Source organism: Phragmites australis, chromosome 11 (genome assembly GCF_958298935.1).
Source record: "Phragmites australis chromosome 11, lpPhrAust1.1, whole genome shotgun sequence".
In the NCBI taxonomy this organism is placed as follows: Eukaryota; Viridiplantae; Streptophyta; class Magnoliopsida; order Poales; family Poaceae; genus Phragmites; species Phragmites australis.
In genome coordinates, this window is record NC_084931.1 from 14,750,183 (window position 1) to 14,822,271 (window position 72,089).

A 72,089-nucleotide genomic window follows, 5' to 3' on the forward strand; every position below is an offset into this window, starting at 1 on the left:
GTATTTACCTTTCTTGTGTTTAATTATGTATGGAAAAGATTCTATGAACGCAACCCATTTAGCATGTCGTTTATTCAGTTTAGCTTGACTTCTAATGTGCTTCAAAGATTCATGATTAGAATGAATAAAAACTCCTTAGGCCAAATATAGTGCTACCATGTTTCTAAAACTCGAACTAAAGCATACAACTCCTTATCATAAGTCGAATAATTCAGAGATGGCCCATTTAATTTCTCACTAAAGTAAGCAACGGATTTACCTTCTTGAAGTAACACTCCTCCAATTCCAATTCCGCTAGCATCACATTCTAACTCAAAAGTCTTACCAAAGTCCGGATGTTGGAGTAGAGGTGCATGTGTAAGCTTCTCTTTCAGCGTGTTAAAAGCTTCTTCTTGTGCTAGACCCCAATGGAATGGAACACCCTTTTTTGTCAACTCATTAAGGGGCTCAGCAATGGTGCTAAAATCTCTCACAAAACACCAATAAAATCCTACAAGACCATGAAAACTTCTCAGCTGTGTAATAGTCTCCGGGGTCAACCAGCTCTTGATAGCTTCAATTTTTTATTCATCCACTTCAATTCCCTGTGGAGTAACAACATAGCCAAGAAAACCAACTCGATCGGTGCAAAAGGTGCACTTCTCAAGATTAGCAAACAAACGTGCCTCTCGCAAAGCATCAAAAACAGCACGTAGATGATCAATATGTTGTGTATGTGACTTGCTATAGATCAAGATGTCATCGAAATAAACCACCACAAATTTACCAATGAAAGCACGTAGAACCTCATTCATTAATCTCATAAACGTGCTAGGTGCATTAGTTAAACCAAAAGGCATCACTAACCACTCATATAAACCAAACTTTGTCTTAAAAGCAGTTTTCCATTCATCTCCCAATTTCATTCTTATTTGGTGGTAACCACTACATAAGTCAATCTTTGTGAACACAATAGAACCACTTAACTCATCAAGCATGTCATCTAGCCTAGGGATAGGATGACGATATCTTATGGTAATATTATTAATGGCTCTACAATCAACACATATGCGCCAACTACCGTCTTTTTTAGGTTTTTTAGGAACCAAAAGAACAGGAATAGCACAAGGACTAAGGCTTTCTCGTACATACCAACGGTCCAAAAGATCTTGGACTTGCCGCTGAATTTCCTTAGTCTCCTCCGGATTGGTCCTATATGCTGCACGGTTTGGCAAAGTCACTCCCAGGATCAAATCAATTTGGTGCTCGATTCCTCTCAAAGGTGGCAGCCCCGGGGGTATCTTGATTGGAAACACATCCTTATACTCCTGCAAAAGGTTAGTGATAGCAGAAGGCAAAGAGAAAGGTATATCATCAAGTGAAAATAAAGCATCTTTGCATACCAAAGCGTAGCAAGGAACATCATTGTTAACAATTTCAGCAAGATCTGATCTTGTAACAAGCATAACACCACCTTTTAATTTAATAGTTGTGGAACTAGAAGAAGGTGTTGGTTGCTCTTTCTTTGGTGGAAAAACATGTTTAGCTACTTGCTGATTTTCAGATTGTAAATCTTGCTCTCTGTTCGTATTTTCAGCTATCTCTTTATCACATTGCACAATCTCACTCGGTGTTAAAGGAAGCAAGGTTATTTTCTTTCCGTTGTGCATAAGTGTGTATTTATTACTTCTAATATGGTGTGTAGCATTAGTATCAAACTCCCAAGGATGGCCTAACAAAAGGGAACATACTTGCATAGGCACAACATCACAATCTGCATAATCATGGTAGGAACCAATGGAAAAATGAACACAAATAGTGTGTGTTACCTTCGCCTTACCACTGTTGTTGAGCCATTGAATGTGATATGGATGAGGGTGTGTGCGAGTGGCCAAGCCAAGCTTTTTGACAAAATCTGAACTCACCAAGTTATTGCAACTCCCACCATCAATTATAACTCGAACACGGCAGTCCTTGATAATGAGAAACATCTAAAACAAATTATGGCGTTGAAGCTGCTCCGATTGCTCCATTTGAGCACTCAAAACCCGTTGTACAACAAATGTTCTATTTTTGTAGTCCTCAGTGGCAGCGGCACCTAAAATCTCATCACCATCGCTATCGGTTTCATGATCACCTACAAGGTTAGCTTGAAGCACAAATTCATCCTCAACATCACTAGTACTGATGTACCCACCGTCATCGGTTGCAACGTAAGCGCGTTGACTGGGGCAATCCTTCATGGCATGGCCCATGCCCTTGCAACGGCGGCACACAATACTCGTTGAACTACTCGTTGAGCCAGTTGAAGGAGTGGTCTTCGTCGCTGGTTACTGCACAAAAATAGATTTGCTCATCTCGGTTGTATGTGGTGCTGGTGGTGATGGTGCTGCTGTATGCGCCCTATTATCGGAGGGGCAGAAGACCGTGCCGGAGCGAACGAGGCTGATTTGGCTTTGCCTGATTGCGATCTGGAGGAAAACGAACTCCCAATGTTTCACGACTTTGGCTCACGTCCCTGTAATTCTTTCTCTGCCAACATAGCAAGATGGAACAACCTATCCATGGTATTATAATCTCAATAATCAACCAAGTCCTGGATTTCACGTCTTAAGCCCGAATAAAAATGAATCATTGTCCTCATCATTTTCTTGTATACCACAGCGAAAGATAGCAATGTGTAGTTCATTATAGTATTCATTAACAGATCGACTACCTTGATTGAAGCGCTGCAATTTCTTTTTTAAATCTTGTTTGTACTCAGGGGGTATAAATCTACTACGCATGGCATGCTTTAATCTCTCCCAAGTAGTAGGTTATAATCCAGCATTTACCAACCCATTCCACCAAATAATTGCATAATTAGTGAACCCACTAGTGGCTTGTCTAACTCTATGTATGTTAGGAACCATGTGAGAATTAAACTTCTGCTCAACCGTCATTTCCCAATCTAAATAAGCATCAGCATCATATGAACCATCAAAAGAGAGTATCTTAAACTTGACCTTAGCGTAGTGATCATCATTACCTCGAACATTACCTCCCATGTGGTGGTTACGGTTGTTGTTATTGTTGTTCAGCCGGCGCTGATGTTGTGCCCTCCAGTCTTATCGCACAAAAACACTAGCATCATCATCTTCATGTCTAGCATTGGGATTATCATTGTCAGAAGCATCTTCTTCCTGTGGATCCCGCAGCTCAATGTCGTTCACCCGTGTGACTAGATTAGCAATGCTTGCTCTTATGTCATTCATCCTTGTGACAATGTCGTTCAATGTTTGATTCCGTCTTGCCATCATGTCGTTCAACGCTTGATTTTGTTGCTGAATGAGGGTGTTAAGTTCTCCCTTAGAGTCACAGTCCTTGAAATCCGTTGGATCATCTGCCATGGTTAGTAGAAAGCAAAGGACAAAACAAAATCATCCCTATCACTATTAGGCAGTGGAATCACACACACTCAAGTGTCTTACCACACTCTTACAAGTGTTCTTACCAATGTAGCAGGTGGAACAATCGGCGACTGCTTCTTGATAACTTGTCGAGCAAGGGTATGATTGCAAGAGAGGACCTGTTCTGATCAAGAGAAAGTGTAGCTTGGCATGGCACAATATGGTAGCACGGAGTAGCAAAATAGTAATCAGATTAGCAAAGCTGAATAAATGTCCAAAGTAGTTATCGTTGTTGGTCCCTAGCGTATCCCTAGACCTAGCACTACAAGTTGAAAGAAAGGACCAAGCACAAAGAACATAGTGTGCTACCACAATCTGATTGCCTTTAATATTTCTAATTTTTATCATAATATTTTTTCTCTAAACAGTCGAATTTGGAGGTCAAACAGGGCAACAAGTCAAGGACTAGTTGCTTTTTTCAAGTCGAGCTCGAAATTAGCTTTCGAACGGCGTATAGAACGTCCAAATCCGAGTTCGTATGCAAAAGTTACGCCCGATTTAGTGAACACTGCTCAAACTAGGATTTCTGCGCACTTATTTTCATCTGTCGGTTTAGGGCAAAGCTTCCCTATCAACTGAATACAGGACATGACTAAGTAACTCTGCTTAGCGATGTAAACACACCTAGGGCAAAGCTTCCCTGGGCTATGGATGATAACAGCAGCGGAAAATTAGGGCAAAGCTTCCCTACTCAATCGGTAAGCCCACGAAATTAGGGCAAGCAAGCAATCGAATCGCCAGATGAAAAGGGAGGGCTGCGGTGGCAGTGAGAGTGATACAAGATGGCTTGCGACCTATCTCGGGCTACGTGGCGAGAATTAACACAAGGCGGTTCGTGAGGGCAAATCGAGTGATGTAGTGGCTCGACTTGTTGGTGGGAGTGGGGGTGGTGGGAGAGCGACGCAACAAATAGGACGGGCGTTGAACTAAGATCAAGAACACTACTCTAGACCAGCAACAAGACTCAACCATGATGGACACAAACTCAACAACGCGACACCAAAAATGAAACTGCAAGGCCCAGAGAGTTGTAGGATAGCAGACAAGGGAAATATTTTTGGCTTTTTGTAGACTCTAGGTAATGAAAATAGAACTAATCTAAGGGAAAAATGAAATTACCTAGCAGGCAACCTAAAAATCTGATACCAGTTGATGAGAGGATTAGACCCGATCTTCCATTAGGTAATGGTAAGTCGAATGGTGGAGACTCGACGTGGACAATCCAAAGCTTCCGATCAGGACAGAACGTAACCCTTGCAATCACTACACCACTGCTCGAAGGATCCGTCTTTCATCGTCCAATCTTCTCGATCGAACCGTTGGTTATCAACCATGCGTGGCATGATTGACCTCGCCAAGAAGGCTAATTCTTGCAAGCGAATTGAGAACACAATCAAGAACACGGAAGAACACAATCTGAAATTGCAAATATGATTAAGCTCACAAGTTAGGGTTTCACAAACCGAACGACGGCGAAACTGTTCAATGACAGATTAATCTAAGAAAAAACCCAAAAAGTCTATGACGATAGCTGCTAGATATATGAAGAGGGGCGTGCTAGGGTTTTGGGTGACCAGGGGGCGTCCACAACTTGGGCTTAGACCCGCACACGTTTACAAGTCCCGATATGGCCCAAAATTGTGACACAGTATATTATTTTGACAACACAAAATAATCCATCGTGAATCTGGAGCTGTGACTAGTAACAAAACAAAGCTATCGTCCTTAGCTTTCCAACGCATCAAAGAACGCCTTATTTGGACTCCATATGAAGAAGTTATGGCCATTTTAGTGCGGCATTGTCTGCTGAATCCGAACTGAGTTCCGATTCCGACTTGAAATTAGCTCGAGCCCCGTCCGACTTGGCTGTTCCATAGGTGCTTCTCCTATATTCCTAAGCATAAAAAATTCACAAAAATTGAGTAGCATCCCATCCTTATAATTAGTAGTATGGACAGCGAGTAACGAATTCACTTCATGAGTTAAACGACGTGCACGAGCACGTGTAATCGGTCCTTGTAATGGATCAATCACCGAAGGATCACTTGTAGCGCTTGTATCTAAATGAGTGATGTCCTCATCATCATGGCATCAGGCGAAGCCATTCGGATGACCTCTGAAGGCCCAACGAAGGCTTTGCTCATCCTGGCTGTCGGAACTGTTCCTTCGGTGCAGAGGGTCCGAAAGGGTTCCTTTGACTAGTCTGAAGGGATCTTGCAACATGACAGATCGATGGTAATTGTATGTCATTAGTTTGCGCCATCCGTTGAGGTCTTTAACCCGAAGTTTGAAGGGGCATGTGAGACCATTCCCCAACAGCCAGTCTAACAAGTGGAATGTGTTATCCTCGTCCAGAAAGAGTGTCTCCTTCCAGAAATGGCCGTGCCAATGACCGACACCGCACCCTACCACAAATCTGAGAATAGATTAAACATCAGTAGAGAAATATGTAGAGTATTTATGAAACCTTTTGTTCAATCGTAACAGAAAGGATAAATTTATAGAGAAATTCTTCAGTGACTACAGTATATCAGAGCTTAGATGCGAGAGTTGATCTCCAATATCAAACTGTTAATTACGAATTTACAAACATCAGAGCAAAACATATTGACATTTTCCATCAGCAAACATATAGCCGCTGAAGTTGAGAGAATGACAGTTTGAATTTGGTTGAACTAGATCACGGGAAGAAAAAGCATTATCACACCAAACTAGAGTGTTAAATCTCAATCCACACTATTTTATTTCTAAGAAAAAAGATTTGCAATAAAATGAATAAATGTCCAATGATCAAATGGAGTAACATAAGGCAGCTCTCTAAGTTCCAGCATGTAAGCAAATATCTGAGTTCCATCAGGCGAACTGAGTTTTCTAAGTTCTCGTCATGTTGGCTTTACGTGCCAAATGGTAAAAAAATAAAAAAAAATCTAAACTGATACGTGGGCATACTGAATATAGAATATATATTTGGACCTGTTTATGTACTCAATATATACGCAACCATTAATCTTTTTTCATCCCTTTCGAATAAAATTGATTCGCTTTTGAAACATAGCCAAATAGGCCTCATATATACCCTAATATAGCAACCATCATCCATGGGACTTCCACCAGTTCAGAGCACTGACCACTTGGACTCTGGGTCACAAACAGATAAACCTCAAAAGAAACTTACCACGATCGATGTGATGGATCAACAAGTTACACTACTATGTATATGTTGAAAGTTAATGACAAAGGATGCAGCCATGTGAAATCTAAGAATATAGACCTCGGGTTAAATTCTAAGGGCAAACAAATAGAAACCAAACAACAAAAGGGATGGAAGAGTGAGTGCATCTTGGAGAGATTGCTGGGGGCGGCGCTGGTGACCTTGACAATACAAACAAGGTCAAGCTCCACCTTGCGATCCTCGAGCTATGTGTGCATCACAACCTTGTGCTTCCCCGCAACTCTACCATCTCGATTCTACAGGAGAAGGGGATTTGTGTTAAGGTGCCTCACCTCTATGGAGCCGCCACCACCGCCGGACTCGATGGCCGCGTGACGACGGCGGCACCTTCTGCAAGGAGCAACAGGAGAAATGTTCCCGCCCTACGGCTGAGTTGTTAATTTGTCCCTTAGATCAGTGGGGATTCGGTTGGGTCTTTTCGGTCCCTGTCGCAGCCAAATGCGATTTTGGCTTGACCTAGGTTCCATTCGCACATGTGGGTTTCGTTTCTTAGGTGGCCGGGATCAGCCCCTATACTGGCCAATACCTGTGTAGCCAAAGGAAGCCTAACGGGGGGGCAAGAATCAAGAGCTGTGAAGTACTCTACCCACCACTTCCATCTAGTTTCCTCTCCTCCGGATCAATTATTGTTCAGAAAGGTAGGCAGGGTTAACAAATTCGTCAGTTACTGCTCAAAATTTGTGGTAACCAATCTTACCGCTCCGTTCCAATAATATAAACCGATCAGTTACCGAATTTGAATTCAAAAAATTCAAAGAAAATTAAAAAAATCAGAAAAATCCTAAAAAAACCTAAAGACAATTCTCAGAACTTCTGTGAAAAAATTTCAAAAACAATGTCGTTTGCTCATATTCTATAGGGAGGTAGTTTGAAAAAAAAAACTTGAAGCGCGCAGCTCATTTATTAACTCATGTTAAGGAAAAGCTTAACATGTAAACACATACTTTTATTTTGTATGGTGTATCTTAATATGATATTTAAAATTAGTTTCACTTCAGTTAGAGTTTAATTAATTTCTCCATAATTTTTACAAAGTTCAGAAGAATAAAGTTAATATGTTAAGAGAGAGCACTGTAATTGACTTTTTAATGTCTACCATTATTTTTCCTACATAAAGCATAGTATAAGTAAACTAATAAAAGTGGTTTCACTAATTTTGGAGGTGTGATGGGTTAGTTATGAATTAATCTAGTTGCAACACATTTATACAATCCTACATGTTACAATAACTATTTCATGAGTTCATGTATTTTTAAAATACATAAAATCATGTAAGAAGACTAACAAAATTGGTTTCATGATTTTTGAATTAGCAAAGAGTAAAGTATGCATTTAACTTGGTTTAACAAATACATTTTCTCACAGAAAATATTCAACTTTTTTATGAATATAAATACTTTTATCATGTAGCTCATCTTACAAGAAAACCAACAAAATTTGTTTCACTTAATTTGAAAGTCAGATGAATTAGTTATTGATTTTACAAGGTTGAGCCATTTTTTGGTTTTTTGGTTGAACATCGTTGAAATTCGAGAAAACCGTTCGATAAATCGCTAAAACCTAACGGTTATCAATAAAACTGAGCGGTTACCGACAATACGAAAAATACGGAAAATGCGTTTGATAAATCGGCGAAACCACTCGGTAACCGATACAAACCAAGCGGTTATTGTTCGGTTGATTCGGTCTGAATTCTCGCCGAATTTTGAGCGGTTATCGTGATAACTGCAATTTTTTGGTTACTGCGGGGTCTCAGTTTCCGTGCTCTGCTTATCAAATAGCCAATTAATAACAACACATTTTTTAAAACAGAACTTAAATGTCTAAGGCATTCTGTTTTTAACTCATCAGTAATATAATTGGGTCTTTTTTGTTTTTAGGCGAAACAGAGCTCTATATTAAGTTATAGCAGGATTACAATAGTTTTCTAGGCATTCGTGTAAAAAAGGGGTGCCTGTCTGAGCCACAAGCACCTTTGCAGATTGCCGGAAACCAGTTTAGCTGGGTGTGAAACATGAACCAAACAAAATAAAGTTCCTGCTGAGCTCTTTAATATTGACAGAATAGGCATAATATCTCCCGCATTCATGTCCCTCCACATCTGCTGCAAAAGTTGGCTATCAGTTTCAATAAGAAGTTGCTGAATTCCAACAGTAGTTCCTAACCGAACTCCATCTCGAGAAACTAGTGGGCCCTGATAAAGGATTTAGAGCATGCAAACTTTTTATATATATAATAAAATACAACTTCTGCTCTCTGCACCAACAATAATACACACAAAACGTTACACTGACACCACCTACAACTGCCCAAATAAATTGAGATTAGAAGATAAACAAAAACAGATAAAAACTTTGTAGACACTTAGCAGTACGAAATCTCACATCTGGAACTGAAACGAAACGTCAACAAAAGCCTCTGTATACCACCATGCACTCCCTGGCACGATTTCATATTCGATCACTTCCCCAAGATCCCCCTCCCCCCAAAACCCAACACCCACACACAGATACAATTCTTTGTGGCATTCCTATGCGGCTTAACTAATCTTGTCGACTCCCTCAACTTTCAAAGCCCTCCAGCGTCTCCTAGATAGGCGAACGCGGAGAAACCGTGTCGACCAGTCGGGCGGGTGGCGGCGAATGGGTGCACCTGACTAACGGATACCAAGTTCAAGATCCAATATCCACCAATAAGCCACCATCATAGTAACCAACATGACAAGGGTCTATAACTTCGAAACAACACCTCCAAGAAGGAAAGCTATGCCAATTGTGATGATATCATCTGATCTAATATAGTACCATCCGGATTTAGGGTTTCCATCCTGAAAATGTCCCATGACCCGGAGGTGCGAGAAATGCTAGAGCTTCCCCAACATCGCTTCTAAGGAAGGTAATGGGTGTTGACATCATTGGATCTGGCTAAACAAGCTAGATCTAGGGATTTCACTCTGCTACCCGTGGCCAGGGATAGATCATGGGATACCACTTCGATTGTCTCTTATAACAGCACCAGTTGATCCCTACTTCAATTCATATACAAAACTTCTATCAGTATTGCACCTGAACCAGCCCATCCGAGGGCGACACCACGAAGGCTGTTGGCTTCTTAACTACGTCAAGTAGCTTTTTGTTCAGGAGTTCAAAATCAGTATCTCGTGCCCAAAATACCGCCTAACCAGGATCAATGGTTTGCTCACACATGGCGCCGCTTGTATCTTGCATCCACAATCACAACCACAACCACAACGACCACATGCAACACATAATGAACGTTGCATCTTCTAACTTGCAAACTCCTTCCTCCAAGATATCTTGTGCCCAAGTAAGAGGGTGTAAAATTGAGAGCTTCACAGCCGTCAGCTCCTTGAGTGTACACCATAACTGGTTGGAGAAAGTGCATTCCACTAAAGCATGCATGATAGTTTATTTCTCTGCTCCATATAGATCGCAGTTAGGTACCTGGTCATTGTGTTGGTGGTGAAGTACTTCCCTAGCAGGGATAACCATGTAGTGCATCATTGTTGGTGGTGGATATTTCACTTTCGGTGGAACTGGCATCTTCAACAATTTGCTCTATATTTTCGAATTACAAGATCCTCCTAGATTATCTTGTTCATCTTTTTGCATCACTGAATCAGAGAGTAAGTGGTACGTAAATTACACTGACTACAATGCATGCCTTTATTTTGTTAACTTTGTATAAATTGTTATAGCGAAAATAGTCCTATTAGGTTATGATTGTGATTTTAATAATTAATGAAAATATAATCATTGAGAATAACATGTTTTTTAAGAATATATGTTAGTAGGTCTCATAGATATAATACATCAAAAAGCCACCGCAGCCGAGACAAAGATTGACTGAATTAGAGAAGTTACAGAAGAATTGATTTCACTTGATGATCCGGTGTTCAAGGGTTGAATTCATCGGAGTATTTTGTCCAGAGGCAAAGTGAAGACTAATGATTTCACTGAATAGTCCGGTGCTCTGTGTCTTGAACTCACCGGAGTATATCTGATAAATGGGAAGAAGGCTAAGGGCTTCACCTGATAGTCCGATGATCTACACTGGGTAACACCAGAGCATTTCTTGCAGAGAAAAATGCAAGTGTAAAAGACTGAAGATCAACCCACCGGAAGGTCCAGTGCTTGGTTTATGCACACTGGAGTATAGTACCAGAGCATTTCTTGTAGAGGCGACTACAAGTGTTGAAGAATGAAGATCAACTTACTAGATAGTCCGATGAACACAGAGATAGTTGCATCGAAGTATTTTCAAGGAAAAGAAGAGAAGATTTAACTCATCGGATGGTCCGGTGTGAATGGAATGAACACCGAATAAATGCACCAGAGCATTTTACATAGAGAGGCTGCAAAAGCTCGGATGGCTCAAGGTCCGGTGATGGATTTGAAGGCACATCGAAGTGTCCTATGTTTACAGAGGCATTGAGTGGAGTTCCAATGACTAGTTTCTGAGTTTATACTCACTGGGTGATCCGGTGTTAGTACTACTGTTCTCACCAGATCATCCGGTGTTAATAGCTTTTCTAAGCCATTGGGAAAACGGCTAGTTGGCTGATTTGAGGCTATAAATACCCCTCCACTCAGCCATTTGAAGGTGTGGCATGTTACTAGAGTCTAGAGGAAGCTTATATACACTTGATAATACATCCAAGCCACCAAAGTGCTTAAAGTGATTATCCAAGGTAATTAAGCATAAGATTAGAGAGTGTTTACTGCTTATAGGCACAGAGTGAGTTGTAGTTAGGTGCTGCAGCTTGAAGAAGGGATCAAAGAGTAATCCTAGCTTGTACCAAGTGGTATGTCGGTAGCTTGGAGTCTTAGTGACTCGCTGGCATTTGGAGCCTTAGTGGCTCAAGCTCCGAAGTGATCACGACGGTAAGTGACCGGAAGAGAGGCTAGTAGTGAGACCTTGCCTTGATGGCTTATCGTGTTTGAGACCTTGTCTTGGTGACTTGATAGCTCAAGAGCCATGGCCAAAAGAGACTTGGCAACCAAGAGTATATCCTTTGTGGAGCTCCAACATGGACTAGGGGTGACTTGTGTGCCACCGATACCATGGGATAAAAATCATTTGTGCCAAGTTTGTCTCTACCCTATTTACATTTTCGTATTTACATACTTACAATTTACCTTGATAGAGTATGTTACAACCTCTTGAGCGGTAGAGTAGACACATTAGATAAAACCTAGAGCACATTAAGATAGAAATTGAGATATGTTTATCTTGTGAAGTTTCTAGAGCTAATTTGGTTTAGGTTTCTAAGTATTTTAATTCAACATCGTCTTATGACGTCACCGTTCCTCATAATTGTGAAAATGATAGATGATTACGTTAGGTCTCAATAGACACTATATATAGGCGTACATGAGGGAAACCCTAGAACTAAGAGATTACTCTAATACCCTTAACTATTATACCCTTAACACCCCCTCAAATACAACGTGAATACAATAGCGTTGCATTTGAAGAGTTGCCACTAACCCGATATTGAAGATGCTCTCGAAGCGTGCAACTCTTGAACAATGTCGATGTAAAAAAACAAACTCCTTCACAAGAGGGTACTTGTAATACCCCAAGGACCATCATCAATCTGGAATGTTACTCAAACTAACCTACAGGGTTGCCAAAACTTATAGAAAAAATTCGGCAATACCTCATCTGAAACTGGAGGTATAACTGGCAACAAACACACATAGAGATAGATAATAGTTTATAAAACATCACTAGCAACATAAAAGTCCTAGCAAACTAGGAACATACCTATCATACATCTAAGCCACCACGGGCCAAAATATACATCATAGGGCAAAAAGTCACCATCTAACAACCTAACAAGTTTAACCAAAAGATAAATGTGAGTGTGCAAGCGACGTGCAACTACCCATCCCACATGCGCGACGTGATGTGTGTTTGCCCGATCTTCCGAACGTAATATGATAAGTTGATTAGAGTTTCAACGTTAATGATCCAAAGACTCCGAACAGAACAGATCGAGAACCCTCGCAACCACTACACCACTACTCTGTGGTTATCAACCTTGCCAAGGCATGGTTGACCTCTCCAAGAAGGCTTTCCTAGCAAGCAAATCGAGAATACAAGCAAGAACAGGGAGATACAATCTGAATATTGCTAATTACCAATGAAGTACTCAATTTGGAATTCCACAAACTGAACAAGCGGTGAAACAGTATAAAACAGAATAATCTAAACAAAACCTGAGCCTAAACTATGACGGCTACTGTGTATATATAGGGGGGATATGAGGAGGTCGACCTAGGGTTGTGCGGCCATGGAAAGAGGCGTGCACAACCTGGACTCTGACCCTGACACGATTACAATATCCAATTAGGTCCAAAATGGTAGCACAACACCTTTTTTTAACTCTAACTAAACTATAAGGAATATTTAGTCAAGCTCATATCCATTGGAAATGGCTCATCGTAAGCTTTCCAGAATATCCAAGATTTCATAAAACAGACTTTATATGAAAGAGTTATGCCCGTTTTACTGACGTGATGTCCTGCGACTCGACCACGACTTCGACCACAACCACGACTAGAGCTTAGCCTCGAGTCCGAGTAGACTTGGCCTTCGACGGGTGATGTCCAGGTAAGGTTGTGGTGCTTCTTCCATGTTTCGGATGATCTAATTGTTGTGCACGTGCTCTTGTAATTGGACCTTGTATGATTTGAGGATTATTGGCGGTATTGATCGTATCCGAAAGAGCCATGGGCTCATCATCCTCCCCCTCTTGAATTGGAGTCGTCCTCGACTCAAGCTCTTCTTATTCTCCCAAGTAGGGCTTCAGATCTAAAATGTTAAATATGGGACTAACCCAAAAATCTACAGGTAGGTCTAATTTATATGCATTGCCATTGATTTTCTCAATTATATTAAATGGTTCATCAGCTCTAAACATCAATTTTGACTTTCTTAGTTTTGAAAACTTATCCTTCCTCAAATGCAACCAAACTAAATCATTGGTTCAAATTTCATTTCCTTCCTACCTTTACTTTTTAGTCATGCTCTCTGTATTCTTTTTAATGGTTTCATGCAACTTAAGAATAAAATCAGCACGTTTCTTAGCATCTAAATTAAGTCTTTCAAAAGTAGGCAAAGGTAGTAAATCAATAGGTGCATGTGGATTAAATTCATACACTAGCTGGAACGGACTTACCTTGGTGTGTACCGACCTATTGTAAGCAAATTCAATATGTGGTAAACACTCTTCCCATATCCTCAAATTCTTCTTTAGAACTGCCCATAACATGGTTGATAATGTACGGTTGACAACCTCTATTTGACCATCGGTTAATCTCCAAAAGTGACTCAAAAACTTTGTGTCATGATCCAAGACGATAGTATTAGGCACTCCATATAGTCGAATGATTTCCTTAAAAAATAAATCAGCTATGTTTGTAGCATTATCTCTCTTATAGCAAGGTATAAAATGTGCTATTTTAGCAAAAAGATCCACAATTACAAATATGATATCCCTCCCCCTATTTGTCTTAGGCAATCCTAAAACAAAATTCATGAAAATATCCTCCCAAGATGCACTAAGAACAGGAAGATATGTAAAGATCATGTAGATTTAAATGAGACTTAGCTTTATTGCAAGTGGTGCAACATGACACGTAGCGCTCTTGTCACATCTCATCTTTGGCCAAAAGAAATGAGCGACCATCACATCTTCAATCTTCTTTGCTCCAAAATATGCCATCAATCCTCCTCCATGCGCCTCCTGCAACAATAAAAGACGAACAAAGCAAGCTGGAACGCATAGCTTGTTAGTACGATAGAGCAATCCATTATTTAGCATATATTTATTCCATATTTCTCCTTATTTACAATGTTTAAGCACTTCTTTAAAGTCTAAATCATTAGCATATAAATCCTTAACAGTCTCTAAACCAAAAATCTTATGATTAAGTTGAGATAACATGGTATAACGTCTAGAAAGCACATCAGCAATCACATTGTCATTTCCTTCCTTATGTTTTATGACATACGGAAAAGACTCAATAAATTCTACCCATTTAGCATGTCATTTATTCAGTTTAGCTTGACTTCTAGTATATTTCAGCGATTCATGATCAGAATGTATAATAAATTTTTTAAGCCATAGATAATGTTGCCAAGTTTCAAGCACTCGAACTAAAGCATACAATTTTTTATCATAAGTGGAATAATTCAGACATGTCCCACTTAATTTCTCGCTAAAATAAGCAACAGGTTTACCTTCTTAAATTAACACACTTCCAATTCCAATCCCACTAGTATCACATTCTAGTTCAAATGTCTTACCAAAATCAAGGAGTTGGAGCAATGGAGCATGAGTGAGCTTTTGTTTCAACAACTTGAATGTTTGTTCTTGTGCAGGTCCCCATTTGAAAACTACTCCTTTCTTATCAACTCGTTTAATGGAGCACAAATGGTGCTGAAATCCCGCACAAATCGCCGATAGAAACCCGCAAGACCATGAAAGCTTCTCACTTGTGTAACAATCTCAGGAGTTGGCTAACTCTTCATGGTTTGGATTTTTGCTATCCCTCTCCCTATTTGTCCTAGGCAATTCTAAAACAAAATCCATGAAAATATCCTCCCAAGGTGTACTAAGAACAGGAAGAGATATGTAAAGATCATGTAGATTTAAATGAGACTTAGTTTTATTGTAAGTGGTGCAACGTGACACGTAGCTCTCTTGTCACATCTCATCTTTGGCCAAAAGAAATGAGCAGTCAGCACATCTTCAGTCTTCTTTGCTCCAAAATGTGCCATCAATCCTCCTCCATGCGCTTCCTGCAACAACAAAAGACGAACGGAGCTAGCTGGAATGCATAGCTTGTTAGTACGATAGAGCAATCCATTATTTAGCATATATTTATTCCATGTTTTTCCTTATTTATAATGTTTAAGCATTTTTTTAAAGTCTAAATCAACAACATATAAGTCCTTAATAGTCTCTAAACCAAAAATCTTATGATCAAGTTGAGATAACATGATATAACGCCTAGAAAGTGTATCAGCAATCACATTGTCATTTCCTTTCTTATATTTTATGACATATGGAAAAGACTCAATAAATTCTACCCATTTAGCATGTCGTTTATTAACTTTAGCTTGACTTCTAGTATATTTCAGCGATTCAGGATCAGAATGTATAACAAATTTTTTAAGCCATAGATAATGTTGCCAAGTTTCAAGCACTCGAACTAAAGCATACAATTTTTTTCATAAGTGGAATAATTCAGACCTAGCCCACTTAATTTCTCGCTAAAATAAGCAACAGGTTTAACTTCTTGAATTAGCACACTTCCAATTCCAATCCCACTAGCATCACATTACAGTTCAAAGGTCTTACCAAAATCAGGGAGTTGGAGCAATGGAGCATGAGTGAGCTTCTCTTTCAACAACTTGAATGTTTGTTCTTGTGCAGGTCCCTAGTTGAAAACTACTCCTTTCTTTATCAACTCATTTAATGGAGCAACAATGGTGCTGAAATCTCATACAAATCGCCGATAGAAACCCGCAAGACCATGAAATCTTCTCACTTGTGTAACAATCTCAGGAGTTAGCCAGCTTTTTATGGCTTTGATTTTTGCTTCATCTACCTCTATTCCTTGTGAAGTAACAACATAACCAAGAAAAGAGACTCGATGCGTGCAAAAGATGCACTTTTCGAGGTTACCGAACAAACGTGCATTTCTAAAAGCATTAAAAACAGCAGGTAGATGATCATAGTGTGACTCATGTTAATTGCTATAAATCAAGATTTCATCAAAGTATACCATCACAAATCTTCCAATGAAAACACGTAAAACCTCGTTCATCAATCGCATAAAGTACTTGGGGTATTGGTTAACACAAAAGGCATTACTAACCATACAAACCAAACTTAGTTTTAAATGCAGTTTTCCATTCATCCCCAAGTTTCATTCTAATCTGGTGGTATCCACTTCGCAAGTCAATTTTAGTGAAAATTATAGAACCACTCAACTCATCAAACATATCATCTAACCTAGAGATAGAGTGACGATATCTTATAGTAATATTATTGATGGCTCTATAATCAACACACATATGCCAATTATTGTCTTTCTTAGGTACCAAAAGAACGGGAACAACACAAGAGATAAGACTTTCTCATACATACCCGTAGCCCAAAAGATCTTAGACTTGTCACTGAATTTCCTTAGTCTCTTTCAGGTTGGTCCTATATGCAGCACGATTTGGCAAAGTTGCTCCTGAAATCAAATTAATTTGATGTTCAATCCCTCAAATAGATGGTAATCACAGGGGTACCTCAACTGGAAATACATCCACAAACTCCTGCAAAAGGTTGGTTACAGCAGGAGACAAAGAGCTAGATATATTCTCGAGTGAAACTAAAGCATCTTTGCATATCAAAGCATAGCATGGCAGCTCATTATCACAAATTTCAACAAGATCAGATTTAGTAGCAAGCATAACACACCCTTTTAGCCTAATTCCATCAGACTTAGAAGATAGAAAACAACAAAACATAAATTATCCCTATCGACTACTAGGTGGTGGCGGTAGAGTCACACACTCTCAAGCATCTTACCACGCTCGTGCAAGTGTTCTTACCGATCACTGTAGTTGGCACAACCGGTGGCTGGTTCCTGATACCTTATCGGGTGCGAGTGAGGTAGTTGCAAGGGAAGAAACCGTTCTGATCGAGAGAAGGTGTAGTTTGGATATGCAGTATTTAGTAGTAAGGAATAGCAATAATTGAAATCAGATTAGTAGCTGAATAAAAGTCCACAGTACTCATCACAATTGCTAGCCAAACACGTTCTAGAACTAGCTCAAACAAACCGAAAACTATAACAGACACAAGCATAAAGGAACAAAATTTGCAATGCAAACTGATTCTCTCTTTTTTAATTCTCTCTCTTTTTTGCACTCTTTGCTTTCTTTCTTTTTTGCACTCTTTGCTTCTTGCTTGGTTTTCTTTTGTTTCTTTCTTTTTTGCGAATATGACACAAACTCAAAACTCTTCTATTGCCTTTACTAAGACCAATGAGTTGCATGGGTCATAAACTTTTTCAGGAGAGCAGGGGTATAAAGGTAATAAAAAGATTCTCTCTCTCTGAACTTTGGCTACCTCTGTTTGGGCTATCGAGTAATACTCGAACTTTGTTGGAAAATACTCGATATGATGAGTACGTAGGATGTCCGAGAGCAACCAGAAATAGATAGACTCCGACTAGATTGTGGAGGCAAAAACGAGTGGATAGTTGAACCCGACTAGGTGGTCAAACCCAAAAGGATGGTCGAATCCAACTAGGTGGTCGAATCTAAGGAGATGGTCAAAACGACTAGTGATCGAACCCGAGTAGATGGTCGTAACGACTAATGATCAAACTTGAGTAAATGGTCAAAACAACTAGTGGTCGAACCCGAGTAGATGGTCGACTCGACTAGTAATCGACCTCGAGTAGATGGTTAAAGTGACTAATAGTAGAAACCGAGTAGATGGTCGACTCGACTAGAGACACAGTCTCGTCTATTGTAGATAGGGGCAGGCTGAGATACACGACGACTAAACAACAAGACTCGACACTAGAAACTAGATCACAATGACTCAACCAGCAATAAAGACACCGACAATGGACTCAAACTCAACAACGCGAATACTAAAAATAAAATTGCGAAGGCACAAAGTGGTTTGGACAAAGGAAAAACTAAGATCTAAATATTTTTGTGGGGCAATTGTCTGGACTCTAGGTAATGGAAAACGACGAAATAAAGGGGATAACTGAGATTACCTAACGGGCAACCGAAGCTCTGATACCACTTGATGCGTGTTTGTCCGATCTTTCGAAGGTAATATGATAAGTCGATTGATAGAGTTTCGACATTGATGATGCAAAGGCTCCAAACAGAATAGATCGAGAACTCTCGCAACCACTACACCACTATTCTGCGGTTATCAACCTTGCCAAGACGCGGTTGACCTTGCTAAAAAGGCTTTTCCTGCAAGTAAATTGAGAACATAAGCGAAAAAAGGTAGATGCAATCTGTATTGCTAATTACTAATGAAATACTCAAGTTAGGGTTCCACAAACTAAACAAGCGGCAAAACAGTATAAAATAGAATAATCTAAGCAAAACCTGAGCCTAAACTATGATGGCTACTATGTATATATAAGGGGAACGTGAGGAGATCAACTTAGCGTTGCGCAGTCGTAGAAAGAGGAGTGCACAACCTGGACTCCGACCCCGAGACGATTACAAGACCCAACTAAGTCCAAAACAGTGGCATAGCAACTTATTTCTTTGACTCTAACTAAACTATAAGGAATATTTGGTCGAACTCATATCCATTGGAAAGGGCTCATCGTAAGATTTCTAGAATGTCCAAGATTGCCTACAACGAACTTCGTATGAGAGAATTATGCCCGTTTTACTGACGTGCTATCCTATGACTCAACCACGATCATGACTAGAGCTCAGCCTCGAGTTCGATTAGACTTGGCCTTCGAGGGGTGACGTCCGGGTAAGGTTGTGGTGCTTCCCCCATGTTCCTGGTGGTCTAATTGTCAAGCACATGCTCTTGTAATTGAACCTTGTATGATTTGAGAATTATTGATGGTATTGATCATATTCGAATGAGCCATGGGCTCATAACAACGTCACCTCAAATAGTACCTAGAAAGAAAGCAAGGGTGAGATTCAAAAATCTCGGCAAAAAAAAATTACTTTAATGAGCTATTTAGCCAAAATTAATTAAGTAATCATCTTTAAATAGAAACTAGAAACAGAACAGACTAGCAACATCTAAATAATATGGCTAAGCAAGACCAACAACAACATCAACCATTTTAACATCCTCTAGCATGATCCTTCACAACCGCATCATATATAAGCCAAATTAAAGAAGTAAGACATTGATGCAGTCAAATTAAAGAACTTCATATGAATGCATAGATATGCACAGGACATGTTCTTCCTCACCCTTACCCCTCCTCGGATAACATGAGGGTATGCATCATAGCCCTTCTCGGGTAACATCTGGTATTGTACCGGTATGGTAGCAGCTATAAGACGGTGAAAAAACTTCCAATGCATGAGATGCATATGTATGACATGCTTCATTCATAACCAACAACATAGCTTCCAGGATATGCTTAAGACTTCAAGAATTGCATAATATACCGCACTTCATAAATCAAGAATCGAGTAAACTTCTGAAAGGTAAACAACAAGGTTACCGACTCATAATCAATTTATCTTGTTAGATGTATGCATTGCAATTAAAAGAATGGAGGCAACCAAATAACAGGTTAAAGTGTAGCTATCCGCTACATTCACTTGCCTTCTTCACTGATGATGAAGATGGGCACTAGTTACGACCTGAAGTGGCACCACCTGAACAAACACTCCATTAGCACCAAGACACCACAACAACAACAAAAAAGAAGGCACACGCTTCTACGCCCAAAACCCCCGCAAACCCGACAACTGAAGGCAACAGAAAGACATCTACCAAAATAGCTCGCTAGACGCCAAGCAAGAACCCTCTAGCTTGGTCAAAGACCGAAGAACAAGACAACGCACAGGCTAATCCTCATCAAAAACCAACACAGATTAGCCAAAAACACCTAAACCACTTACCCAAAAAGAACAGCGCCAATGCCACTAAAAAGCGTACGATAAGAACTACAGCTTTCTTATAACCACACACTCAGCATTCGAAAATGATTAGGCTTCAAATAAGTTAACTCGCCACTTGCTACCGAACCAATAAAAGCACTCAACCGACGACGAGGATGACCAAATATTAACTACCTTTGAGCATGTAAGGACTACGAAGGAGTCACCTTTGTAGCAGAACAGCAAAATGGCGAAGAAATCGGCGAATTCGTGGAAGACCTCCTTCCTTCCTCTTCTTGTTTCCTCTTTCTTCCTTCTTTTTTCTTCTTCTTCTTTTCTTCCTTTCCTTTCCTCTCATCCTGGTTGGCTGGCCCTTCCCCCACAGCCCACCCACGCCCCTAAGCCACGGGCCAGCGCTACGGCGATGTGATGAGAAGCCACCGGTGCAGCAACAGGCCAAGCAGCGATGACTGGACGCAACGGTGGCCAAGGCGACGGGATTAGGAGATGGCGACTAGGTGTGACAACCGGGAGGTGGCGGTGGGGCAGCGGCAACTCGGGTGGTTGCCACTAGGGTTAGGGAATCAAGCGGTCCACTGAGTCGGGCCGATGCGAGCAGAGTGCGGGTGGGATCGGGTGGGAGCCGATCTCCCCGAACCTTATTCTCTTTTTTTATTTTTTTTTCTTTTTATCCAATAGTCTAAACTCATTAGGCTCACCATGGACTCACCAAGTGCGCAAACGCAACGTTAGATAGCAAAATAGAATTATCCCGACGAGATCTATGCATTCATGGTCTCTGATCATCCATCCACGGAACGGTTCAAAATGTTAAAATTCGTACTCCTCGTGGCTCCCGCGGTCACAAAAGAATTTCAAATTTTTCGAGCATTACATTCTCCCGCCTTAAAAGGATTCACCCCCGAATCTACCCACTCTGAATTTACGACAAGAAAGGACAGCAAAGCATATATACAGCGATAAACAGCAATTAACACTCACTAGCTTCGAAGAGCTCCGGGTACTTCTTCCGCACTTGATCCTCAAGTTCCCAGGTTGGTTCACACTAAGTATGATTCGACCAAAGGACCTTCCCATACTTGATGGTCCTCCTCATAACTCACTTAGAAAAGTCCAAAATGCACACCGGATGGCACTCCATGGTCAGATCCTGCTCCACTGTGATGGACTCCAAATCGATCTTGTGTACAAGGTTGAAAAGGTACTTTTGTAGCATAGAAACATGGAACACATTGTGCACTTCCCTCATTGAGTCTGGCAACTCCATACGATGTGCCAAACTACCAACACGGGCCACAACAGGAAACGGCCAATGTACCGCAGGCTAAGCTTCCTGGTAGTACCAAAGTGAACAATGCCCTTGGTCGGTGACACCCTAAGAAGCACGTGATCCCCAATAACACTCTAGATCACGACACCTAACATCAGTATAGCTTTTCTATCAGCTCTGACAGCTAACAGATTCTACCAAATCTCCTGCACCTTCTCTAAGGTCTACTGAACAAAGTCTAGACCAAGCAAAGATCTCTCACTCACAACATCCAACAAAGAGGAGAGACACACTTCCAACCATACAAAGCCTCAAAAGGAGCTATCTTTATACTTGCTTGAAAGCTGTTGTTATAAGCAAACTCAACCAAAGCTAGATGGTCCTCCCAACTGCCCTTATAAGACAAAACGTAGGCATACAACATATCCTCTAGAGTCTAAATAGTCTGCTCTGACTGATCGTCCATCTGAGGATGGAAAGTTGTACTAAGAGTGACCTTCGTGCCCAAAGCACTCTGCAAGCTCTGCCAAAAGTGAGACACAAACTTAGAGTCCCGATCCAAAACAATTTACTTTGACACTATGCAATCTGACCACTTCCGTAATGTACAAGGGAGCCAAATCCTGTGCAGAGTTAGTCATCTTCATGGGAATAAAGTGCACAGACTTGATAAGCCTGTCCACGACAACCCATACATCGTCTCGACCATGAGGAGAGCAAGGCAACCCAACCACAAAGTCTATCGTGACATGCTCCTATTTCGACTCAGGAACTGGTAAAGGCTATAACAAACCTACATGTCGCTTATGCTTAGCCTTCACTTGCTAGCACACACCACAAGAAGCAACATACTCAACCCTCATACGCTTCCACCAAAAGATCTGCTTCAGATCATGGTACATCTTAGTCTCACCCGAATGCATACAGTTTGGTGTCTAGTGAGCTCATGAAAGATGTTTGACTTCACCTCTGACTTTTGTGGCACACAAAGACGGCATCTGAAATGAACTGCACCATCCTCATCTAAACTAAACTCTCGAGACCAACCCCCTGAGATCATCTTCCTTACACCATAAAGAAGTCGATCATGCTGCTAAGCCTCACAGACATGCTTAGGTATGGTAGACTGAATGATCATTTGTGTCTCCTCCTATGCAACAGTGGCGAAACAGAAAGAGATATGTATTAACTCAAACTCTGAGATCAAAGACATCATAGTCCTAGGGACACCTGTCTTGCTTAGAGCATCAGGTACCACATTAGCCTTGTCTGGATGGTACTGAATCGACATATCATAATCCTTTATCAACTCTAGCCATCTACATTGCCTTAAATTCAGCTCCCGCTGAGTAAAGATGTACTTGAGACTCTTATGGTCAGTGAAGATGTCACATGACTCCCCATAAAGGTAGTGCCTCCAAGTCTTCAATGCAAAGACAATAGCAGCCAACTTAAGATCATGAGTGCCATGAGACTTAAACTACCTAGAAGCATAAGCAATGACACGGCCCTCCTGCATCAGAACACAGCCCAAACCAATCTGAAAAGCATCCGTGTAAACAGTGTAGCACTTGCCACTCATAGGCAGAGAAAGAATAGGTGCATTAACTAACTTATTCTTCAGCGTCTGGAAGCATGCCTTACACTCATCAATCCAAGTAAAAGGAACCCCTTATGAGTGAGCCTGGTCATTGTCTTAGCAATGGAGAAATCGTGCATGAAACGCTGATAATAGCCTGCAAGCCCAAGAAAACTCTTGACCTCGATCACACTGATCGACATCAGTCATTTGACCACTACTACAATATACTTTGGGTCAACTGTGATACCATTTTTATTGATTACATGCCCAAGAAAACCCACTTCAGATAGCCAAAAAGCACATTTCTTGAGCTTTGCATAAAAGTGTTCTTCTATAGAGTATCCAATATCAAGCCAAGACGCACAACATGCTCCTCCTTAGTCTTTGAATAGACATGGATGCCATCGATGAAACCCACCACGAAGACATCAATGTACTCATGAAACATCATATTCATTGCATCCATAAAAACAACAAGGGCATTTGTTAGGCCAAAGGACATAACTACAAACTCAAAGTGCCCATACCTCGTGTTGAAAGCTATCTTCTCGATATCCTCCTCTCTAATCCGTAACTGAAGATAACCAAACTATAGATCAATCTTAGAGAATACCTTAGCACCCTTCAATTGATCAAAGAGATCATCAATGCGAGGCAAATGATATTTGTTCTTGATGGTGACTTGATTACACACCAGATAATCTACACAAAGCATGTTGGTGCCATCCTTCTTTTCCACAAACAAGACCGAAGCAGCCCAAGGAGATGTGCTCGTACTAACAAAGCCCTTAGTCAGGAGCTCATCTAGCTGCTTCTTCAACTCCACTACTGTTGGATTGTGATCCAAATTCTTGTTGGGCCATACAAGGGACGCCTTCGGTTCGATTGGCGTCTGTGGTTTTTTCCCGCAAGAGTTTTCCATTTAAAAATCGTGTCTCGTGTTCGATCCTATCGCGCTTGATTTCTTACATCCCTGATATAGTGAAGATCGCCGATTGGCGTCTGTGGTTTTTTCCCGCAAGAGTTTTCCACTTAAAAATCGTGTCTCGTGTTCGATCCTATCGCGCTTGATTTCTTACAAGTGGTACTAGAGCCGGATTGGATCTACACAAGATTACGAGAAAAAATAGATCGGTTCGGTTTCGCCGAAATGATTTTGTTGTTGGTCTCCTTCGGTTTCGTCATCGTCCGTGATTGCATCTACGTCGATCCGCCCACATGCCCACCGTCTCGATGACCGGTTCCTGTGTCATTCGATCAGCACAATTGTCTGATTTCCTACTGTTGTCTCGATCGTGGAGACGATCTCCCGGTGGGGTCCACTGAAGCACCTGATGCTACCTTGCTACATGCGCTACTGTGATCTGAAGCCGTCAGCCGCGTGTCCACCAGGAATCTCACTGACTCGCGTGTACAAAGGAACGGCAGCCGTTTTCGAGACAATGAGTTCGATCTGTCACGCGTGTGTGTACTATCTCGAAGATAAAAAAGGATTGTACCAGAGGGTTGCAGCCTATTTTGCTGATTATTCTTCGCCATGACTTCTTTGAATTATGATATTCCACTGCAGGACCGAGATACAAGGTTTTCTCTATGGCAAGTCAAGATGCGAGTTGTTCTTGCGCATACTGATCTGGATGATGCGCTTGATAATTTTGGAAATAAAGATTAAAAGTTTTGGTCCGATGAAGAAAAGAGAAAGGATCGTAAGGCTTTGTCACAAATTCATCTTCATTTATCAAATAATATTTTGCAGGAGAAAACCACTGCTGCTCTATAGTTAAAGCTGGAATCAATCTGCATGTCAAAGGATCTGACTAGCAAAATGCATCTAAAGATGAAGCTATTCATGCACAAATTACAAGAGTGTGGTTCTGTGTTGAATCGTCTTTCAGTCTTTAAGAGATCATTGCTGACCTACAGTCTATGGAGGTAAAATATGATGATGACTTGAGTCTTATTCTTTTGTGCTCATTGCTTAGTTCTTTTACAAACTTCAGAGATACCATATTATACAGTCATGATACACTGACTTTGAAAGAAGTCTATGAGACCTTACATGCCAAGGAAAAGATAAAACAGATGGTGTCTACTGATGGCTCTACTTCCAATGGAGAAGGTTTAATTGTGCGTGACAGGACAAAGAAAAAGAATTCGCATAATAGCTAAAGAGGTAGAAGTTCGAACGGTTGCAGGGTTCGTTCGAAGTCCAGAGGCAAGGAAAAATTCTGCAGGTATTGCAAGAAAGATAATTATGATATATCTGAATGTTACAAGTTGAAGAATAAAGAGAAGAGGAAAGGTAAATCTAATGAAGAAGGTAAAGCTTCTGTTGCTACTTCCAATAATAGTTCTGATGGAGAGACTCTCGTTGCTTTTGCTGGATGTGCTAGTAGTGGTGATGAATGGATTATTGACTCTGTTGCATCTTTCCATATATGCATACATAAAGATTAGTTCACCACTTATAATTCTGTTCAAGATGCTGGTTCTTTTAGGATGGGTGATGACAACCCACATCCAATTGTTGGAATTTGATCAATTATGATAAAGATGCATGATGGCACTGTTAGAACCTTAACAGATTTGAGGCATGTTCCAGGTATGAAAAGGAATCTTATACCTTTGAGTACTCTTGATAATAAAGAGTATGATTGGTCAGGTGGAGATGGTATTTGAAAGGTGAAAAAAGGTTCCCTTACTGTAATGAAAGATTTAAAGTCTGCCAATTTATATCATCTCTAAGGCACTATAATCACAAGTGATGCCGCTGTAAGTTCACATTCATTATCAGATTTGATGCTACTAATCTATGGCATATGCCTCTTTGGTAGATGAGTGAACTTGGTTTGGCAGAATTGAGCAAGAGAGGTCTTCTTGATGGACATAGCATCGGCAAGCTGAAATTTTGTGAGCATTGTATTTTTGGCAAGCATAAGAGGGTGAAATTCAACGCTTCGGTTCATATAACAGAAGGTATTCTTGATTATATGCATTCTGATTTATGAGGACCATCTCGTAGACCTTCGCTAGGTGGTTCTCATTATATGTTAACTATTATTGATGATTACTCTATGAGAGTTTGGACTTATTTTTGAAGCATAAATCAGAAGCATTTAAAGAGTGGAAGGTTATGGTTGAAAGGCAAACTAAAAAGAAGATAAAGAAACTTCGCACTGATAATAGGATGGAATTTTGTTTTGATGAATTTGATTCATATTGTAAGTCTGAAGGCATTGTGAGGCACTACACTGTTCCTGGTACTCCATAACAAAATGGTGTAGCTGAATGTATGAACAGAACTATCATCTCGAGGGCCCATTGCATATTGTCTAATGCAGGCATGCATAGGTGTTTTTGGGCTGAAGCCGTTTCCACTGCTTGCTATCTTGTTAATCGGTCACCAAACATTGACATAGATAGGAAAACTCCAATTGAGGTATGGTCTGGTTCTACAGCTGATTATTCAGAATTGAGAGTTTTCGATTGTCCTGATTATGCTCACGTTGATAATGGTAAATTGGAGTCTAGAGCTATTAAGTGCATCTTTCTTGGTTATAAATCTGGTGTTCAAGGTTATAAATTGTGAAATCCTACAACACGAAAGGTGGTGATTAGTAGGAATGTTATCTTTAATGAATCTGCTATATTGCCTAATGCTCCTGTTCAGAGTCAGCAGAGTTCTAGCGTGCAGGTGGAGCATTTTATTAATGCAGAAAGTACACCAGATGTTGTTGTCCAAGATGCACCTATTGCTAAAAATTTATTTATTGACCATGATTCTTCTAGTATTCCACCTTCTTCTCCCGTTGTACAGCCTATACAATATTCCATTGCAGTTGACAGGCCTAGAAGACAAATTAATCCACCTAAGAGGTTAATTGAGTAGTGTAATATTGTTGCCTATGCTTTGAGTTGTGCAGAAGAAGTTGAAGGTAATGCAGAATCTTCTAATTATAATGAGGCTATTACTTCTTCTAATTTCAATAATTGGATGACTGCAATGCAAGATGAAATGGAGTCACTTGAAAAAAAATGGTACTTGAGATTTAGTCAAATTGCCAAAAGAAAAGAAGCATGTTCGTTGCAAGTGGATTTTTAAAAGAAATGAGGGTATTTCTCTTAATGAAGCAGCAAGGTATAAAGCAAGGTTGGTTGCTGCCAGATTCCAGGTATTGATTATAATGATGTCTTCTTCCCTGTTGTGAAGCATAGTTCTATTCGCACTTTACTCAGTATTGTTGCTATGCATGATTATGAACTTGAGCAATTAGATGTTAACCTGCATTTTTACATAGGAGTTAGATGAAGATATTTATATGGATCAATCCGGAGGTCTTGTTATTCCTGGAAAAGAAGACCTTATCTGTAAATTAAATAAATCTCTTTATGGTTTAAAGCAATCCCCTAGATAGTGGTACAAGAGGTTTGACTCTTTTATGCTCTCTAATGGTTTTAAACATTCTGGTTATGATAGATGCGTCTATTTGAAGACTGTTAATGGTTCAGCTATTTATTTGCTTCTCTATGTCGATGATATGTTGATTGCTGCAAAGGATAAATCAGAAATAACAAAATTGAAATCACAATTGAGTAGTGAATTTGAGATGAAGGATTTAGGTGCAGCAAAGAAAATTCTTGGCATGGAGATCATTAGAGATAGGGAAGTTGGTAAGTTATATCTTAGTCAACAAGACTATATTGAGAAGGTCCTTCATCGTTTTAATATGCATGATGCAAAACTAGTGAGTACTCTGTTAGCTGCACATTTCAAATTATCTTCAGCGTTATGTCCTGAGTCAGATTATGATGTTGAGTACATGTCTAGAGTTCCATATTCAAGTGCAGTTGGTTCACTTATGTATGTCATGGTCTGTTCTCGTCCTGATTTATCTCATGCACTAAGTGTTGTTAGTACATTCATGGCTAATCCTGGCAAAGAGCATTGAAAAGTTGTTCAGTGGATTTTCATATATCTGCATTGTACTTTATTTGCAGTTTGGGAAATCTGGAGATGGACTTGTTGGTTATGTTGACTCAGATTATGTTGGTGATTTGAACAAAATGAGATATCTCACATGTTATGTTTTCACCATTGATGGTTGTGCTATTAGTTGGAAAGCATGTTTGCAGGCTACTGTTGCTTTATCAACTACTAAAGCTGAATATATGGTTATTTCTGAAGCATGCAAAGAAGCTATTTGGCTAAGAGGTTTGTGTGATAGTCAGAGTGCTATTTACCTTACAAAGGATCAGATGTTTCATGAAAGAATAAAGCACATTGATGTGATGTATCATTATATTCAAGATGTCATTGCTCAAGGTGATATTAAAATATGCAAGATAAGCACTCATGATAATCCTGCCGATATAATGACAAAGTCAGTTTCTACTACTAAATTTGAGCTATACTCAAGTTTAGTTGGTATTATAGTTTAAGTCCTAAAGACTTTTGGCGTCGGTGATATTTATTATTGAAAGGAGTTCACTGATGATTCTTTATTTGCTACAAGATGGAATTCGTCTCAAGGTGGAGTTTGTTGGATTGTGATCCGAATTCTTGTTAGGCCATACAAGGGACGTCTTCGGCCCATATTCCAGAACAATCCTTATTAGACTCGAGTCGTATGTGTCCAATCCTATAAATATATCTGCTAAGCTGCAAGAAGAGCTGAGACGCTTATTGTAATCTTCTGCATTGTACACATCCCTGATATAGTGAAGATCGTTGATTGACGCGTGTGGTTTTTTTTCACAAGGGTTTTTCACGTAAAAATCGTGTCTCGTGTACAATCCTGTTATGCTTGATTTCTTATAACTACTCCACTGGAGCCATCTGGTACAGGGTCTTATAGATCAGCCTCGTATCAGGAACAAACTCAATGCGAAACATAGCTTCCCACTCATGTGGCAATCCTGGAAGTTCACTAGAAAACACATCGAGATACTAACAAATCACTGGAATGTCTTCCAAGCACACCTCTGCTTCCCCACCATCAACCAGCAACCAAAGAACCTCAGATTTTAGCATCTTACGATCTGAAAACATCTGGCACAAGAATGAGAGTGTACTAGAGAGCACTCCCTTGAAAAGTCACCTCTCGTCCAGATAGCACTTGCAAGGTGATAGTCTTATAAGAATAATCGATCACAGCCTGATACTGAGATAGCTAGTCCATGCAATCGACCACTGCCTGATACTAAGATAGGCTAGAACAAGTTTGATAACTGTTCCCATGCAAAGCGATTAACCTGTTAAGTTGTATAATCATTGCTAGGTGAGGTGACCAAACAAGTACCGGTTACCATTTTGTAATCAATTCACAACAATACAATATGTATACATTGTTCAACCGCAAATCATTTCTGTGCAAACAAGTTGTGCATTTTGCTGGTTGTAGTATATCAATAGATTTGGTGAGTAAAAATAACCATAGAATTGCACAATAAAATGAAGAGTGAGAATCAAATTATTTAATGCCTTAGTTAAACTAACTATGAAATGCTAACAAAATGGTCAAACTAACTATTGGGTGCTAAGCTGGTGATAAAAATAAGCAACAATGCTACAGGTGGAATGAAGAATGGCGAAAATAAAGAACTACTGTTAGACCTGAGCATTTCTCAGGCCAGGGAGGCCAGTGTCAAGCCTGGTTAGCTTTGATAAATAGGCCTTGCCTGATAAGGCTATCAGACCTTATTTCTTCATGCGGGCCAGGCCACCTGGTGAATTTTACACTGAAAAATTAACTAAATTAAATTTCAGGCCAGGCGCTGTTCGCTTTGACTGTGCTGACCAGGCCCGGCCTGAAACAGCTTTTGGACCAGACCTGAATCAGAAAGGCTCTTGCCAAATTTGAGCTCAATCCCGGTCTGATTTGCTCAGGTATAATTGTCTGTGCTGGTGAAGAAAATTCAATTTTATGATGGAGCAGGCTGCAGGAGGGGGGATACCATGAAACTCGAGCACACAAAATTGGGACATTTCAAAACATAACACATTAAATTTGGGATAAAATATAATGATACAACATAACCATGTCTTATGCTACTTAGGAATAAAAAAATTGTAAGTTATTTTTCCTCATTCCATGGTGACAATTGGAAAATTATATATTTTCCATTTGTTTCTGTAAGTACAAGAAATACTATGCTATATTTACCATTTCATTAGAAATCACTTTCGAAGCACCTCATAGAAGTTCTTTTGCAAGGGCAATGTTCTTGCAGGTTTCCATGGATGACAGCTATCACCATGCAGATGGTTCCTATCTTCACCATTGCATCATCTTCCTGCCCATGCATTTGTCAAGGAAGCAAACTTACATGACTTGTTGGAAACTCACAGTATCACAAGTTTTAGCAAATGTTTTTGTTCTATTGATTTTTCCCACGATAAACAAGCCACTTACATATCCTCTTCCTCTGTTCCTTCAGCATGGTCAAAGGAACATCCATTAAGTTCTATCCTCGTATTTGCAGTTTGCCACAAAACCCATCCTTCACAATCACCATATAGTGGCAGATGATCATACCCTTAAAACATGGGCTTTCATGTAACACACTGTGCAGACACCATCAAGTGCCCATACTCTGGGTGATGAAATAGCCTCTACAACCTTTTAAATATCGAGGGCTTTCCTGTGCTTTTGTCCACTTGCCCTACATTTTTCAAGTCTAAATATCTGAAAATTCTTCATCTGCAATCATTGCCATAAAAAAATGATGATAACATCCATCTTCCCACAAGAGAGAAAACTGCTGATGAGCTGAGAAACATCCTGAATCACCTGAAAGCAATCGAAAAGAAATAATAATTCAATCGCTAATTAAATTTTGAAATCATCTATGAAATTAATTGCTTTCCAGTTCATAACTTTGAAGTTGAAACCGAAATCTAGTAATTTGTTCTTATGAAGTTATGAACTCTTGTTCCAATTGAATAGTTTGTTCACTGGCTGAATGTTTATGTAAGTGAAAATTGATTTATGTGCATAAAAGCAAAAGCAACTTAATTAAATTCAACTCTACAAAAGCCTTTCAATGATACCCTATCCCTAATTCCACAAAAGAGATGATCTAGTTTCTTCACATAGTGCAGACCAGAATCAAGAAGTCCCAAAAAAAGGAAAGTCTGCAAAGCACACTTTCCAAGTGAAGCTCAATTTATCAGTCCGCAGAGTGGTTTTCCCCTGTGGGCTAGTACTGGATTCCAACAGCAAATGTTGACTAGAAGGAATTGAATGTTTTATATCTTCCAACTTTTCAACCGGAATTTTATGTTAAAAACTAACTATATCGGTTGGCCGGTCAACTGGTGAATTTCAAATTTTCATTTAAAAATTTCAGATCAATTAAATCTAAACTGCAAGATTTATATGTAATAGTTCCGCTTATATCCAAGATCTCTGTGCAGATTACCAAAAGAGTTTTGAACCTCTGGTTTCAAGTCCCACTGACATAGTACGGTAATTCATCCTGTGCCTTCCACACTGGATCCGTAAGGGTGATTGGATAAAGCATCTCATCCATATTTCCTCACCCATTTATTGTCAAATACCTGATAAAAAGAAATAGGATGCACAGATCTAGTATGGTGGTCGAATTATCATAAGCCGACTCTGATATAGCCTCAAAATAGCATTTCTTCTGAATGGACGTCATGAGTACAGCAAGAGGCCACTTCAGGCAAATATTTGCATGGTAAAGACAAAGAACAAACCATAATATACTAAAAGGCTATTCTGTTTCTGGTAACTGGAGAGATTTTGTAGTTTGCATTTATAAAGAAGTCTAAAGAGAAACGATGAATATGTTGTATAGCTATTCTACATAAGACATGTTCATCGCAACTTAGACACCAGAACTCCATCAAGGGAAAAAAAACAGCAAGCTGACCACAAAATTGGGACATGAGTCCACACCATCTCATTTTTTACTTGCTCAAGACCAATCCAGATCGAAATAAAAAGGACAGTACATGTAGAATTCCATATAGTATTTCAATGTGGCCTTGAAATTCTTGGATACGCTTGGATTTAAACTTGATATCTAGTACAATCTAAAAAAAAACTCGACCCAAGTGGAGAGACATACCGAAGGCATTACATTAAGGTCGAGAAAAAGCCCCGAAAGCCGACTACAACCCGCACGCTATAGCCGAGCGACCGCGCCATGACCACAGGGAACACACAGTGAGGTGTCTTTTTTTGCGAGAACCAGGGTTCGAGCCTTGGTTGGTAGCCTCACACTTGGAGGTCTTACCACCATGGTATTCGCACGTTCTCATATCTAGTCCAATCTAACCAGAAGGTATCCATCCAATTGAGAAACACAACCATAAGGACACCTATTAAGATATGTACTTATTTCGATATTTGATATACCCCTTTTATGTTGAGGAGTACAGTAAGCTCATCAGTTGTGAGGAATAGAAAGAGGAGACAGTGTCCTCTTTAACCATTTTATGGACCCAACAAAAAACATTATATGATGCAACGTTGTAAACTTGTAATTTGACCAACAAAATATTTACTTTGGTAACATAAAATGAGGAATGATGACAGAAAAGTGTGTCCAGATTGAGCATACCTTGAAGGCAGATTAAGAAAGGACTTCCCACAGAAAGTAGTTGCATGAAGCAGAAAGACATGTAGACAACAACAAAGAACAACCTGCAGAATTTGGAACTTTGCAGTTGACACCACGAACCTTTGGTTAGAAACAGACTTGTTACATCCAAGACTCATACTAGCAACAGATCTCAATTGCTTCCGTCTTCATCGTGCATAGTTTGATCCCTTGAAACTAAATATTTATCTACATGTCTCTTGAGATCTGAAGAGGTTGTTCCATCTTTAGACAGCTCCTCAACTGCTTTATTTATTAAGCCTACCATTTTCGAATTATTACTGTGCATCACATCTTTTTGGACTACTTCTTTTAAAAGCTCACATCCTTTACTGGCATGTCCATGTGATATCAAAAAATTTATGAAATGTAATAGGGAAAAAATATCTAAGTCAAAACCTTTCGTCATCATCTCTTCATAGTAGATCAGTGCAGTCTCTATTCGACCACACTTGCACAATCCATTTACAAAAGCAGTATATGCTATCTCATTTGGAACACAACCTTTTTCCCTCATTTTGCTCCACAAAACAATGGCTTCATGGGGTCTACCAGCACTGCAGAATCCATCTATCAAGCTTGTATATGTCACAACCGTTGGTGGCTTCTCTTCATCACTCATTTTGTTTAAGCAAGCAACTGCTTTGTCAATCCTGCCAGACTTGCACCAAATATCAATCATAAGATTGTAGGTAACTACAGAAGGAAACAGACCATTATTCAACATTTCTTCCATAATTTCTTGTGCCTCATCAAATTTACCTGATTTCCTGAATCCATTTATCATGATATTATGGGCTACCACATCAGGAAGATAATACTTGGAAGAAATGTCACGGAAAAGCCCTAGCGCATTGTCTATCTCTCCAGTTTTACACATTCCATTCATGGCTGCAGAGTACGTGACAATGTCAGGAAGAAAACCCATTTTAAGCATTTCATCAAGAAATTGCAAGGCTTCTGTTATCCTGCCACTGAAGCAAAGCTGTTGCACCATCTCTGTGCAGTTCTTTATCCACGGTGTATGTCCATTTGTCCGCATCTCCCTCATTAAATCAATGGCGGCACTTGGATCTTTTCTCCTACAAATGCCATAAAATAATGTATTGTATGTGAACTCCGAGGGTTTCAAACCAAGATCCTTCATTTGCCTAAATATTGCGTATCCGTCATCTAGTCTATCTAAATTGCACAATTCAAGTATCAAATCATTAAACATCAAGAGCTTTCCCTTGCAACCAAGGTCAACCATATCCTTTGTGAGAGATAAGGCCAAATCCAGTTTCTTAACCTTACAAAGACCACACACAACAATGTTAAACGAATCAGAGTTTGGTTTAACATCTTCACTGATATAAAACATATGCAAACCAATAGTATCATCATCACCAATCCTCTGACCACCACACGCCATGGAGCTGAGCAACTGATAAGCTGCTTCTACCTCTCCACGGTTAACAAGCCCTTCTAGAACCACAGTATATAATGGAGCAACACCGGTGGGTTTTAGGTGCTCTGTGTTTTCATTGATGAATGGACCAACAATAGCAAAATCTCCCTCTCTACAGAATGCCGCGATTATCTTCTTGAGCAAGTGGACATCAGGAGCAACCCCATCCCTCTTCATTTCCTCGAACAGTTCTACTGCCTTCTTGATCTCGTTTCCCTGACACAGACCCTCGATTAACACACTGTACATCAGCAAATCCACACTAAATCCATAACTGACCATCTTTCGAAACATCTCCATGGCCATGTCAACCCTGCCCTGCTTGGCAAAACCATGTACCAGCACGCTCAATGTCTTCTCGCTCGGCTGCATGCCCAGAGCCTCCATCCTCGCCACCAGCTCGACCGCACCGTCCACCTTCCCCCACTTGCTGAACGCCACCACAAGCGTCGTCAGCACGTGTCCGTCCACCCATCCCCGCTCGCTCATCCTCCGGAACACGGTGCTCGCGTCGTCGGGACGGCCCGCGTTGCAGTAACACTGCAGGAGCGAGGTGAGTGTGTACCTGTCGACGCTGTCCTCGCCGAGCCTCGCTACCATCTCGCGAAGCCTCGCCTCGGCGTCGTCGGCGCGTCCGGCCCTGGCGAGCGCGTCGAGGAGGCAATTGTACGCGTACACATTCGGTGCGCAGCCGAGCGCGGTCCTCGCTTGGTCAAAGACGCGCGCGGCGGTGTCGGGGAGTCCCGCGGCGCCGAGGCGGCGGAGGAGGAAGCCGAGCGCTCCCGGCGTCATGGCGCAGCATGCGGTGAGCGCGTTGGTGGCGAGGCGGTCGAGGTGCGCTCGCTGGTGGGGCGGGAGGAGGGAGGCCATGGCGTTGAGGGAGTAGCAGGAGTGGCGGAACCCCGGCTGGTCCACTGCCCAGCCGAAGAAGTCGAGCGCGTGGCGCCAGGACGGGAGGCGGAGAAGCACGGACTCCACGGCAGGAGGGGTGAGGTGGGACGCGAGGCGGCGAAGGCGGGCCGCGTTGCGGGAGGCACGCGGGCGGGAGAATTCATCGAGCAGGTGGTGGGCGAGGAAGGAAGGAGAGGACGGGGCGCGCTCGGGTGCGGGTGGGGAGGTGGTGGTTGTGGTGGTGGTGGTGGTGGTGAAGGGATGGAGGAGGGAGAGCGACGCTGGCTCGCGTCCGATACGGCGGAGAGACATGGGAACGGCCAGACGGCGAGCTTGGCCGCCTTGGGCTGTGGAGTGGAGGCGGGGAGAGAGTCGGCGATGGCCAATGGGGGTGGACTCGGGCGCGTTCAGGCGTCAGGGCACGTTTGGATTGTGTATTTGTGTCCCGCCTAGCCACGTCAAATCGCTGGCTCGCCCAACGATTGCCGAATGATTTCGCCGTCTCGCCCACTCGTGGGTGCAAAAATGAACGTGTGACTCAACGTTGGTCTGGGCGAGCTAAATTGTCACTCACGCCGCCGATCAACATCCATGTTTTGGAGAAACGGCTACGGGCATCAATCTAAACAGGCCCTCAATTCCCTTGCAGCCGCACAATGCACAAAGTTTGGGTAAATTTGGAAACAAAATTTGTAATTTGTGTTTGGTAATTTTCTCTTATTTGTGTGATAGAGATAATAGAACAACAACCATAGATATGGACAGGGGCAGATCCACCGCTAGGGCGAGCATGAGCAGCCGCCCGAGCTCCCCGTCGATGGGAACCCCCCTTCAGGCATGTGAGGCCCAGTGACCCAGGCCCACACGGTCACATTACAGCCCACAAATAAAACTCCAACCTGCAAGCAAGCCGCAAGCGCAACCCTAGCTGGCATCCTTCTCCTGGCGGCAGCTTGCGGCGGCGATGGGCGGGCAAAGGCGGCGGCCAGCGCAAGGCGGCACCGCACGTTTGCACCAACGGATTGCCAAAGCAAGCGGGCTCCCAGCGACGGGTGGGCAGCGTCGGTGGCCTGCGGCGGCGGCGGGCGCCAAGCGGGCAAGGCAGCGGCGGTGCCAGTGGCCTGCGGCCTGCTGGTCAAGCCGTGAAGCGGTGAAGGAGAGGGGAGGCGGGAGGCGGAGGCCGGACTATCGGAACGCTTCTCGTGAGCAGGCCACTGTGCTCCCCAGTCCGGCAGTCCCCATCGTGGCCGGCGCCCAACGGCGAGCTGTGACTACGAGGTGGCTTGCGGACTTGCGTTCTTGCGGAGTTGTGGCTTGCGAGCTGCGGTGGTGGCCAGCGCCAACCGCCAGGCGACAGGTGGCACTGCCAATCTGCCACTGCACGTTTGCGGTCTGCCGACGTCCGGCGGGCAGTGGATTGCCAAAGCAGGCGGGCGGCGAGAAGGCGCCCCTATGTCGGCGGACGATGACCAGCTCCAGGCGGCAGCCCGCAGTCGGCAGCGGTAGGGGCAGCCCACAACTGGGCACGTGGGCCGATGCAGGTGAATTGAGATTGAGGTGAATTGACTTTGAGCCATTGAGGTGAATTTTATTTTGTTCCACATCTTGCAAGCACTAAGAAAACCTCCAATAACATCAGCATTTCTTTCGTAGAATATCAATTATTAGATCATCAAGACACTAATAATGAAGAGATTTTTCAAACCAACATCTTTGAATACCCAAAGTATGAGGGAGAGTGGAGTTGGTGAAGGCTGTGATGCAGAAAATGAAATAGTAGTTCCCACTCCTGCTCTGCAACTACTCAGATAGAATATAAAGGTATTAAGAAATTTAGGCAATAGTTTATTATTGCCAATCTGGGACTTTGTATTTCAATAGATGAATTTGATCATGATATTATAGATGAAGTTAGAAGAGCTTACGTGTTGAAGGGTCCGACTCAACCAAATGGACATACTTTTCCCAAAACCAGTTTGGTAAAGATTTAAGGATTTTTTATGTAGCATGGTTTACTAAATATGATTGGCTAGAATATAGTGTGGAGAAGGATGCATCTTATTGTTTTTATTGTTATCTTTTTAGATATAATCCCTCATAGTCTCATTTTGGGTATGATGTATTTTTAAAAGTAGAATTTAGAAATTGGAAGAATGCATATAAATCATTACCTAAATATGTTGGTGGGCCTAGTGCCCACAATAAAGCAAGAACAACATACGAAGATTTCAAAATCCGATACCATCATAAACTCCGACTCAAAGAAAAAAAATAATTATGATATATAATCAACGATATCTATATATCCAATTCAATTATATCCCTACTGCCTAGTACTTAGTCTTAAGAGAGAGGTAAAGACTTGTCCCGGTTCGGTCACTCAAACCATGGTGGGCAAGGTTAATTTGATTATTTGTGGTCGCGATCTCTGCCACCAAATGCAGTGCACCTAGCAAGAAAAAAAATGATACATGATTATTTTGTATGAAAAGTTTGTTATTTTATTTTGTGTTTCCTTTGTTTCTTTGCGCAGGTCATCTGATATTCGGATTTCCAACCACCAACATCTCTATCTCACCACGTCATCAAGGTCCAATTATTCATATCCAAAACAGGTATGCACACTAGCTACAGTACGAAGTACAATACTGCCTTTTGGCTCGTGCACTGTTTGAACTGATATTTTCTCTGTATTTAGTATAATAGCAAAATAGTACGACGAGTCTAGGCTAACTAACAATCAAAGCTACCTTTGATTTCCCGTGGAATATGTGCATCTCATAAGTATTGTTGTCCAGGAAGGAACAACAAAATGAGCCTTACTCTTTCTCCATCATATAGTCCACAAGGCATGGTTTTCTGCCACCGTTTGTTCTATGGGGTTTGAAACACACTACCAGGTCCAAACTGAAGAATCCAGAGGCTTCAGGAATCAAAAGTCCATTTCAGAAGTTTTTGCTCTTCAAATCCTGCCGAAGGAGTAAAAATCAGGCTAGAATGCCGTCGAATTTCCGTTCACCAACACAATTGTTTGATTATTACAAGATGTATCATAAAACCAACACAATTTCCATTGAAGGAAACAAAAAGATTTGACAATATATGTACATATACACCCATACCATATGGTGACTTTGAGGTTTGGATTACCTGTCCAATACATCTATCGTTTCCTAAATGCGCAGATTTATTTCGTCAAGGAAAAACAAAAAACCTGGCGCATATATTACACCTTTGTATGGCCGCCATACCAAGTACATCTCTGACCCTAAATCCTGAACCCGGAAAAACATAAAAGCATCGCACCCATAAACAAATGCTTCCATCAGTCATCTCTGCTCATGAGTGTTGAGCCATTAACTAGAAGCATAAAAAAGGGGGTGCGTTAATCTCTGAAGCAATCAGAGGATGCTTTGTACACAAAGCATGCTTCCCGCGGTGCACCGCCGTTGCATATGGTGCGGTAAGATTCCTGCGCAGGCCTTGAAGGCAGCTTTAAGATGCGTGCATCTGCTCGAGGAGGATGACGACGGCCATGGCGAGCGCCGGGTCGAAGCCCGGCTCCACCACTAGACGGAATACGTCCGGCCCGACTGCGGCCTCCTTCGGGCGCACCGCAGCCACGCGTCGCCGCTGCTCGCCGCCGGAGCCGGTGGAGGCGAACACGTCGAGGCTGCGCCCGACGTACGAGCCCTCCACGTCGTACCGGCAGCTGGGCGCGGCTCCTGCGTCCCCGCACACCAGCGGGCGGACCGGGGACAGGTGCGCAAGCGACCTGGTCGAGCGCAGGCTCACGTGCCGCCGCGCCGTGAACCGCTTGGGCGGGGTGGCGGTCATCGGTGATGCTGCTGCGTCGCCGTCGTAGATGAGCCACTCGTCCGCCAAGCTCAGCTTCTGCAAGACCACACGCCCAATACCAAATTAACCAAAAACTTTTCTTTCATAGAAAAGAAAAGATACATCTAGGAATTCTTCCCAAAAAACAGAGGACAAGAACAGAGCAGTACCTTGCGGCGGATGGTGACGAGGCCGTGGCCGTCAGCGTCCATGAGGACGATCTCACGGGGCGAGCCGCCGGTGTAGGATTCGACGCGGTAAACAAGATTTCCCTTGCAGTCGAATACGGTGAACCCCTTGCCGTTGAACAGCAGAGACCGCCGCCACACCGTCAGCGACACCGCTTCCCTCTTCTCCTCTCCAACCACCGGAGCAGCAGCCGCCGCCTTCGCCGCTGCAGCGGCGTTCGGGTGCACCTTTGTCATGGACGCTTGGATCCGTGTCGATGCTATGCTTACGTCTTCGCGTGCAAGGAGCAGAGCAGAGGAGGCCAGAGGAGAGAAGAGAGGTGCGCTGTGAGGTAAGCGATGATGGCAGGGGAGGACACTGTGGGTGTCCTGAATTTATAGCAGGGGAAGGTGCGTGGACGGAAGTGCCCCTGGGTTTTGGAAGGATCTACGCGGCATGCCATGGTTGTGATGATGCCTCTCAGCATTGAGGTCAAAAGGACGACTGGTTGGGTAATGTGGTGATTTGGTGTGATTTGTGGGTTAGTTCATTGATACCATTTTGTTTGATCTTTTTTTACAAAAATAATTACTCTTATGTTCCTATTTGTTTTCTAGTTGTTTGGGACCTTTGGTTGGTTAAAATTTTGGGTGGATGCTTTTGTCATTGTGGATAATTGTACACTTCTGATTCATGTCTTTTCTTTTCTTTTATCTTTTTCTGGTTCAATAAATTTTATAACGGGATTTAGAGATAAGTGGTTGCTTGTATTTGTCTCTTATTAAAAAAAAGCGAATACAACTTTTCAAATTTTACACACCAATTATTTTACTTGATAATTTGAACTCCAATGTTCTTGGTTTTGGGATTTCGCTGTGCTTGGAAATAGAAAAAGACCTAGATTGGAATGGAATAACTTTGAAGGATTTATTCCGCAGATCTCACTGAACACTTACTTTGTGCACAAAAGATTCCCAGACTCTACGCTTTAAGGAAAAAAAAGAAGAAGATCCTCTTTCAACTTTGAGGCCCTCCAGGTTAATAAACAGGCACACTTGTATACTTTTTAAAACGCGGGACAATTTGCAAGTGCATGTTTAAAAATTTATTCATGAGTCAGCTCATTGTTAATGGGAATCGAACATTGTCGTTAACCAGCTAGCTGAGGTAACTCCATGACATGTTATAGGTGCTAAAAGGAACAAACTCTCGGTTGAAGTACGTGATAACGCTTCACGAATTAATTGCTGTTGCTACTATCAGGGTTACATGATGCTGTTATATATGTTAAGAGGTAAAAGTTTGTTATGTTTCACAGGTTACCTATAAAAAATCAAACCATCTACCTTGGTCAAACATAAAAATAGTACCAAGCAACAATTTTACCGCAAAAAACTAAAGGTTACCACCGTTTGCTACTCACTTGCGAAGCTTTTCGGATGCAAAGTAAAAGTAATTTGCCGATCGAGTTATTTTATTTTTTGGATAACCGACCATTTGCCAAAGTTAAAAAAGAAGATGAAACAAGTGTTTCACAATCCATTGCTAGTGATGACGTTGAAACAGAGTGACTAACCGGAAGCATCAACCCAAACATCGGGGGGAAAATTCCAACCTAAAACCTATGATAAATTCGGTTTACTGGGTCTACGAGAAGACGCTGTAAAAAAATTACCATATATTATCAGTATTTTATTTGATTTTTTAAAATTTTATTTAAATTTATTTGAATTTAATTTGATAAATCTGATATATCTAATAAATGTATTTACTCGTGCTCTCCGTTAAATTTATTTACCGCCGCACCGTACACAAAAATATCCTCGGTTACTTCCAAACAATCTCCAACCTCAGAACACACCGCAAGATCACCTGGTGAACCAGCATGGAAAGGTAAACTGAAACTCGTGGGCAGGAGCCTGCCACATCAAACGCTGGGGGGTCGAGGACGAAGATGTTTAGCTTAATTAATCCCCGTGCTGGAATAAACTAGGCTCCATCGCCGGGTCCTCCCCGCTCGGGCGGCTCGGCGGGGGCCAACGCCTCGTCGTCGGAGATACCAGCAAGGTGCTTGGCCCCTGGGCGGGCCAAGGTCACCACCGCCATTTAGATATCTAATGCTCGGGATCAGCTAAAGAACCGGTTCCTGTCGCCGTCTGGCGTGTTGGGAACGAAGCTCAGGTGAGGTCGTCGTTTTGGCTGGTCCTCCTCTCTAGCTCCCCTCCTTGTTGTGTGACGGCGTAATTAAGTGGTTGATTAGCAAGGTGGTTATGTAAGGACGCGCGATTGGTCAGTGAGGGAGGCTTGCCAATTATGTCTTCTTTTGTGGTCGCGAGGGCCGTGGGATAGTTGCTTGCCAAAGCAAGCATGAGGCATGTCGAGGTGTTCGTTTCGTAATTATATATATCATGACTTCGTGACGGGATGGAAACGGGATGGAAGTAAATATAGCATACAGCAATGACTATTTGATACTATTTGTGTTTGATTTTAGATTGAGAAAAAGATATAGGATACAAGATGATTGGTATCCGTCCAAATTATTTGATCGATAGGTGTTACGATAAAATTTATTATAATTTTATTTAAAAATATAATAATATATAGATAAATTATCACACATCTATAGAAAGATAATACTGATAATACTGAATACTTTTATTTTTATATCTCAGTGACTACTCTCTCAATGCTTATTTTGATTGCACATCTATACTGTTTAATATGCTGTGTGGGGATACAAATAAAATGAATTTTTTTTATCTATCTAACTAACCAAAAGCTTACGGTACTATCCGCTCTGACTCTAAAAAAATATAAGATATGATATATGATAAAGAAATAATTATCTAGTGCTATTCATGTCGAACTCTAACTTCAAAAAAAAAAAAGAGATATGATATGTGATGATCTATATATGTCTGTATTCGAGCTGGTTACACACCTAATTACAACCTAGGCTGGAATTATGTGACATGGATGGGATTTGCTTCAACATTTTTCCCCCTCAACTCGTTGGTTCTGTTCCTAGTGGATGCATGGTGGTGATCAGGTTATTGATCTATGGGCCGGAGGAAGAAGGAAACCTTGATTGAATTGTTTGGTTTTTAAATCCTGTTTGAACTTTGTACACCTAAGGTCTGGTAATGCAAACATTGACATTATAATAGTCTTGTAAAATATGTTATAATAGGCAAAAATAAATTGTATGCTACTGCAGTATTAACGAAAGGATATGTTATCCTCGTTATTTCAGACAGTTTTTAATCATCTCATTAATTAGATGGACTTTGTACCGCTAATACGGCATAGCCTACATCATTTAAACAGTTGAAAATGCCCGTTCAACGTGATTTAAGCCGCAATTAGCGTCGACCCACGAAAGAGGTGATAACTAATTAACAATCTGCACCTATATATAGCCATTGGTTACCTCAAAAGCTATAAGATATATGCTTGTCACGGGATGCTTGTTTACTTGTTCCTCTCTTCATCTTCTCTCCTGGACGGACTTGCTAGTGTATAATTTATCTCATGCATAAATTATATTATCGACTGTTGCACGGTGAACCAAACAGCCACCTAGCATGTATGCACATAAGGTGATTTTCTTTCAGTAGTAGTCTATGGTGACTATGTCAATTTTTAAATTTTACATCTCTCATTTTTAATAGACACTATGTAAGTGTGTTTATATGGGGATGTAAATATATATGTGCATCTGTGTGTTGTACTAAGATTTCTAAAAACTAAGAGAGTTAGCCGCTGTCGGAGGGTGAACTTCTCAAACGGGGATCCGGAGGGACCCCCTTTGAGATTCGGCCGGGGGATGATTCTGAATCTATTTTGCGGGTGAAATAAATGGACGTAAATGCGATGCAGGTGAAATAGAATGATCGGGTGCAGAATGCAGTAAATGCTCAGCAGGATTTTAGACAGGTTCGGGCCGCACTGAGCGTAACACCCTACTCCTGTGTGTATACTATAAATGCTCTGAGAATGTCTCTCAGAGATATTACTGGTTACAAGAATATTTGTCTAGCCTAGAGCTTCGGGCTTCTTGTTCTTCGGTGATCTGAGCTTCTGTGCTTGTCCTTGCTGCTGTCTTCTTCCTCTGAAAATCACTTCAAATCCTCCTTCCTCCGGGGAGCCCGCCCCGCCTTAAATACCTGTCGGGGCGGTGGCATGCCCAGAAAGGGAGGGCACGAGTACCAAGGCGCCATAAATGGAAAGCAACCATCATGGGCTTGCTGCGCGAAGTGACGGGAGGGTTGAAAATGCGCTCCCGTCCGGTTTTATTCGTCATCATGTCGTTCTGCAATGGGCGCCGCGGAGAGGGCCCACCGGGCAACCACTGAACAGCCCGGCGTGCCCGCTCGATCAGAGCGAGTCTGACGCAGCAGGGAGGCAGGCGGGGTGCCTTGGGCCTCGCGATGTTATCCTGAGGCGCACCGGATGTCCCGCGATGGGACCCATGCATTAAATGTCCCCACACCTCCCCGCCAGGCCACGGCAGGGACTGACAGCAAGCGTGGAGGAGCAGTTGGAGGTGACAGGCCACACGCCCTCTTAAATGCAGCATTGGGCCTTTCACTGGTTGACACCTCACCGCTGGACCTCTGTGAGGGCCACCGGTGAAGGACTTCTGAGGCCGTCGGGAAACCGAGTGCTCAGGGGTCACTGTTCACAGCCCCGAGTACTCTCTCCCGGATATGTTCTTTCTTAGTCCTCGGGGAATATCTGGTGCTAATACCCCTGATAAAATAGCCGTTAACTGTTCCATTAGCCGTTAAAGCTCCGGCGTTTAATCCGGACTTACGCGGCCAGATGATAGTTTGCAACCTCTCTGTATAAATTCATCCGGTGAATACTCTTTTCTACGCCGGACCATCCGGCGCATTGAAACCGGCCAGACGATAGTTTGCAACCTCTCTGTATAAATTCATCCGGTGAATACTCTTCACAACGCCGGACCATCCTGCGTGGACTTCAACAATTTTTCGACTCAGAACTCTTAGGAAATTGCTCCGGTGAGAATACTCTTCATACAGAGGATCATCCGGTGAGTTGAATTTTCACTGAATTTATCTAATTCAAACAATCTTGAGTTCTAACTTCTTGGACACTGAACCAAAAGCTTGTATGACCAACCTAGGTCTAAAAATTCACAAGTGTGCATCAACTATATCTAGACTCACCTAGGTCAAGCTACAACTCTTAACCCCTCTTTATAGTACGGTCAAAAGACTAAAAAAGAAATAGAACCTATACTACTCTAAGTGTCCTTCATCTCTTTGTGACACTTAGAACTAGAAAATCCTTAACCTTCATGTACCGGTCCTTTGATCGTCCATATAAGCGCTTAAAGGGCCAAGAGTAACAAGGCATCATTGTTAACTAAGTTTTTCTTTTTCTTTGATACTGCTCAAGACGCATACGTTAGTCACAATGATACGGTTGTTATTAATCACCGAAACTCTTACCTCTTACCTAGGGGCCTAGATGCTACATCCTGCTGCTGTATCAATTCACCTTCATGTACTTGTTCCTGCACACGATTGATAGAGTTTCTAGGTGCAGAATTAGTTACAAAATGCATAATGTTGCGATATGTACCATAATCAAGTTGGTCATTTGTGTTAGGATCAAGGCTCGATGAAGGAGGGATAACTGCTAAGAAGGTATTTTCAGAGAAGGGTTGCAATGGCATTTTCAGAGATTATTTTTGACTAGTTTCAGAGAAAGGAAACACATGCTCATCAAACACAACATCTTGTGAGATATTGACTTAACCTGTCAATCTATCTAGGCATTTATAGCCTTGTGAAGGGAACTATAACCTAAGAACACACAAATTTTTGATCCAAAGGATAATTTATGAGCCTTATATGGTCTTAAATTTGGCCAGTAGGCACATCCAAAGGTTTTAAGCATTGTGTAATTAGGTTTCTTGCCAAGAAAGCGAGCAAAAGGAGTATTGCCACTGATCACTCGACTAGGTAGTCTGTTGATCAGATAGAAAGCAGTTATGAATGATTCATCCCAAAAGCGAAATGGCAGAGAGGCATGAGCTAGAAGAGACAGACCCACCTCAACAACGTGTCAATGTTTACGCTCGGCATCACCATTTTGCTGATGCATGTGAGGACAAGACACCCAGTGCTGAATGCCCATGCATTGAAGAGAGAATGCAATCGTTGATATTCACCACCACAGTCACTTTGGACACACAAAATGTTTCTATTTAGAAGATGTTCTACATGGGACTGAAACTAAATGAAAACCTTTTCAACCTTTTATTTATGTTTTAGAAAGTAGATCCAGGTGAATTTACTATGATCATTGATAAAGCTAACATAGTATCGATAGCCACTAGAAGAACGTATGACCGGTTCTTAAACATCAAAATGTATCAAATCCAGAGGGAATGCAAAAACTTTATTAGAATTGAAAAAGGAAAGTTGACGGCTTTTAGCCATTTGACATGCATTGCAAATAGTAGCAACACTCTTATTTGATGAAACTAACAAACTATTCTGACTAAGAACTTGCTGAACAACAGCAGGTCCATGATGCCCCAAACGATAATGCCATGTCTCTACAGTTGGTTTGACCACAAGTAAAGCTTCCCTCGATGAAGTGCCACTAGATGACGCAAGAGGATAAAGTCCACCCTCACATTTACCGTGTAGCAGAGTTTTCCTCATGACTTTGTCCTTGACAACAAAAAAATCGAGATGAAACTCAAAGAAAACATTGTTGTCACAAGAAAATCGATGAATGGAGAGAAGGTGTTTGGATGCAGTGGGAGCATGAAGAATGTTTGAAAGTTCAAAGGATTTATATGGAGTGTGAATAAGAGAATGACCAACATGGAGAATGGACATACCAGTACCCTTCACAGTTTGGATCTGATCCTTTCCAGCATACCGATCACACATGGTTAGACGATCTAGATCACTAGTGTCTAACTACCAATTGCTGTCGACGGTGTATGACGGTGTGGACGCAAAAGCCACAGCACGACTGTTGTCAACATTGAAGGAGTGATCAAATCTCTTGTAACACTACCATACCTCATGTCCCTCTTTATTGGAGAGTTGACAAATTGGCCTGCCAGAGCCAATGTTGTTGTCATTACTGTTGTTCTTGTCGTGCGATGAAGAATTGCTGCCACCCTAGATAGCAATTTCCACCACGGCCACTGCCACGGCCACCCTTGGATGCGAAATCATCCGATGACCCACTCTCATGGTGTGGACCATTACGACCATCAATTCGCATCTCAAAACCGAGGAGATGGTTATACACCTCACTTAGAGACATCGGACCTGCTTTGGTGGTGACAGAGGTAACCAGTGAGTCGTACTCCTCACTCAGGCTAATGAGAAGGTAGGTGATGATCCCATCATCACAGAGTGGAGCACCGGCAGAAGCTAGCACATCAGCCAGCCCCTTGGCCTTGATGTAGACTTCGTCACTGACATGTCACCCTTCTTCAGGTTCACCATATGCATTCGGATATACATGTTCCTTGCCCTAGATTGGGCTGAGTAGAGACGCTCAAGGGTGGTCCAAACTTTCCTAGCAGCGGGAATAAAAATAACCTACCCAAGCACCTCATTGGAGAGAGTCGATAGCAGTGCCCCAAGGACATGCTGGTCCTGCTGCAGCCACTGCAAATAGGCTGGATTGGGCATCTGCATCGCTCCTTCTTCGGTCATCGTCGTCAGGAACTCATCCAGATTGACTTCAATGTCGTCAATGAAGCCAAGGAGATGCGGACTCCTCAAGAACGGCAACAGTTGCGCCTTCCAAAAGAGATAATTCTCTCTGGTCAGCTTGATGCTCACAAAGTGGCTCAGGGATGGCACATGTAAGGTTGATGTGGTGGACAAGATGGTTGTGGACATTGTCGAGCTCAAGGTGGAAGATGAGTTGGTGGCAGAAGACATGAATGGATCTAGTAAGGCTCTGGTACCATAAAGAGAGCCAACACAACAAGAATTGGACTCGCGTAGCATAGAATGTTGTGGGATATCTCTGCCTTTATAAGCCGTGCCGGAGTGCTGATATAGATCCAAAATTACATGAGATAATCAGGAATACTTTCTAGGATTTCAACAATCTATAGATACTATACAACGTCATGATCTCATCTATACAAACTACCTCAACTAACAGGCAGGACAGCAGCTACGTGCCACACTCGAATTTTGGGCAAAGCAGAAAAGGGAGGGTAGGCAAAATGACAGCCTGCTATAGGGAACCTAGCTGGTAACCCCATAGATTCCTACTTTTTGGGAGGAGCCAAGGGTGCATGGACGCGCCTAGGCAACGTACTTGGTTAGGTGCTTTTCCTGTCACACAACGACCATGCGCACCGTTCCTTTCAGTGCAGCTTGTCATGGGGTAGAAGGACCACGTGGGAGAGTTAGGAACTATTCCTCTCGCATACGTTTAACAAGTCATGGGGCTACGCTACGTGCTGTATCTTTGTGCCCTTCTATGTAGTACGGTGCAATGAAAGGGGGACACTAGTTATGTTCTTAATGGTGGAGTTCCGCAAACTAATCGAAATAAAGTCCAGTGAAACTTCAAAGGGGACATTGGTTATGTTCTGAATGGTGGAGTTCCACAAAATATTCAAAATAAAGATCTTGTTTGACAGAGCTCAAACACCTAAATGTATGCCAGATCTTGTATTTCTAGGCTAAGATAAAGTGATTTACTATTTTTAGACTAAAATGGTTTACCCAAATGCCCTCGATATACCAACACCTCTAGCTCTATAAATTTTTGAAGTTAGTAATACCTAGTTCCAAGAATTTTGGACCTCATGCTCTACCAAAGAGGCCCAAAGTCTAGCAGAACTCCATAGATTAACTTTTTTATGCTGCTAAGGGTTTAGGGACTTGGATCCAATCTATCTATACTAAAAGCCGTGGTTTTCTGGACACTAGGGTGAGCCATGTTGGCAAGAATTTATCGGCCGCAAGATCGGTTACCCAGCAGCTGCCTACCGTCCGATTTTCTAAGGGTGACGATGCCAGTTTCACGATGCTTCTCCCAACGACGATGGGGTCTTCCCCACAAGAGCAATCTGCGACAATCGATTGTTTGCCAGAGATCGAGGTCTACAGGTACCTACACTTTGAGGTTGATCCGCTCTCTTTCTTCCTCCTCCCTGTACCATCGCCTGTAACCCCGCAGGCTGGGGCTACCCGAACGTCCGCCCCCTTTGCCACCCACGAGCGCCGATGGGCTTAGCCTCACTCGGTTCCGGTCCATCGCTAATGAGCCGTCACTGGCGAGCTCGTCTACTCCCTGGATGACCTCCATTTTCCCCCGGCGCCCCTACCCTTCGAGGTTGGTCCGTAGCCTCTCTTCTTCTTCACCGAACCATCGCCGGCGATCCCGCGGGCTGGGGATACTCAGGTGTCCGCACCCTTTGCCTCCCATGAGCACGGACGGGCTGAGCCCCAGTCGGTTCCGGTCCACCGGTGATGAGCCGCCGCCAACGAGCTCGTCTTCACCCCGGCCGGCCTCCATTCCCTCCCGGCATCCCCTCTTTCATTCCCTTTCTGCTTGTCTCTCGCTATCGCTTGCGGTAGTCCGTAAAGCTGTTTGTGTCTTTGTGCAGCAGCCAACAGCTAGCTATCGATGATTTTTGCTGTGACAGTTTGCTTACTTCAAAAATATTGTAGGGATGTTTTTAGCACACAACAAAGTGGCAAGTAGGTTTTTACAATTTTCCCTACACAATAAATCATGAGCACCGAAATGTGTTTCTCCTGATGTTATATGTACAGCAATGCAAATTATTTCTTATCAATCTGGAGCTTGTCTTATGGAACTTGTGGTGCATAAATAGTACATCTCTCCATAGAGGCATAGGTGTTTTCATTTCAAGATGCTGGATGCAACAATTTTACTGCATGTGCCTCATTTGAAGCTCCAACCCCAGAGGCTTGAACATAATATCTTCATTTACGATTTGCAATTTCATTTTCAGTTTCATATACCACGAGGATCCAATGCACTGCAATCTGAACAAATATAATGTTAGTTGCACAACATTTCAATGAAATATAATGATAGGAGTCTGTGTGTGTGCCATTTGCATACGCTAACAACATTTAAAAAAACAGTCCAGAACAACAAATGTGTTGGAGATTTTAATCTATGAATACTTATTTAACTTACTACTACATAATAAGAAGACACGATAATAATTTTAATATATAATGAATTTTACCTCTGTGTTCAGATAAAACAGTCCAGAACAACAAAGACTTATCTACAGTGATCCTGAAATCGCAACCAATGGTGTCTCTGTGCGATCCAATTGAAGTATAGAGGCAACGACACTACAATTGCAAGAAAAATAGGGTATTCTGCATAATGTGCCCTTCCGTTGTGCATCAAATACAATATAGGGTGTGTCGTACTTTTATCTATTCATGGTTTACTATCACCTTGAAAATTCAATCATTACATACAATATTTAGTGTTGAGTCCTCATTTCTAGAATTGCAGTCATTCATAAGTGAAATCACTGATGATGGTTGCCTGCTAGCTCAACTTGAAATGGATATGCTTAATTTGTCATTTTCCACGACAAAAAGCCAATATTTCTACGAGCAAGTACCCATCAATGTCAGCTACCATTTGATAACAAGTTGCCGTGCAAGGAATAATCTTCCTCATAAAAATATAAAGTCTGAAAATAGTAGATTAAATCTACTAACGTGCGGTGGCATATACATATAAAAAAAAATCTACATCACTAATAGGATTGACTACTGATATACTTAATTCTAGGTCATATAACAAATTTAGAATTTATGTGTGAGCATAAAAAAAAATTCCTTGAACAGCTTGATAATGTTTCATGTTGGATGTAGTGCATGAACATATATTGTTTACTAATGATTAGATATAACTTCTGCTTCTTATTGGTAGCAACTAACTGATTATCTCTACTTATGTGGACAGATGTCCAACAACAGAAAGCGTAATCCAAATATAGAAGTAGAAAATAACCAAATAAAAAGGATAAAACGACGAAACTTAAATTTTCTAAAGAAATTTGCATACCTATCACTACCAAATGGCATGATGCATTTTCCACCTGAGCATATACAATATCTCAAGAAATCCTATAATAAAAGTTCATACTAGGAGATGGCAAGCTATGTATGCGAACAAGTGTCCAGCCATATTTTGGTACGAAGAAAGAGTTATGCGAACAAGTGTCTAGCCATATTTTGGTACGAAGAAAGAGTAAAACGAGACACAACATGTAGACGATAAAAAATCGCATATAATTTATGTTGTAAAGGAGGGAAAAATATCTATTCCTCTATTTAAAGAACCACCACAATTTCTTGCAAGACTACTCAATTACAACAGTACTACAGAATCAAAAGTTTTCTTAAAATAGATAAGACAATATAATAGTTTATTTGCATTTACATCCATGGGTGCAAATATAGACAAATCAATAAACAAAGGAAATAGGAAAAAGAGTAATCTTGCCATCAAGTCACACAGGATCTCGACGTTATATGATACAGAACTATCACGATGGTATTGCTATATGTTGTGTTTATGGACCACCTTGAAGGTGATATGCCCTAGAGGCAATCATAGAGATGATTGTATCACATATCTATGTTCATGTACTAACGAATAATGTGTTATTTCAAGAATGAATATCGTTTACATTGATTGGTAAGTATGTGATTTGTTCATGAAACTCTTTGTTTATTTCATGATGTTATTTTTAGTTGATCCCTGATCGCATATCATTATGATGATACATAAGACCAGCACATGTATTGATTGATGATCACATTTTATAGATCATAGGTATAGAGATACCAGGTCAATAATGTGGATATTTATGTTAGAGAACATAATGTTGGATAGACCCACCTTGAGATACTGCTGGGATTGTTATTTATGATGTGCCATCAGTTGTTATCTTAAATGGTGTACGTGTAGGATCCTCAGACCTAAGATCATCATTGATTCGTGGCATACTTTGAGGCTGCTATGCTATTCTGTAACTGGTTAGTCATAAAGGTAGTTTTCGGGTTTGTCATGAAACATGTGGTGGGGTATGAGCGATCAAGATGAAATTTGCCCCTCATTGATAACGGAAGAGATATCTCTAAGCCCCTTGAGGTAGTTGAATTGAGAAAATGCATGGCTATGCCAATATGATTAAAGAGTTAATCATGATGAATCTACTATTTGATCGAGTGAATGGTCGGGCTATCACAAGGGTGGCACGTATCTCACCTTGAGCTTGACTGGTATCGTGAGGCAAAGGGATCGGTACATGTGTATATCAAGATTCAGCTGATATGATCTTTTATGTATACTTAGGAGTCAACATGTCCTGCTAAGGACCGCTATTGATTTCGGTTTGGAAAGGGTTTCTAAGTCGTAGTCATTTGTACATGAACCTAACAGGTCACACACTTAATGGGTTGAAACAAAACATGAGAATTGGATTCATATATGGGTTTTGATTGGATTGTGATCCATGAGAAGTTAGAGTCTTGAAGGGCTTACAACGTGGGAGCCCATTGGTGAGCTCTATATAAGGAGAGGTGTGGATAGGGCGTGCCAAGGTTGAGCCACTCCGAAACCCTAGCCGCAACCTTCCACACGATCTCCCAAAAACCCTAGCCGCATGTGCGGTGCTAGCACATCAACGCTCGACATTTTTGCCTAGTACGTGTGGATACCATAGAGGCGCTGCTGCTATTGGGGCGCTGATCTTCTCGGCGAGTCGAACATGAGTTGGTCGAGGAGCACGACCACCTACTCGAAGTTGGTCGAGGAGCACGAACACCTGCTCAGAGTTGGTCGAGGAGCGTAACCACCTGCGCAGGGCTGGTCGCGGATCTGATCGAGAAGCTGCTCGAGGAGTTTGATGCACATGATGTTGGATCAGTGTACTCCAATTTTTCTTTCGCTGCACTGCGCGTTGAGTGGTAACAATTTATGATCTCCTAATAGCATGATTTCCTGGATGAATGCGGTTGAAATTTTTTGTTTTAAGCTAGCATAGCCTGCTCGTTCCTCAATAGTGATGTCAGAGCTATCTTACGTAGTTTTTGATCTGGATTGGTCACATATATGTCATATGTGGTAGCCATAGATTGGATCTATTATTTTAGTGATCGGTTCATGTAATGGATTGGTCGCTACACGATTTGGTGTAATTGGGATCGTATGATGTGCGAGTTGATAGAACCATACGTACAAAAAGATTAGCTCGATCCTCCACCTAGCCACGCTTGCGACTTGCCCCTACCGGCTGGAATCACCATCGGGGCTCACAGCGCATGCCGCTTAGTGGTTGGGAGAACAACATATCGAGGTTGTACGTGTTGTTGTCGTTTCCAAAAACCTCATGCGATGATCAATATGATTGATCCAATGAAAATTGAAGCATTATGAATAACTAGGAATCGGCTTGATATGATCAATCCGATGAGATTTTCATAGCGATTTTACAGATACAATCTTATGAATTTTTGAGAGGTTTTCAGGGGGACTGCCGTGTTGTCTGAGCCTAGGGCTTCTAAAGATAACATGTTGACGTTGTGACATTAGAATTCTATTCCACACTTAACTCGTTTTTGCAGAGAATATTGTGACTAGTATGGCCTTATTATGTGTGTGATGCATGTTTGTAATTTTCATGACTTGCATGTCATGGTTAATTGCAGCCCAAGATTGTCATATTATTGTATAACGGCCTGCGTACTAACATGTGATGCTTCATATTCTCATGTAATTTGTCTAGTGCTATTAGGTGTAATAGACTAATACATAACCATGAAGGCTCGAATTATGATGAATCGGAGGATAGGGACCATGGCGATATAGATCACCATGTGAAGGGGCTATACTATGTCACAGTTAATATGATTGCCTGTGATGCTTATTTATGCTCCTGTCATGCTGTTTTATTCATGTTTTCTATGAGATGGATATGTTTACATGGTAGAATAGCTTCCCTCAAAAAAATTAAGAATAATTGATGCCCTTCCAATAGCTGCACCTACTTAGGTTTTAAATATTGTTTAATAGCTCTGCCAAAGTAATGCCATCTTTTATCTTAACCAGTTAGGGTGGATGTCGGACATTCACACACATAGTGTTGGTTTACTTAACAAAGCTATTAAAACAGTGTTGGGCTTTGGGGCATAGTGTTGGGGCTAGGGTATTCGATGCCACCCAACAAACAAGAGTCACATAGGGATGTGATTAGCAAGATGTTGCTTATTTATGTCACCTAAGTTTCTAGCAGTGATGCCAAAGCTCACTAGAACTTAGTTGAATATGGATCTTGTTCCACTATATGTCATTAGAGGGAAACGGTTTCAAAACATATAGTGGGAGTATCTTTTGTTAAATTGTTTAATGAAAGGTTTATATAAACATAGTGCTAACTGTTATATTTATTTATGTTGTAAATCATGACACCTACTATTAACGCCAATTCTAGTTTTAATTTGCGTTCGATTCTTGTAAAAGAAAAGCTATCTGGAACAAACTTTATTGATTGGTATAGAAATCTGAGAATTGTTCTCAAACAAGAGAAAATGGGTATGTTCTAGAGGTTCCCTATCCTGATGAACCAGCTGATAATGCATCTGCCGCAGATCGGAGGGCTTACGAGATGCATACCAATGACTCACTCGATGTTAGCTATCTCATGCTTTCCACTATGTCCTTTGAGCTTCAGAAGTAATATGAAAATGCGGATGCTCACGATATGATTGTGGGACTCCGAGGCATGTTTGAGAACCAAGCTAGGGCCAAGAGGTTCAACACCTCCAAGTCCTTGTTTGCATGTAGGTTAACGGATGGTAGTCCAGTTAGCTCTCATGTAATCAAGATGATTGGTTACATTGAGAGCATGAAAAAACTTGTTTTTTCCCTTAGTCTTGAGTTGGCTATGGATGTAATTCTCCAGTCGCCCCCTACGAGCTTCGAGCCATCCATTTTGAATGTTCATATGAATAACATAGAGAAGAGCATGGCTGAATTGCATGGGATGCTTAAGACTGCTGAGGAAAGCATTAAGAAAAGCTCTAGTCATGTGATGATGGTTCAAAAAGATAGCAAGAAGAGCAAGCACAAGGCCAATGCTAAAGCGTCAGATGAGATCTTGAGCTCAGAGTCTAAACCTGTTGGAAAGTCTAAGGATGGCCTTGCTGCTTCTGATGCTTGCCACCACTGCCATAAGCATGGCCATTGGCGAAGGAACTCCAAGCTATACTTGGAAGAACTCAAGAAGAAGAAGGGAAGTAAAACTTTCACTTCAGGTATAAATGTTATTGAAATTAATATTGCTACTCGTCCTACAGATTCTTGGGTATCTAGCCTTGAGCTTGACTGGTATCGTGATGCGAAGGGATCGGTACAAGTGTATATCAAGGTTCAGCCGATATGATCTTTTATGTATAGTCGGGAGTCAACATGTCCTGCTAGGGACCGCTATTGCTTTCGGTTAGGAAAGGGTTTTCGAGTCGTAACCGTTTGTACATGAACCTAATGGGTCACACACTTAATGGGTTGGAACAAAACATGCGAATTGGATTCGTATATGAGTTTTCATTGGATTGTGATCCATGAGAAGTTAGACACGAATCCTAGCCTATCTGAGTTGCAGAATGCCTAAAGGGCTTCCAATGCGGGAGCCCATTAGCGAGCTCTATATAAGGAGAGGTGTGAGTAGGGTGTGTCAAGGTTGAGCCACTCTGAAACCCTAGTTGCAATCCTCCACACGATCTCCCAAAACCCTAGCCGTGTGTGTGGTGTTAGCACATCAGCGCTCAACGTTTCTGCCCAGTACGTGTGGATACTGTAGAGGCACTCCCGCTATTGCGGCGTTGATCTTCTCGGCGAGTCGAACAGGAGTTGGTCGAGGAGCACGACCACCTGCTTGAAGTTGGTCGAGAAGCACGACCACCTACTCGGATTTTAGTCGAGGAGCGCAACCACCTGCTCGTGGTTGGTCGAGGAGCGTGACCACCTGCTCGGAATTGGTTGAGGAGCGTGACCACCTGCTCAGGGCTGGTCGCAGATTGGATCGAGAAGCTGCTCGAGGAGTTTGACGCGCACGGCGTTAGATCGATGTACTCTAACTCTTCTTCTGCTGCAGAGCGTGTCAAGCGATAACGATCTATGATTTCCTACTAGCATGATTTCCTGGGTGAATGCGGTAGAATTTTTTTTGTTTTAAGCTAGCATTGCTTGCCCATTTCCCTACACTACACTTCTTCATGTGTGCCAACTATGAGTATGACAAACCTTGATATGGACCATACGAGTACCCACCGGTATTGCGACATAGATCCCTCATGTGGGTCTTTCCATACGATTTCATGCACTCTCTTACTAATCTATCCTCTTGTTTGTTTTGTTCAGTCTCCTCCACCTATCTGCGACTTCAGGCAATGAATCGACATGGAGCAAAATGAGGACCAGAAGCGATGGGTGGACATAGAGATGCAGTGGAGGAGGGAAGCTTACTAATGACGAGAGTACGAGCGACATCAGGCGGAAGTACGGATGAAGCGGCATGAGGAGGAGCGCATTAGGAACACAATGAAGGAGCGCGTCGTTGAGAGGGAAAGGAAGCGGGAGAGGGCCCGTCGCTCTAAGATGGAGTGGGCTCGATGTCCATAGAAAGAGCAAATATCCTAAGTGCACTCAGTAGAGAGCATCTATTGTACCCCGGCCTATTTTCATTACCTAAGGCATATTTGGTTTAGTAGCAGCATGCTGTTAGGTTACCCTTTAGGCGTATCGTACATACCAATGTTTGTTGTCGACACCTCTTATGGTTAGGGTCTATTCGTGCTACGACAAAAAAATCCATGTCACATGGAATGTTCATCAGCTTATGTAACCTCTGTACCGTCACATGTAATGTTCATCAGTTTATGTAACCTCTGTATCGGGTTCTATGCTACTTATACTTTACAACTACTATTGTAGCCTACCATGTAATATCTATCAGAGATCTCTTATTGTTGGACAAGCGATTCTATGATTTATTTTACATCTTTCCATTCCATTTAAGAAATAAGTTCAATCACAAAATAAAAAAGCGATACAATACTTTGTCGACAGAAGAAAAATTTTCGGCCATTTTGATGCAGGAGACAGGGTTCACGGGCCCACCCAGGAGAGGAGGTATGGTCCACGCTGCGGGATTTTTCGTTCAACGGTTTGGCGAAATTTATTTTTGGCCATACAGTTTGATGATATTTATTTTTCGCCAAACAGTTTGGCGAAAATTGCCTCGATGCCGTAGCCGTGCACCCTAACCTGCCGCCGGTGCTACGTCACCTATTTTCGCCATACGATATGACGAAAATAGTGTTTTCACCGTACGGTAGGGAAAAATAAGTTTTCGCCAAACTGTTGGGCGAACAGGTATTATTTTTGGAATTTTCTCATTTTTGGTATTATTTCTGTAATATCTGAAAAAATGTAATATTAAAAAAAATTCAATATGCAAAGGCATTAAAACTGATAGTTTTTTGAACACGTTGCAATAGGAGTGAAATCTTTGATGAAGCTCTATCAAAGAACAAGAGACCATATCCTACCCAGTATAGTTACGATGGTAGCCGTGGCAATGAAGACTACCCTAGCAAGAACATTACAAAAGCACTGCCTCACAATAAGGGAAGCAAACAGTAAGGTAACAACACATTATCATCATCTATATTCAACCTCAGTCAAAACTTTGAACTATGCACTTTTAAGAGATCTATATACATAACTATGATGCGCCTTACACATATATCCACGTAAAGCATGTATTTTCAAGACATGCAAAAAAAAACTAATATATTGTAATGCAAGCTACTAACACCGCATATTTCCAATATGCATACTAATTGTCCCTTCATAACTACAGGTACAAACCGAGTATTAATCGTTACCACCACGCAGGGAGCCTGATGTCGCCTTTCAAAATATAAGATGCTGCTAATCTGATCGCCTTTTGAACTATGACATAGTAGCTAATATTTTGGGACATTACCTTCCGAAATGTAACGGACTGCCTAATCTTTTGGGTTCTTTTGTTCGACATAGCACGTGGTGCTTACAACGTCTGAACACTCCTGGGCATCCAAGCTCTTTTGATGTACATAGTTAGCCATTTTGAACACTACTGGCCAGCAGTACTGCCTAATTAAGGGTAACTCAAGCAGAGACCGTATCTGGCCCACGACTCGCATCCATGTCGGATGCCGCTTGGCGTGAGGCCGGATGCGGTCTCCAGCGGATGCCATATCGAGGCGAACAGGGTTGCGGAGAGGGCTTCGACGATGGCATTTTTGCGGAGGGATGCGGCGTCCGCTTCCCTGTTGGTTACAGGACTCTTGAACGGGTCATGCTTCCCTCGGAGCGATGGAAGGGGGGCTGGCGAGCGCGTGCGGAGGCAAGGCGGGCAGCCTCGGTGGCCGGCGGAAGCGAGCAGCATCCGGCGACCGGGCAGAAGACACATCGTCCCCCGCGGCTGAGGACTGGGTCGCCGCATATCCGACGGCAGCGCTCCCAGGTTCCCTCCTGTAAGTTTGCTCGGCCACAATAGTAGGTCTTTAGTCATCGCCAAGCTTCTAGTAAGTCCTAGGTTGACATATTGATTTGTTTGCGGGGTGGCCGGCTAGATCTGTGGTTGGTCGCCACCGTAGGGAAGATGGGAGAGAGAGAGAGCGAGAGAGGGAGAGGCTGGGGAGGAGCTATTCTTTTGTTTTCTTCACCGTCGGTGAATCGGGGTGCTTCTTCTTCTTCTTTGTCTTGCCTCACTCCACTGCTCCTCCTTGCTAGGGTTCTACCGATTTCGTATGTTGCTATTACATTGTATGTGCATAGCTGGGCGAATTTATTTGAGGAATAGATAGCTGTGATGCGTGGTGTACCAGGAGATGGCATCGTTGTGCCATAGTCGAAGCAATTGATCTCATCCTATGAAGTATTCAAATTTTAGGGTGAAAGTGGAGAGGAGCATTTGCAGGCTGGTTACTGGCGTGGATCAATTGCTTCGATCTATTTCTTAAACTGATGTTCTAGTTTGAATCTTGCTTAAAATGATTATCTAGTTTGAGGGTTTTCCTTAAAATTATTATCTAGTTTGATGGTCGTGTATGCTTGTATGCAAATTGATGTGCCTAGTGTCATGGCAATCTGCAATCCAGAAGAACACAATGTCATTCATAGCTATTAATTAATTTCAAACTATTCAAAGTTCATAGAGAATGCATTAAGCTCGTACTGCTAGGTGTTGTTCAGAAATTAAGCAAATTCTCTCTCTTGCATTTGTTCAACGGTATGAATTTGTAGGTTATGCATTCTGGAGTCTGAACTGACTATTAGGTAATTTGTAGCTTATACATTTGTTGTTCAGAAATGTATGTCTCATGTTCACAAAAATTTTCTCATGTCTAAAGTTGATATTTGCTTAACTATCTGTAGTTGTTGCCATATTGGTAGACTCCATTGCCCTTGATTTTGGAAACTATGATCATGCATGCAATTGTCAGTGCCTAATTTTAGTATATACGTTCATTGGTAGAGTTTGAGGTTACCGAAGCGCTTTTTTCGTGGTTCTAGATGGACACCACAACGCTTGGCACTCTTGTGTCGATGCTCCATGACCATGTGTAGGAGGTAGCTGCGGTGTTGAAGAAGGTTACCAACGACAATTTGAGTACAGACAGCAGCCCTGCTGCCGTCGAACTCAACTGAGCGCTTCTGGAGGTCGATAGTATTGCGGTGGACTTGGAGCTACTTGTGTTCCAAGTTGAAGATGCTTTGTTGAGCAGTGGCATGCCCAACCATGTTGGTGACGCCGACAATAGAAGCGTTGCAGTGGATGCGGAAGCATCGGGATCAAAGGACATGGACGATGACGACGTCCTTCCCGCTGACTGGAGCTCCGATACCCATTGTGTGCTGATTCCGATGATGCCATATCCATTGAATCGGATCATTCATGGAGGCTATAGTCGGGTTGGGTTAATACTTAGTTATTTGTGATTGATCGAGTCGAGGTAGCTGGATCCTATATGTTCATGTTTAACCTCTACTTGTTAAGAAAAAGTTTGAACTGTCTATGGTTTTTCAATAATGTTTGATATGACATTTGGTGGAAGCCTTTCTTATGCACAGGAAGGAAACCATGTAGAAGTTAATCAATACTTGTTATATTTTAGTGCTTATTTGCTAGTGTGCAGGGACTCTATGGAGTATGCCGACTTCCTTCGTGGTGATGACGATGCAATCTATTGGGACCAAGTTGTGCCAAACACCCAAGAAGGCATCATCGGCACACATCCTCCTTTGGTAGACTTGCAGTCCCAAGAGGTACCGACAGAGATAGTGTCTGGCGATGGCCGTGAACAAAGTTATACAATGAATGAAGACCTACTACTTGTGTCGTCATTGCTGAACGTGATCATGGATCCCGTGGTGGGGAGCAACCAGGGTTTAGGAGCTTTCTGGTAGAGGATCGAGACATACTTTCACGACAACAAAGACTTACCATCAACCCACAATAAGAAGTCGCTGCAGGGGAGGTGGACGTTCATCAACGGTATGGTGCAGAAGTTCCACGACCACTATGCTAGGGAATTGAGTTCTAGGAGGAGTGGGACGACCGAGGGCGAGACGGTATGCTGCAGAACTAATTTATACGTGTTGCTATTTTTTTGGTTCTGATTTATAAGCGATGTTGCTTTATGATATTGTCATGATAAACATGGTTACCGGTGGCAGATCATGGAGGCTTGCAAGATGTTCCAGGCCGTTGAGCACAAAGAGTTCATGTTGCTGCCTTGTTGGCAGGAGTTGAGGCATCATCCGAAGTGGCAATCGGAGTCCTCGTGCAAGAAGCAGAAGACCTCCACCGCCGGGAGCCCCGCATCCATGCAGCACGTTGAGTCATCTCCTGGAGTAGAAGCTACGGATGCCTTGCTTTCTTTGGTAGTCCACGTCCTAAACAGCCACCTGGCCAGACTCGCTCCAAGGAGGTTGCCCGCGGTTCAACCTTGTCAAACTCAACTTCTGCCCCCGTGATGGAGATATTTGACCGGCAGTTCTCGTTGAAAGAAAGGATTGAGAAGGATAGGGCAGAGAGGTTTGCTAAGATGATGAATGTGGAGCATCAGAGGCTCAAGCTCGAGGAGGAGCGAATGCAAATGGAAAAGGTAAAGGAGGAGATGCTCATAATGAACATGGATCTTTCACAAATGGATGGGGACCAGAAGGCATACTACAAAAGCCTTAGGTAGAGTATTATTGCAGCTAGGCACGCCACTTCTAAGCCATCTGTCTAATTTGTGATGTTGATTGTGAATTTGGTTGATCGAAATCTATATTATGTTACGTTAAACGTTGCTTTGACACTTTGGGCTGTTGATGGTGCTCTCCCCTAGACGGAGGCACTCATCTAGAGAATCGGTCGGAGCATCATATGCTAGCATAAGGAACGCCGCAGTCACTTTTTGCAACGTGGACAGCCCTAGCTCGCCTGCACCGTTCCTCCTCTGTTGAAACCATGTGTCCTCCTCCTCAACCGCCCGCACAATCTTGAGAAAAATGTTACGTTTTATCCTGAACTTGCACCAACATATATTATTACACGCACATACATCAATACATAACACTTACGAATGTGGAGATTTTCTGTTTGTAATAATACCGGCGACGAAAAATGTAGTCGGGGTACACGGGAGGATCGGCAAAGTAGTTGTTGTACAATCTAATATGGCCCTCCAGCCGATAACGGTGGATACGCTGGCGACCAGGCACTGAACCGCCCCAAGGTCGCCACTGGGATGCCTCCGACTCCACTTGCCAGGCGTTCAGGGTCTCTAAGAACATATCATCTTCCTCATCGGAAGAGTTATTGGAGGAGAAACACAGCTCTCTCAAGTAGTGCTTCTAGGCTAAAAGAGGATCCATTTGGCTGCCTTGCATATATGAGAGTACTCCAGTCTCATATATATAGTGAGATGCTGAGCCTTGTGACGGAAGCCACCGCACTTCCTTTACTTGGAAGCCACTAGTCGTGAGGCTTTCGTTGCAAGACGAGTGACCTTCCTCTATAAGCTCTCATGCCAAAAAAATTTTGTCCCGCTGAATTAAATGACTGACCAATTTTGTAGTGCAACAGTCCCTTCGGAAAAAATATATTTATTTCCTAATAAATAAAATTAATAAACGTCCTACCGAATTTTACCGTGCCATTCAATAGCCGTTGCAATAGGAATATGTAAAAAACAATACTGCTTTGGTGGTTATGGTGGTTGAAGAAAAAACCATTTAATATAGGAGAGAAGATAGTGGATGAGATATAAAGTTTTTGCTGGAGATAAAAGGAATGAAAAGTATTGTAATAGTGATAGATGATGTTGTAATAGTGTTTTAGAGTAGCTATTAGAGATGGTCTAATCTATTCGGTTTTCTGTCTAATCTATTCGGTTTTCTGCTCGGTATAGCACCCGGTGCTTACAACCTTTTGAACACTACTAGGCATCCATGCTCTTTTGATGTATATAGTTAGCCACTCTGAATACTACTGGACACCAATGCTCTCTTGCAAAATATAATATTTTGGATGTATGAAGCATCATCTACATAAACCCGTAATATCATCAGCTACTACTTTTGTATTATAGACTGTTATTGCTGTTTCCCACCCAACAACAATATGACTACGTCGTTTCAAGTACATTAATTTACACTGTCATAGCTGTTTTCCGTGGCGTTTATCTTACTGTACAGTGTACCATACACAGGAATGTCAATGACGCATTTTTTTTTTGGCACCTTTATGTCATTCGGCATGTTTCCGTGTACAAGGATATAAAGTAATATTACATCCAAGAATTACACAATTTTTTCCATTCTTTTGAATATATAATATTACATTGGGGCGCGGCAACGCCGCACTATTATTCTAGTGAATCATATAAAGTTTCTACTCCATCTGATCATACATAAGTGTCATTTTAGATATTGATATGGCCTTCGAAACATCTATTTTTAGATTATAGTAAAATTATACTATTATAAACTACTACCTGCATCAAATTTGTGACTGAAAGGAGTAGAATGTTTGGGATGTGATGGCTAGGGATCCAAAATATTAGGATTTAGCTTAAATTTGAGTCCGGTCCTGAAAATTCTTAGAGCGAACCCCTCTAGCTTCTAAATCCAAAGAGTCCTGTAATATGCAGACTTTTCCTGCTGGCGCGTTTTTCGAATGGACGATTATACTTATTCTCAGTATTTAAACTTCTAATGCAACCTAAATTTGCCCCTAGGGCAGAGTGTATATGTGGAAAAACATTTGCCTCCTGACCTTCAAATCAAATAATCGGGACAGATTCGGATGTTACAATACCACTATGATTTTCTCTATACAAAAGCAGAGGACACAGTCGCTCGAAAGGGCGAGATAGATACCATGGATCGATTTTTGTAGTTTGTACAGCGGAATATACGTTTGAATGGTTCAGTGTGGCTCCTGTTCACGTCTGATGCACGGCTCACATGTGCGTCTGTGGTGCGCACATGTCTGGTGCATGGTAACATATTGTTTATTGTGTTGAGATTCCAGGCTGAAAGTGGCAGTGAACGACTGAAAGGCATTGATCTGAATGTGATGTGAAATATGTGGCCTGTTCATTTTGGCATCAGAGAATTACCATACGTTATTTTTGCATTTTTCGGTGCAGCGCATCGATCTCTTTCGCATTCTTTGCTTGCCTCCATCGTCTGAGCAATAAAGCCACCAGGAAATTTTACTATTTTCACACTTTAAATTTAATATTGTAAATAAAATTGGGGCAAGTTTGCAATTTAGGGAGGGGTTTATTTTTTACAATTTTTGGGTCATGTTCAGATTTGAATTAAATAATTAATTTTCTAGGTTACTTTGAATCCAGACACGCTCTGGAGAGCACCCCTAACTAAAGAGATGTTGGTAAATCGACAGCCATGTTAAATTATAATTGTGCAATGCATATTGGTCAACATACATATTGCGTGTAACATAGTCGGAATGAATCTTAAATCTTTGTTCTTTGGTCACCCACGCTCTACAACCTATTTCTGCATATCACAATATACAACTCTATGGTTCAAAGGACACATTACATGAAAAAAGATCATAAGCAACAAATGATAACCGTTATGGGTAATGGATCCCATACTCGTCATCTCAAACATATCACTGATAACTAATCATAAGTGAAAAGCAAGGATCTGTCACTAATGAGATCATTAATGATGGGTCATAACTTGACTCGTCCCTAATTAAGGTAATAAGTGATGAATCATAATTATGACTCGTCACTTATAAAAAGTCATAAGTGACGGGTCATATTTGTGACCCGTCATCTATGATTGATAAATATTTTTCATGTTTTTGACACGAAAAAAAATTAAAAAAATATTTTTTTCACCTGAGTTATCCCAACACCAGAGTCATCACCACTCGTCACATGTCACATCTTTTTTTACACTATTTTTAAACTCTGCGTTCCATAGGAATCAAACTCGCAACTTGTGCTCGCATGCGTTGCCACTTAACACCTCACCCTCACATACGTTCTGAAAGTAACCGGATATTTTATCCTTTTAACATTTTTTGCCGAAGGTCATAAGTGATGGGTATGACTTTTTTGTTTTGCCGAATTGTAATTTGATAGGTGATCTAGAGTGATCTTCGGTAAAATAGGCATAATTTTTGCACACTGACTCTGATTTCGACGTTTTTTACTTTACGGATATTTACCGAAAAGTTATATCTGTTTCCCCCCACTTTGTTGGGTTTGGTAAATTTTTTTAGGGCAAAAACGTTCTGGAAGATTAAGTTTTCGCACCTTAAAGTTTTTTGTACCATTTTCAGAACTTGCGTTTGTCCATAGCCACCATCTCTTATATCAAATTTAAGCAGAAATATACAATAATTCTTATTCTAGTGCTGCTAAGGTGAGAAAAAATAAAATAAAAAAATTATGCCATCATGCTATTTACATATTTATTATATAAGCAAAAATTAAGTAAGTTATGATAGGAAACTGATTGACTAATACATCTAATGACTCACAAGAAAAATTAAGTAAGTTGTGATAGCAAAAAAAATTAATTTTTTTTCATTTGCTCTGTTTCATCAAAATGGTCATTAGTGACGGGACACAACTTTGACCTGTCACTAATAACTCTCTAGGATAGCTCGTCGCTGATGAGTTGATCATTAATGACAGGGTTACTACTACAACCCAGCACTATTATCATAAGTAACGGGTCATATCACGACTTGTCATTAATTTTGTGTCTCTTTTATCTAGTTTTTATATAGTGGGATAATGACACTACCTCGAAAAGAGTTATCACAGACGGATGTTAAACCCTATTATAGACATTTATGACTTTCATCTTTACAAAAGTGTTTGTTATATCAAGCTTGTTACAGACGATTACAATACCGTTTATAATAGAGCTACATACACATGTATCTAAAAAAGATATGCATCTTTAATATGGCTACACATGTCAATTTCACAAGCCTCACATACAGATTTTTTTTTTCCTTTTGAAAAACCATATGTGTATATTAAGGGTCACAAACAGAGTTTAAGGAAACATGTCTGTTTAAGTGTCACTGGTAGATTTTGCTAAAAAACCGTTTATGTGACCTTTTCTCTATCCATTTTGCTTTCTGGCTACCCTCATGATATGACATATATCACAGACATCATATGCAATTACATCATAGGCGTATATATCACATAAGCATATACATCACGGACATATATATCATATGCATTGTGAGGAACCGTCTAAACAGTATTCTAATTAATCATTAGGAGGATCATTATTCATAATCACAACCTCAGTGATTAACCAGAATACCATTCCGGTAGTCCCGGCACGTGTTTATGCCCAAGATCGAAACACATGCCTTTCCAACAAGCATACCACAACATAGCTTAAGAAAGAGCGAGTAATTAAAGTTATATTACAAGTTCTTAAGTATGCAACCATTTGCAACAGTTTACACAAATGGAAACTACGCAGCGGAAAAAGAAACCTTAGCAACAACAAAAGGAGAGTGGAACCATATGCCCTTAGGCTCCACCTCAAAAGCTACGCCTCACCAGAGTATGATGCACTACTCTTGCCCACCACCTGCATCGGCGGGCACGAAGTAGCCAAACAACGCATCACCCTCACCAACAGAACCTGAAAGCGCAGGCATGAGTACGAAGGTACTCGCAAGACTTAATCCATATAGAGCACATATACTTAGCTCGACTCCAAGGATTATGCATTGAGCTGTTAGCAAGAGTAGGCCACAAAGTTAAGTAAAACATATGTGGTAAGCAACCTAGACACATATGTGTGAGCAGCTATACTTAACTCCAAGAACAACTACCTGTCTACTCTGTAGACCACAACTTGAACATGTATGTATAGTAACCATGGTACCTCATCGACAAAGCACCAACCAAAACCATCATACCATAACCTTATCCCACATTCGTAAACTCTACGACCGATACAAATGAAACAATAGCATGCTCATGACCGAGAGCGCAGCAATTCGAATTGTTCTTACACCCTGCAGGGGGGTACAACTTTACCCACACGACTTGAGGACCATTCGGCTTGTGCTACTCACGAAAGCACACACAAGGGGGTACTCGAGTCAACCTTTCTCATACCCGGAACCACCCACTTGCAATGCCCCTATGGCACCGGGGTTACCGCGAGCGTGTCCCGGACACCACCGGCTCCCCGCCACCTTGCTTCTCCTTTTCTTTTTCTCTTACGCGTCATAGAGCCGCAAGGCAAGTGTCGGCACGGCATAAGATAATCGGCTTACCTTACCATTAGATCAGCATGTGGTGAGTACGGTAAGTGCTAGAGCCAACTGTACCGACGGACGGCCTTAAACGATGCAAGCGGTCTATGGCATCCGGGTTCCTCTCCCGAACTACCCAAAGGACTCCTCCTGGGCAGAAGATACCCCTAACACCGCCCACATCTCGTCTCAATCTCACATCTCAACCATTCATCTTAACCTTATCTTCGCATCTGTAAACAGTGATTGAGCCCTAAGCTCGCTAACAACGGCAGCACCGTCGCTCGACTTCTACCGAGGACCTAAGCTTTGCTAAGCATTTCGAATAAACCTTGAAGCTAGACACCAATTATTTCATCAAGGCTACAAGGATAAGGATTCATCAATAAATCAAGGTAGATATAATGCATCAACATAGGTTCTACCCATATTAGCTCGACACTGGACTCAACACATGCAAATATACATAAAGCATAATTTATCAATTTTAGACTCCATTTAATTTGAACAAAGGGTGCAGTATGCTTAGATGCTTGCCTTTCTGATCTGGAGTTTGCCTGATACTTCCCGAACAGAACTCGCAGAAGTGGGGTGCCTCTGTGTCATCTTCGATCACACTCGTGTCACGCTCCGATTCTTCGTTCACTACTGAAGAACGCATGCAATGATGAGCACGAATAACATGCAATGATGGATGCTCCACAGTGCATGACAAGGTGGAGATGAATTGCATCATGACATGAGTTCAAAGCCTCAAGATTTTCTTCACTTGGATTAATGTTAAGCATCTACTCATTTCCTGGATTAATTAAGCTTAACACAAAGCTTAACCCTAATTAGGTATTTAATCATGTCTAACATGAGGGTGATTATTTTTAATGAGCAGGGAATCAATTAATAAGATTTACCAAATTGATTTCATCAATTTTGGAGTTACCAATATTTAGTTATGAATTAATGAGGCTTTAAACACATCACCTTAATTAAGGAAATTCCAGCACAAATTTCATGGTTACTAATAATTTTAACATGTAGAGCATGAGCACATAAAGCTAACAAAATTTGTTTCACAATTTTTGGAGCCATATTCCATTTCGTATGCATTTTACAATGTTTCAGCCGATTTATTAGTTAAACAAATATCCAATTTCGCATTTTCCAATTTTTTTTCCGAATACTTAAACACCCTAAAACCTTTTCCTACTCGGGTTCGGCCAGCCGCTGCGACTGACAGTGGGGTCGGCGTATTTTGACCCGGGTCAAAATTGACCCGGGTCAAAATTGACCCGCGCCCAGAACACAGTGCGCTGGCGGCTCGGGCGACGTCGCCGGCGGCGAACGGCGGCGCGACACGGCCAGCGGAGAGCACCGGCAACACCAGCGTGAAGTGGGGAGTCCATTTAAGGTAATCACGGCCGGTGAGCCCGACCGGAGCTAGGCCGGCGACGGGCGGCCATGGGCGCCGGCTACGGGCTGAGGGCCAAGACACATGCGCACAAGAGAGAGAGAAGGGCGGGAAGCTCACAGAGGGTTCGGTCGGGCCGGAGAGGTGGTGGTTCAACGGGTCGACGGAGAGGGGCGGAGCTCGGTGGCAGGCGCCAAGGAAGACGGCGCGGGGGGGGGGGGCTCCAATTCGGCAAGGAAAAGCGTCGACTTGCCCGGTGAGAGCTCGGCGAAGCTCCACCCGAGCCTCTGGGGGCTTGGCCAGGGCGGAGGTTGGCTCAACGGTGTGGATTTGACCGGCGGCCGTGTGTGCGTGTGCTCGGCGTTTGCTCCGCGCCGTGTGAGAGAGAGAGGAAGGAGAGTGAGTAGAGAGAGCCGAGGAGGGCAAGGGATAAGTGCGCGACCAAGCTTCCTCTCGAAGGCTCAGAGCCGTGACTCGATGGCGTGGTGCATTTGCCGGCCTCCAAAGTCAGCAAGGGCGGCGGCGAGCAGAGAGCAGAGAGGCGGGCGTGCGAACAGTAACGGCCGAAAGAAATATCTCCTCACCAGTTCTTCAGTCAAAAAGGAAACCTTCCCGTGGAGCAAAACTCGTGGGACAAATTTTGTGTCAAACTATAAATCCTAAACAACCCATTTTAACTGGTTTGAACCATAATGCCTAAGCCAATTTCAAACTAAAATTCTTCAAAGATGCTAGCTTTTCTAACTTGTGGTAATTATTATGCCTTCAAAATATTTCCCAAAAATTTGGAAAAATTCATTTATATTCTCCGCATGTCATATACTAATTTCTAAAATTGTTTCCAGCCCTATGTTGTATAGTAATATTGTGAGTTCCTTAACAATACACTAATTAACATTGATTTTCACAATTATGTTTAACTGAAAATGCAAGCTCATAAATCACCAAAACAATTAAGCATGATGCCAATAATGCTTATGATGCTTAATGACATGATTAAGTCTTTTGGGCTGTTACATGCATCACACTTAAAATAATTAATAAAAGAACATAGTTTAGAACATAATTAAATATAGAAATAACTTCAGAATATGGTTCAAAACATAAACCTATATACAACATGAATCCCTAATAGGACTTTGAGGATTGAGCTTCAACAAGACACATGCGTTTCACTACAATCTAAGTAAAAGAGTTGTCTTTATACATCTTCTTGCTATCATCAGGATTAGACACCATCCTGACTAACTCAGTCATATATTAGAACCAAACAAAATTGCTTCCAAATCTCTTTCTCTTATTAAGTCTTATTAAGTAAGAGATGACGATTCAAATTAGTCTTACAGTTTGCAAAAACATCTTCTTTGCGATGAACACCAATAAAGAAATTTTCATCAGAAATAAAAGACATAAGAACACGATTCACAATATAAGTTGAGTCCACAGTGGTGCCTCTCATAGTAATGAAGAACCATAGGACCAAAATTGATGCTAAGCATCATGACAGTGGAAACAGGCATAGAAACAACCCAATCCTCCTAGTGTTTGATAGCAATGAATAAAGACCTATTTTATTACAGATTTGGGACACACGACAACAACACTCAATACATAATGCTTGAATCGTCGACTAGATCTTGAACATCCTCGCAAAATCAAACCCTAACAAAGAGTGGAGTGTCAAACAAACTCCCCAAAAATGGACAAATCACTCAGCCAACCGAGTAGGTTCAGTACCAAACAGAGTAAAATCGTCCGAATAAGACCTTGACCTCACCCTTATGGAAGTGGATTGGATGACAATGGGGGAGACTAGTACCTGGATGAACTTAGTCGCTTTATTGAGGGATACGAGCAGTTTGTAAAAAAGGGTAATGGGAAGAGGAGAGCGAGCCGTTAAATTTAAACTAGAACCCGAGTCTTTAACTACAGATGGTTTATTATAGTAATTTATCTGTGTCTATCATACAGACACAGATATATCTTAGAATAAATTGTCTGTGCAAATATCATAGCCATGTTTTTCAAAAATCCGTCTATATCTGTATAATAGAAACAGATAGATTTGTAAAAACCGTCTGTGAGTTCTGGCACACCTAGACGACCGGTCTTGTTAAAGACACGTCTACTTAGCAAACGTCTTTAGGTATTTTATCAGTGTTGGATTCTAAGAAATTGTCTCTATTATTCCGTTTGTTGTCACTACTATGACAGTATGAAATGTGCACCAGTTTCAAAAGGTGGCAATATTTTGAATCTAGGAAAACCAAAAGACAACGGGAAACAATATTTCATCATCATAAATGATGATGCGTTGTCCTGTGCAAGTGATGACGACATATAGCTAGGAAACCCGTTGCCTATTTCCATGTTTCACTATTTACCACTTTATCAGGAGACTGAAAAAAACTTGTCCACACAGCAGCTATCTCAAGTATACAGAGCCACGGTTGAGAGCCTCGGTAATCAGGCAGTTTCGAAATCAGATGCTAAGTGCCTCACATGTTGATCAAGGTTCAAGAATTCGTTTGACAAGCAAAAACGGGAGGTCAACAAATTTCTGGTTTTTGCTAATATTGGAAAATGCAGTTAAAATTCGGCGAGAATTCAGCTGAATTCAACCATCCGGTCGAATCTACAATTTGGTAATCGATCGAATTCAACCCAAAAGCGATCGAATTCTATCAAAAACCGACCGCATTTCCCACATTTCATTTGTACTCTAAATCCGTTTGAATTTCATCAAGGTTTTATCGAATTTTAGTAAAGTTCAAGAAAAACCAAAATAATAGCTAAAATTTGTAAAATTGATAACTAATTCATCTGAGCTTCAAATCAAGTGAAAAAAATTTGGTTGGTTTCCTTGTAACATGATCTACATGATAAAAGTATTTATACTCATGAAAAAGTTATATATTTTCTATGAGAAAATTTATTTGCTAAACCTAGTTAAATGCATAGTTAATTATTTGCTAATCCAAAAATCATGAAACCATTTTTAGTCTTCTTACTTGGGCCTCTATCTTCTAAAAATACATGAAATCATGAAATAGTTATTGTAATATGCATCATTGAGTAAATGTGTTGCAACTAGATTATTTCATGACTAATCCATCACACCCAAAAATTAGTGAAACTACTTTCATTAGTTTACTTAAACAATGCTTTGTGTAGGAAAAATAATTGTATACAAGATAATTTCATGACTAATCCATCACACCCAAAAGCACTGTAATGGAGTGCGCTAGGATGGTCCTGAGATCATTCTAACCATATTTCTTTCATTTCGTTCCTTTTCCGATTCCCTTCCCTGTTTTTACTCCTTTTATTTTCTTTCATCTCCAACAACTTCTCTTCGAGAGGAATCACGAAGGGAAAGGAGAGAGAATCCCATCCTGAAGGGAATGACCTAGGAATCCCGTCGTGAAAAAAACCGTGAAGGGAAATCGTTGGAGCGCTGAAAAGAACGAAAATCTCTCCATGATGGAAATCTCGCCCTCGAAGGGAATCCTTTAGGCGTGGCCTTAGGCTGGATGAAATAATACAACGAGCTGTTACAAATATTGCAGTACATGGTAGGACCTATGTCCCACCAAAAATCCACCTAGAATGAGATCTAAGGTATTCTCAGGGCAATTGATCCAAAATACCCTCTAGGAGAGTTTCCTTTTCTTAATTACCCTATAAAATATAGCTATGACAAATTTCCTTCTCTTCCCCACATGTGTCACCATTACTTAGATTTTGCATCTTGAGATTGATCTTCACTTAGAGGTGAGTCAGGACTGACCAACATTAGGCCGAGCCGACGAGCCACGCCCAGGGTTCCATTCAAAATCTACTTAATAAAAATACTAGATCAAGCCTCACCTTGGATGCCACTCTCGATCTAAATACATGCCCCCTACTCCTCAACAAACTCTGGCTGAATTATTCACAGCATGCTCTCAGTTTACGGCCTAGGTCCGCCCTAGAGGTGAGTCCGCATGATTAGGCCTTCCATCAATCCCACAGCAACTGTTGGTTTCACGAATAGAGGTGAAGCTACAGTAGCCCAGCAGATTACCAGAGTGCACTAGCATTAGAGAAAAAAATCTCAGTTATTAGTAATTCAATTTCACATGTACACCACTGTTTGGCTTACATATGCTGAAATGCGCACTCGGATCACTAATCACTAGGCAACTAGATTACCAGCCGTGCGCGCCCTTTAATTTGCATTTGGAATAATCTTCCTGCTTTACAAAGTAACATAATGCTGATTGCACGAGCACAAGGAACTTGATGAAGCTGGACTGATCTTGCATGTTCTGTTGTGATTTCCTAATTTGATCATGAGTGCTACCTTCTTTCACAAATAAGTAATATTTGGAATTAATTTGAATTTCAAATATAAGTCTACCCATTAGTTTTTTTTTATACTTAAGAAATTATAATATTGTGAGGATGTATATCTAATGGTAGTTTTCATATGGTTGAACCACTACTACAACAATAGTTTTTAGAGGTGGGTGATAACTCATTTTCAAAGGCGTTTAGCCACCCGCCTCTAGTCGAATGTCTGTGAAAATAGACGATTTTTATAGGCATAAA

The 72,089-nt window shown here is 41.6% G+C and overlaps 2 protein-coding genes across 6 annotated transcripts; both read right to left on the reverse strand.

The window, feature by feature from the left end:
* Positions 1 to 30,162: 30,162 nt before the first annotated feature.
* LOC133885185 (putative pentatricopeptide repeat-containing protein At5g08310, mitochondrial) lies at positions 30,163 to 35,690 on the reverse strand. 5 transcript variants are annotated; one of them, XM_062324857.1, is made up of 2 exons: positions 32,778 to 35,689; positions 30,163 to 30,976 (listed from the first exon to the last, which is right to left on the reverse strand). In XM_062324857.1, the coding sequence occupies exon 1, from the start codon at positions 35,467 to 35,469 to the stop codon at positions 32,950 to 32,952; it is 2,520 nt and encodes an 839-aa protein (XP_062180841.1). In that variant the 5' UTR covers positions 35,470 to 35,689; the 3' UTR covers positions 30,163 to 30,976; positions 32,778 to 32,949. The 5 variants fall into 5 exon arrangements, with proteins under 5 accessions (XP_062180841.1, XP_062180839.1, XP_062180838.1 ...); XM_062324855.1 differs by having other exon boundaries at positions 30,163 to 31,746; XM_062324854.1 differs by having other exon boundaries at positions 31,608 to 35,689.
* Positions 35,691 to 38,205: 2,515 nt separating this feature from the next.
* LOC133885455 (protein LURP-one-related 8-like) lies at positions 38,206 to 39,522 on the reverse strand. The gene is made up of 2 exons (XM_062325173.1): positions 39,165 to 39,522; positions 38,206 to 39,051 (listed from the first exon to the last, which is right to left on the reverse strand). The coding sequence occupies exons 1-2, from the start codon at positions 39,417 to 39,419 to the stop codon at positions 38,653 to 38,655; spliced, it is 654 nt and encodes a 217-aa protein (XP_062181157.1). The 5' UTR covers positions 39,420 to 39,522; the 3' UTR covers positions 38,206 to 38,652.
* Positions 39,523 to 72,089: the final 32,567 nt, after the last annotated feature.

Excerpts from the sequence above, each read along its gene's own strand:
- LOC133885455 (XM_062325173.1), bottom strand. The coding sequence starts at position 39,419 with ATGACAAAGGTGCACCCGAACGCCGCTGCAGCGGCGAAGGCGGCGGCT. Across the intron at positions 39,052-39,164 it reads TCGTCACCATCCGCCGCAAG|AAGCTGAGCTTGGCGGACGA; the intron begins GTACTGCTCTGT and ends GTGGTCTTGCAG.
- LOC133885185 (XM_062324857.1), bottom strand. The coding sequence starts at position 35,469 with ATGTCTCTCCGCCGTATCGGACGCGAGCCAGCGTCGCTCTCCCTCCTC.